Genomic DNA, 60,341 nt, shown 5'->3' with positions numbered 1-60,341 from the left:
CCCAAAGGGCTTCTGGGACCCTTATGGAGGCCCTAAGACTAGCTTTGTGATACAGCCAACCAGACGCAGGACAGGCCACATCCCCCTGTAAAAAAAAATGGCCACTTACCCCATTTCACAGCTAAGGAAGTGGAGACTCAGAAAGCAGATGTCACTTGTCCCCATCACACAGCCGAGAAGTGCTAGATTCAAACTCAGGACCCCCTGGTGGTCGAGCCCCCAGACCACCGTGTGTGTGTCCCTCTGTCCCTGCCATGCCACAACTCCTGGGCCCCTCACCCCTCCTGTCCCCACCCTGGGCCCTGGCCTTTGGCCTCTGTCGCAGGCGTGGCCCCTGCCCAGCCCTTTGAAGCTTTCCCAGTCAGAGGTCAGGAAAGTGGCTTCTGATCAGGGGCTTGGGGTTTGAGCCGTGCCTCCTCAAGCCACAGTCAGCTGGGGACACAGAATGGAAACTCCTCGTGTGTCACCCAGCCTGGCCTCCTCCACTGTGCAGTCCCTCCCAGCAGCAGGGGCTCCCAGAACACCCTGGGAGCTGGAAACCCAAAGTGGCCGGAGGGAGGTCAGGCAACAGGGACAGACTCAATCCAAATTACCTGTTGCCAGTCCTGTGTTCCTCCCTGGACTCTGCCCCAAAATAAAATTTTAAGAATAAAATGAAAGAGCAACAGTGTCACTCTACATGCAAGCCATCAGGCAGATAGTCAATAAAAACGAAACGTCCAAGGCACACAGAATCCCAAGTTTCAACATATACGTGTAAATTTGGGGAGAGGGTCCTCAAAATATTGTTATAGCCAGGGCTCCTCCCTCCAAGGAGTTCAGTTTGGTCCAGCTCCAGGGGCGCACCATCCGAGGCTGAAGCATAGAAGGTTCTACAAGGAGCTGCTTTCTTGCCACCCTTCAGAGGAAGCATCCAGAGCAGCTCAGGCCCCCTGAGTAACTTGTGTCATCAGTCCCTGGTGGGGCTGTGAGAGGTCCCAGTGCCTGCAGGCTCTGTCCCTTCCGCTGGCCACATCGGTTCCAATTCACATACAAGTCCAGGTTCTTGGAACCTCTTTAGCTCTCCTGCCCTCCCCTCCCTTTCTTCTCTCCTTCCTCCCTTCACCTGTTACCAATATGCACATTCACTCAGTGAACATATCCCGTGGCAGGTACTGGGGTGTGGGGAGGGACCACTGTGAGCATAAGTGCCTGTGAGGGCCATGCTGGAACATTCTCAAGCCATCAGGTCTCTTCAAGAGCTGCATTTATGGAGCACTTAGCACGCATCAGGCTCCATTCAAAACGCATTGTGTTATTAACTCAATTTGATCCTTATAAGAACACCACGAGGGAGAAAGGAGATACCATTCTTACCCCATTTTGCAGAAGAGAAGACTAAGGCACAGAGTAGTTAATGACTCGCCCCAAGCCACACAGCTAGAATGCTGTGAAGCAAGGATTTGAACCAGCAGGACTTTGGCCCTCATAAGGGCAGGCTTTCACTAATTTTAAAGCACAAGCATATCTAGGATCTCACACAATGTCTCAGCGACCCAGTAAAACACGAACGACCAAGATTCTGAGTTCTGTGTCACTGGTGAGGACAAGAGGACAGCGCATGTCCCAGGCCAAATGGGGAGTTCGGTGGGGGGCACAGTACCCTGGGCGCTCACCCCTGCATCCTAAGAACTCAAGGCCACTGTTGTTGGGGGTTGTGGGGGAGGCGGTTGGGTTGTTGATGAAACTTAGCTCAGTCCCAGCGTCTGGGCCTGACCACTGTGACAGCCCCGGGACATCCCCTTGGCTGGCTTGCTCAGAGACATTTTCCACCACCGCCGTATGACACACTTGACGCTTCCATCACAGGGCCTGGGGGGCGTGGTGGGGGGGTGGGTGGCAAAGGGCTGTGGGAAAGCAAGCCCGGAAGTGCTGAGTGGGGAGAGAGATGCAGGTTCGGGGGAGAGGTACCCAGGCTACAATTCCAGGAAGCCAGGACGCAGAGGGAGGGAGGAGCTGGCGGGAGACGCATCATCTTCCTCTGTGCACCTGGCCTCATGCCACGCACTGGCCCCAGAGGGGAGGCTGGCCAGGGCTCCGTCTGCAGCATCCTCTGCCCTGGGCAGGGGAGTGACCATGGGGGACATGGACAAGTAAAGGGACAGCCAGAGCCTTTACCAGAAACACCCGGCTTGGGAAGGTCCTAAAGGAATCTCCTAAACTGAGGAGGGAGAGTGACGTGCTGCAAGGGGCTTCGGCCAGACAGGCTCAGTTACACTTCAGCCAGTTTGGGATACAGCTGGCCGAGGAGGTGCAAGGATCGGAGGGGCAGGTGGCGGGGGCCAGGTGGACCAAGGAGGAGGCTGAATAGGGATCTGAGCTCAACGTGATGTCGCCGGGTCACAGGGTGGGGATGGTTTCAACTACAATTACAATCTTAGCAAGTGGGCTCCTGCGTTCATTTTTTAATTGGTTATCAGGAAGCTTAGGATGGGATTTTGCTCATTGTTTTCCAAGAATATAATTGTCTCCTGTGCAGCTCTATGTCGGTGAAGGGATAAAAGCTCCACGGCCAATTGTACAGGAGTTTAAATCCTGGCTCTACCACCCATCAGCTGCATTTTTAAACTCCCTGAGCCTCAGTTTCCTAATCTGCGAAAAGGGGAACATAATACCTGCCTTGCTGGGGCTTTTCAGGTAATAAGGATAATGCTTGGTTAGTGCCTGGCACAGTGTCTAAATGTGCTTCTTGATCTTTTCTTGGAGTCATCCAGGATGCCAACAATTAAGAGGGCAGAGGTAGGCTATTCATTATAGGATGACCAGTTTCCACCATAACTTGCTCAGTGACTGGACGCTGGGAAGTTGCTTGGAGTGAGAGCTAGAACATGGGGAGAGAGCAGAGACACGGGATAATGGGGGAGATGATGAAACAATACAGTCTAAACTCAAAATCGTCAAGAAATGGGCAGAAGAAAAAAATAAAAAGAAATGGGCAGAAGACATGAATAGACGTTTCTCCAAAGGAGGCCTCCACATGGCCAATAGGCACATGAAAAAATGCTCAACATCGCTCGGCATCAGGGAAATACAAATCAAAACCGCAATGAGATACCACCTCACACCAGTGAGAATGGGCAAAATGAACAAGTCAGGAAACTACAGATGTTGGTGAGGATGCGGAGAAAGGGGAACCCTCTGATGCTGCTGGTGGGAATGCAAGCTGGTGCAGCTGCTCTGGAAAACAGTGTGGAGGTTCCTCAGAAAGTTGAAAATAGAGCTACCGTATGACCCAGCAATTGCACTACGAGGCATTTACCCCAGAGATACAGGTGTAGGGATCCGAAGGGGTACCTGCACCCCAATATTTATAGCAGCAATGTCCACGATAGCCAAACTATGGAAAGAGCACAGATGTCCGTCAACAGATCAGTGGACAAAGATGTGGTATCTACACACAATGGAATACTACTCAGCCATCAGAAAGAATGACATCTTGCCATTTGCAACGGCGTGGATGGAACTAGAGGGTATTGTGCTAAGCGAAGCAAGTCAATCAGAGAAAGACAATTATCACATGATCTCACTCATCTGTGGAATTTAAGAAAGAAAACATGAACATAGGGGACAGGAAAGAAAAATAAAATAAGGAAAACAGAGAGGGAGACAAACCATGAGAGACTCTTCACTCTGGGAAACAAACTGAGGGTCGCTGGAGGGGAGGTGGGTGGGGGGATGTGGTAAGTGGGTGACGGGCATTAAGGAGGGCACATGACATAATGATCCCTGGGTGTTATATGCAACTGATGAATCACTGGGTTCTACCTCTGAAACTAGTACACTATATGTTAATTAAGATGAATTTAAATTAAAAATTTAAACGAAATTGGAGATGTGAGAGGCTGGAAGGCCTGCCCTCCTCTCCCTCCTTTTGTCTTATCCCCTGATCTGCCCCGGATGCCTCCTGCTTCCCACTCTGCACCCGATAGATCTCCTGGGGCCCTCGGCTGCCTGGTCCCCAGCTGGCACCGCTCTTCTCCCTGCAATCTGACCCAGGCAGGACTGTCTTTGCTTCACCCTTTCTGCCCCCACCAGCTGCTCCTTCCTTGGCCCCATCTCCCGAGGCACAAACTCTAATCCACCCTGGACTTGTCACGCTGTGGCTTCTGGCCCATCAGTCCACCTGGGGTAAGCAACCCCTCATTCTGCTCACCACCAGCTCAAGTCTCTCGTCTGACATGGTGGGGACGGCTGGGTTCTCTAGATATGCCTGTTCATAGGCCCCACTCAGCTTTCCAGCCTTCAACACTTCAGCCTCAGTTTACCCTGTCTGGAAAATCAGGGTCTGGGAAGAGAAGCCCCTCCACTGTGGAAGGGGGATGAGGGATGATATGGACCAGATATGTTGCCAAGAGTCAGCTATGATCAATCAGGACCCGCCTACAGGGTGTAAAGCTGTACTCAGACTGCAGGAAGGACAGCTGTGATCAGTCTGCAATGTCTGCAGTGGGTTGCGATTGATTAGTGATTAGTGATTAGTGATGTCTGCCACAGGTGCAGTTTTATGAATACCAGATACTGCCATCTATGATCTGCTGCCATCTATGATCTGGCCCAACTATTCAGAGTCAAAGGCACTGAAGAACTAAAATTTATATATATATATACTCATTTTATTTATATTTATTTTATATTCTGTTTATATTATATTAATTTATATTATAGTAAATATACATATCAATTATGTTTTATATATTTTATTTGTATTTTCCCATGAGACCATGTCAGATGGTGCCTAGACACAGAATGAGATAGACCTGACTCTTACTAGTGAAAAAGATATTCCTTTTACAATCTTTTTGCTTTTTCTTTTTTCTCTTTTCTTAAAGATTTTATTTATTTATTCACAAGAGACAGAGAGAGAGGCAGATACACAGGCAGAGGGAGAAGCAGGCTCCCAGCAGGGAGTCCAATGTGGGACTGGATCCCAGGGCCCGGGGGATGACAACCACTGAGCCACCCAGGCGCCCCAATCTTTTTGCTTTCTCACTGTTTGGTACTGGCATGTCATGTCTTCAACAGCCTCCCAACACTTGGTAATCCCCCCTGTAAACTAAGAGCGGACTTCCAGCAGACAATGAATTGTGACATTGTATTCACTTTTACAGTTTATTGTATTCACTTTTTACAATTATCTTTTATTTATAGCGAATATCAACTTTTCCATTTACAGAAGTAATACAAGGAGTTTTCCTTAAATAAAAGTATTTAAACAAAAAAGTGAATGAATTTGAAGAAAAAATATTAAGTAAACAATAACAGAGATCGCATACACAGGTCATTGACAATATGTCTAACACAAATGACCAAGGCTTGAGAAATGTAACTGCCCCAAGAACTCTTCAAAGTGGAAACTGACCCGCAGGGAGGTTTCAGTTTCCCCGGGCACGGAGCTTGGGGTCTGATGCTCAGGCCAGGACTGAGGAGCTTGGTGGCCCAGCACACATGGCATCGAATGGCAGGAGATGGGAAGTGAGATGCCCAGGTAATTAAGCTCTGTGGTGGGAAGGATCCAAGACCCAGACAACCTCAGGAAAGGGGAGTTTATTTCAGACATAAGGAAAACAAGAATCTTGAGTGAACAGTCCGTAGCCCCAGTGGCAGGAGGAGTCTCTGTAGCAGGGCCCGATGCCCCTCTGCTAACAGGGCTGAAGGCCTCCACCCCAGGCTTCTCTGAGCACCTTCTCCTCGAGCACCTGCTCCCAGGACCCTCCCTCCTTCCCTGAACTAGCCCCAAGACTGAGAGCAATCTGATTGGCCACTTCAGGCCGGGCCTCTCTGATTGGGCAGAGCTTCTGTTCTAAGCCGGCCTGTAGGCTGCCTGTCAGCTGATGGGTGGGCTTGCATCGGGCGCCCAACCAGGTAGGAGCAGGGCCTATAAGTATGGGCGCCTCGGGTGCCTGGTCTGGGAGGAGGGTGTGACAGGCCTCCCAGGGGTGATCTGTGCCAGGGACGATGGCAAGGGAAATGGAGAGGTGGTGGGGAGCACCCAGGAGGAAGGGGGCAGCTGCGTGTGTCTATGTTTGTGTTGGGGGGAGGATTGCCACGTAAGGGGATGAGCCTCTTGCTGGAATGGCCATGCTGGCACCTAGTGAGCACGGGGCTCGGCCTGAGTCTTGCCCTTAGAAGGGGATGCTGTCCCCTGTGTGGAGGCAGCTGTACACAGGGAGTCCAAGCAACTATGGCCCCAGATAGTTCATTAATTCATCCAGGGAGTAGGATGGGTGCCAAGCGCACTGTGTCAAGTGCAGTGAGCAGAGTTGCCCTTCTGGAGGCGGTGTGCCAGCCCCTGAGCTGCTGAAGAGATCCTCCAGCAGAGGGTGCAGAAGAGGTCCCCCCAACAGCAGTCTAGACCCCCTGTGACAGCATCAGACCTGCCACTAGGAGAGGTTTGCTTTCCAGCAGCATGCCTTATGAATCTGTGGAACCGCTATGGAAAGGTCCAGAGCCAGTGTCCCACTTTCCTTCCGACATTCGCGTCCATACTTGGGCTGCAGTGGTTAAGGATGCAGTCGCTAAGTATTCTGAGGTCACAAAAGATCCCAAGGGTGAAGTGACAGGGCCTCTTTGTCTAGCCATCCCGTGACCCTGAGAACTTGTCCTGCCAGCGCTGAATCTCGAAGCGGGGACATGTTAATGGAGGCAGTGTTTCCCTCTAAGGGAAGCAGGACACTTGAGACGTAAGGGGAGTGTCACCTAGATGAGAGAGGAGGGGGCACCGCAGGTACAAGGAGCAGTGTGTGCAAAGATTGGGTGCATGAGGGAGCTGCTGGTGGCTCAGTAGGACCATTGGGAGGGTTCCGGAGGAGAATGTCCCAACATGATGCCAGAGGGGCAAGAGCCCGGCCAAGAAGTGGTGCTGAGGGAAGTGGGGGAGCCATGGCAGGGTTTTAAACAAGGGGCAGCAGAGCCATAGTTGTGGTTCAGAGAGAGCACTCTGGCTACCGTGGATAGGGGTGAAAGAGGATGGGCCTGGGGCAGGAAGCCCCCAGTGAGGAGGACCCCGTGAAGATCCCTGGAGAACCCCCGAGAATGCTCCCTGAAGAGTACTTGCAGGGCTGGAGAGGAGGGATGGGGCCTCAGAGGAAAAGCCATGGGAGGGGCTTTGAAGGGGGAGGGGGGAGTCACAGCACCCCCACCTGCTGCAGTTCTTGACTTGGGCCACAGGACCAGCGAGCAGCAATTATGGTTTGGAAGTGAATAGTGGAGTGTGAAGGGCTGGGTGGGGGCCCCTTGGGCAGAGACGTCCGGATGCGACCTGCATGGTTGTCCCTCTATACCAAGTGAGCTGGGTCCTGATCCTGCAGCTCTTGGAGGGACAGGTAGGCATCGGGGTTCAGAGTCAGGCAGGAGGTAGGGGCCCTGAGCTGGCCCCCACCGGGAAGGGTAGCCCAGGGGAAGCCCACTCCCTCCCTGGGGCCAGGGGCTGGGACCCCCTCTCTTGCTTCTCCCAGTGCGTGCTCCAGGGGTGGCTGGATATCCATGGAGTCAGGCACTCCTGGGGTGGGAGGCCTCAGGGGCTGGGGGGCCCAGTCTCTGGGAACTCCCTCTGGCAGAGAGGGGGGCAGCTTCTCTTCCCGAGCCCCAGCGCCCCCCAGGGCAGTGTCTGGGGAGCCCGGGCCACCCAGGAGCCCGGGAGAGAAGAGCAGCAGGTCATCCCCAGGGGGGAAGGTGCAGTAGGCATCGTCCTCCCCTGGCAGAGGCAGCTGGGGTGGGGGCAGAGACCCCTCGGGCGCCCCAGGCCTGCCCTCCTGGGGCTCTTCTGCACAGGGGTCATAGGTGAAGTACACCTGGCAGGCCTCAATCTCCAGAGCATCAGGGAGGTGGAAGAAGAAGTAACCCTGGTTGGTGAAGCAGCTGGTGAGCGAGTGGCCACTAGTCTCGGTTGAGGCTGAGGGCACCTTCTCCTGCTGCAGCAGAAGCAGCTGTGTGGCCTTGGCGTCCCGGTCCAGCACCTCCAGCGGGGAGATCTCGGGTGCCTGGGTGTTGGGGCTGAAGGAGGACGAGGGGAAGGGCGAGGAGAGCCACTTCTGCCGGGAGAAAGAGCGGTCGGAAGGTGAGCGGGATGCGTCCCTCAGACTCAGCAACAACTCCTAACTACAGTCTACTCTGGGCGGCTACCTCCAGGCAGGCCTCCCTGACCATGTCCCACCCCTCCACCCACTAAGTGGCTTGGGGGACGCTCTGGGTCAGCCCCGGGAGCGCACTTACTGGGGGGGGGTGTTGTTTCCGGGAGTAACTGTCTGTTGAGCCCCTACTGGGAGCCCTGCACTGCTCTAGGCGCCGGCAGAGGGGAGAGGCCAGGGGGAGAACCCTCATGCGTCTGGCGGGGGCGGGCACGAGTGTACAAATCAGCACAGAAAGGGCTCTGGGGTACGTTTTGCTCCCTCCGCAGATGCCCAGGGGGGACATGCCGTGGCACCGATCACACAGCCAAGCTCTGGCCCAGGCTGTCGTGAACAAATCTCCGGTGGGGACCGATGGTCCTGCGAGTCTCCTCTCCCACCCCGTGCCCGTGGCCCCAACCCGCCACGTGCGCCCTCGCCCTCCGCGGAGACAAGAGAGCACCAACCAGAGCACTTGCCAGTTGCTCCGGAGTCTGGAGCAGGGAGAGCTGGGCTCCGGCTTTGGCCCTCGCCCTCGCTAACTATGTGACCCCGGGCAGGCCACTGTGTCTCTCTCGACCTCAATCCCACAACCTCTTTCCTAACTTCCCTACTGTGAGCCAGCAGGAAGATGTCAAGTAAGAGAATGAAGGTGGAATGGGGTACAAATGCAGGCTGTGGGGTGAAACGTGGCTGTGGGGTGAAGTGCAGGCTGTGGGGTGAAACGCAGGCTGTGGGGTGAAGTGCAGGCTGTGAGGTGAAATGGGTGAAATACAGGCTGTGGGGTGAAACATAGGTTGTGGGGTGAAATGCAGGCTATGGGGTAAAAATGCAGCTGTGGGGGTAAAATGCAGGGTGTGGGGTAAAATGCAGGCTTCGGGTAAAATGCAGGCTGTGGGGTGAAGTGCAGGGTGTGGGGTGAGATGTAGGATATGGGGCAAAGCGCAGGCTGTGGGGTGAAATGCAGGCTGTGGGGTGAAGTGCAGACTGTGGGGTGAAATGCAGGCTACCCAAGGGACAGCAGGCCGTCAGGGTGGTGTGACGGGGATCGCAGGGGTTGCGGCTGAGAACCCCAACAGCCCTTTGTCCTGGGAGCCCTCAGCACCTAGGCTGCGGGACCCTGAGCACAGGGACCAGGCCCGATGGCTCCTACACTCTGGTGCCCAGTGGGCTGGGAAGAGAGGGACAGGGTGCAGGTCAGGGGTGGGGGCAGTGGGAGGTCTGGCCCTAGAAGGGGCCGTGGCAGAGGGCAGGGCTGGGCAGCAGTGCTGAGGCACAGCCAGGAACGGGGAGGCCAGGCCCGTGACCCCCCCTGGCGTGCCAGGGCCTTGCCAGTCCCCCTCTGAGGTGTGTGCGGTCAGCAACTTCCTGGGCCTGGGCCTGGGCCTCCGTCCACAATGCCCTGAAGTGGGGTGGGAGGGGGCGCAAGGAGATACTGACCCCCTTCCCACTCACACACTGGCACGCATACGCCCACATCCTGGGGCAGGGCGGTGGGCCTTGTGGCCTGGTAGCCGGAGGCCCTGGGGTAGGAGAGAGGAGCAGGCCTCCCACCCAGATGCAGAGGAGAGGATGGGGTCCCCCTTGCTGCCCTGACCCCCAACCGCATTGTGTACCCCCAGGGCTTCTTGGGATAGCCCCTCCCACACCCTTGGTCTGGGGCAAGCATGGAGACCATGGGAACATGGAGTGGTTTGCACCTCTCAGGAAGGAACACACTCCCCTTCAAAATGTCCTAGTCCCATAAAATCAGAAAGACTTCACCCCAGAAGAGGACTAAGGATGCATCTAATGCAGCCTCCAGCCAGGAATCCCTTCTGCTCTGCTTCTGACAGAGAGTCAGCCGAGGCTTGCTTGAAAGCCTCTGTTGACAGGGAGCTCACCACCTCTAGGGCTTTAGGAAGAATCTAAGGAGACACATTCCCCCACATCAAGAGAGCTATAGGTGAGCCATCCCCAGTCTTGGGAGCTTTCCAAAGAATTCCAGAAGGAGCCCTGATCAGTCATAGTAGAGGACTCCAAAGCCAACTCTTGACAGCTCGGGCCCAAGTCTGGCTTTCCAGTCCCTCAGCACTCCTCCCGTCCTCCCTCCACCCCTACCTCATCCTCCGCCCCATCTAGAGAGCCTGGGGAGGGGAGGGTGCTAGAAGCAGCCCACCACAACCCCGTTCCCCCTCAACACTTCCTTCCTGAAGCAAGTGTGGGCTCAGGGCAGCGAGACGACTGAGGTTGAAGTGGGGTTCAGAGTGTTACTACTATCTGGGCCGGCGCTTTTCCAGTGAATCTGCTTCGATTGATGAGAAGTGGCTTGGACTTGTTACCACTGGGGAGAAGGTATGGAGCTCGTTTAGACGATTTTTGCAGCAGGACAGGAGACAGCACTGCCCGCGAAGACGGTGGGACGGGGAGAGCTGGCAAGTCCCTCTGGGTCAGCCCAGCCTGGCGACGGCGACTCCCGCTCAGGCCCCTTGAGCCCTCACCGTGTGCCGGGCGGTGCGCGCAGCCCACGCCAGTAACGCTATTTCCCTCCGCATTTGACAAGTGAGGAATCAGAACAGAGAGGTTCTACAACGTGCCCAAGGCCACACAGCCAGGAGGGCTGGAGCCGGACGAGAGCCCGTGCAGCCTGGCCCAGCCGGGGGCACCATTCAGCCAGAGAGGGCTGGGGCCAGAGCTGGCAAACGGGCCCACACCCAGCCCAGGGGCCGCTCACTCCAGGATCTGTCTCCTTTCACGAAGCGCAAACCTCAGGGGCCCCTGGGTGGCTCAGGGGTGAGCGTCTGCCTTCAGCTCAGGGTGAGATCCTGGAGTCCCGGGATCGAGTCCCACATTGGGCTCCCTGCAGGGACCCTGCTTCTCCCTCTGCCTGTGTCTCTGCCTCCCTCTCTGGGTCTCTCTTGAATAAATTTAAAAAATCTTAAAAAAACACAGAAGTGTCAGTGGACTCCTGTGCCACCACCACCCACTCACACCTCTGCCCACCCTCCGTCCCGACTCCTACCTGGAAATCTCCTCCGTACTCTGACTTCAGCTGGGAAAAGAACTCCGAGGGGTCTGGGATGTGGCACTTCAGAACCTTCTTCAGCCTGAACAGGGGAGGGGGGAGGGGAGGAGGATGAGTCGGGAAGGGGCCCCGGTGTCCTGCCAGCTCCCCGCAGCCCTGAAGGTAGGGCACAGAGCCAGTCCACAGCCATCTGCTGGATCAGCATCAAGCGGATGCCCTGTAACGGGGGGTACTGGGCTGGGTCCTGGGGACACAAGGATGGCAGACAGAGAAGGTCCCTGATCTCAAGGAGCTGACATTCTAACGAGGAGACCAACACGAACCACCTGTGCAACATGACCATTCATTCTGTGGAAACAAAAAGCAGAGGGCTGTGCTAGAGAAGGATGTGGGGTGGGGGACCACAGCAGCCAGAGTGGTCAGGGGCCACACAGAGCCAGGTGTCTGGGCTAGAGAGAACCAGGAGGAGGGAGATAGGAGACAGGCCGGACTGTGGGTCTCCTAGTCCAGGCTGTCATGGATGGTGGTTCAGGCAGTGCACTGCCCAAGGGCACCTGGTTTTATGGGTGGAGTGAGTGGGGGGCTGCATTCGAGCCCATGCTCCACTTGTCAAGCTGAGTGCCTTGGTCTCTGTATGCACCTGCCTCAAAATGCAGTCCTGGCCTCAAGGCCCCAGAAAGCCTGGCTGCCCCCCTAGATGTTCAGACTCAGGTCAGCCCTCTCCTCACCCCCTTCTGGTCTCCAGCCACACCTCAGCCGCTGTCGTGCTCTTTACTCCTTCCCATGTAGGGCCTTTGCACACCCTGTTTCTTCTGTTGGGGGTGCACTCCCCGTCCCCTCCACCTGCCTGCTTAGTCCTCCAGATTTCCAGGGAATCGTCACTCCCTTGGGCATGCTTCTGCCAGCCACCCCTCAACCAAGGTTCCTCTCCCCGTTGTCTGCTTCCAGTCCACTGGTACCTTCCGTTACCATCCTACTATGGTGTGTCATTGTATTTGTGTATGATTAATAGACATCCTCCTTCTCCCACGGGACCGTGAGCTCCATGAAGGTGGAACCACATGCGTGTGGCTTGCCCCCGTATTCCCAGCACTCGGCGCCAGGCCTGGCACTGAGCTGGGGCTCAACAAATAAAGGAATAAACGAATGAATGCCGGGACCTAGAGAGATCCATGAGGACACACACACACACACAGCGACAGCTGACACGTGCCCACACACATACACACACGTGCCCACACACACACATCCTCCATGCCCAAGAGTAATGCTCTGGGCAGGGCTTCCATGGGGCTCTCCTTCCCCGGCTCCCCTCAGGCTGGTTCTGTGGGGTTCCATCTTTGAGGATGGGTGACAGAAAAGGCCAGACGTTAGGCAGGGAGGACTTGGGGGAAGGCCGAGGGAGTACTGTGTGTCGGAGCAGGGGGCTGGGCCCAGAGCCTGGCCTGGCAGGGGGTGCGTGCGTGTCAGATGAGAGCACGAAGGGGCAGGCAGGGAGGGCTCTTACCACGGCCCGATGTACTGGCAGTTGACCAATAAGTAGACCAAGATGATAAAGCCAAAGGCACCGGTGATGCCCATGATGATGTGGCCGAACCAAGGAAAGGGCAGAGACTGCTTCCCTCGGGCTGCCCAGGGGTGGGAGGAGAAGCAAGGAGAAGGGTTAGCACAGGCTGACCGCTGACCCAAGCAAGGCCTTCGCAGGTCCCGGCTGGCCCAGCAGACCAGCCGTGTGTCAGGCCAACAAGGGGGCATTGTGTGCCTCATCACAGTCGCCCTGCCAGGGAGCACAGTACCCACTTTTTACAGATGAGAAAACCGAGGCTTCCAGGTGCGAGCAGCCCCCCCTCCCTTGACCACACTGCTCCCCCTGCAGGGTCACATTGAGTGAGCTAACAATAGCAGGTGAGCCCTGTACCCCCCACCCTCAGGCCTCCCCCACCAGCTGCCCCAGGTCACACCCCAGCCACCCCCTCCCACCTGAGCTCCGTCCCACCCTTTCTGCCCACTGGTACCTGCAGGCCTCGTCCTGAAGGCCAGGGGCTGACTCCAGGGGCTCCAAGTCTTGTGGCTGCCTCTCTGGGCCCTGACCCGCACTTGAAATTCATACAGGGTGTCTGGAGTGAGTGTCTCTAGGGAAATCCATTGCTGGTTCTGCCTGAGGGCCATCAGGGAGGCCTCCTGGGGCAGAGACGGGCGGGGGGAGCTGTCAGAGCAGAGGGGTCCCCGTGGCCGCCTCCCTTCCCATGGCAGGGTGACTGGGAGGTGAGCAGTAGCACCTTCCTCCCACCCCCTCAGCCACCCTCCTCCCCCAGCCAGTCTCCTCCACAATCCTACATAGGCTCCCTGACTACTCAGTGCTGGGGCCCCCAACCACAAGGGCATCCTGAGCCCCTCACTCATCCCCCAGGCACCAAAGCCAGCTGCCAACCTGCTGGTTCCACCTGCGGAACCAGTTCTGGACACTTCCCCTTCTCCCCTCTGCCCTTCCCGAGGCTCAGGCAGGAGCTGGTCTCTGTGCTCCCAACTCTGCTACGCTCTAACCAGAAAGAGCATTTTCCCAGAGACCTCTCCCACCACTGGGTCACTCTTTTTGCTTTTTTCCCCTCATTCCTCAGACACACGGTGCGCATCTTGTCTTGACAGCATCTGTCTCCTCTGCTTGGGAAACCGTCCCCCAGATCTGTGCAGGGTCGGCTCCTTCTTAAGCCTCAGATCTCACAAGGCTCCCTGGGTCCCAAGCAGCCTGTCCCAGGCCCCCCCAAATGTGCAATCCCATTTCATTTCCTTTGATAGCATGTATCAATGTCCCGTAGTCTCCAATCTCTGCCTCTGCAGACCGTCTCCCACTCCCCTCCATGTGGGCTTCCTGAGCGCAGGAAGCTCCCAGTTTTGCCCTCCACCCGCTTCCCCAGCACCCAGCGCCCAGTCAGCACCCAGCGGGTAGTAAATATTCAGTAAGTGTTGAGCGAGCAAATATGGGAGAACAGTGATTGGGGAAGTGGGAGACCCTGGGGGATGTGGACCACACTGGAGAGGTGGCTTCCCGGGGCCCCTGAAATCTCCGAGGCCAATCACCTGCCTCGTGGCTAGGTAAAATCCTGCCCCGGGGCCAGCCTGGCACCCCCCCTCCAGCTAGGACCCCCAGGTTGTGGGGGGGGGCACATCCCAGGAGGGGAGGCTGGAGGTGCCAGTACAGAGGAGTGGCTGGGGCTGCCTGGGGCTGCTGTGGCCTTGCGGAGTGAAGGATAGACAGGATGACCAGGACATGAGGGAGGGGCCGGGGCAGGTGGGGGCCGGGTGGAGCGCTCACCTCCCAGCTGTGGCCTGGGGACCTCTTCCGAGCCTCGAACTCCAGGTATCTTTTGATGTAGTGGGAGGACTGAGGGACTTTCCAGGTTATGTTACATTTGTGGGTCCCGACGTCAGCGACTTGGAGGCCATTGGGAGCCATCAGGCGAACTGGAGGCAGGAGAGAGGAAGGGACAGCGAGCTTGGGGGACGCTGGGTCACGATGCTAAGGGGATGAAGCTCAGAAGGGCTCCCACCACTACCTTCGCACCTGCTCTTTCTCCCTCCCAGGTGCCCTTCCCCCAGGGATCCTCACCTGCTTGCAGAACCCTTCTCCCACCATCCACAGCTCTCTACCTGCCCCTCCAACACACACACCTATTTTATTTTCTTGCCCAGCACTTGCACCACCTGACATGTCAAACATCTATTTGGGGCTCTTTTTTCATTTTCTGTCTCCTCCACCAGAGTGTGAGCTCGCTGAGGGCAGGGACTGTGTTCTTTTGTAACCTTGGTGCCTGGAACACTACCTGGCACGTCCTAGATTAAGTATCTGCTGTATTTAAAAAGAAAGAAAAAACAAAAAACAAAACAAAACAAAACAAGGCAGCTGTTCTCTGCATCCAGAATGGATCTGAGAGCTTTAACATGGATCATCTCATGTAATTTAATTGAATTTCAGTGATCTTATGGGATTATAAGATTTTATGATCCTGACATTAAACAGACCTAAGTTTTTAGAATTCTGGAACTCTGTAGAACTAGACAAATAACACTAAGTAAATGTCTACTGAGCGTGTGCTAAGCAGCTTCTGTGTCTGGCTCACAGACTCCTTACTACAACCCGGGTCTTCACCGATTTTCCCCATTCTCGCTGGGCAAAAATGATCTGCTGGGCAGATCCCATTCAGTTAGGGCAGGGCTGCATTGAAAGCCCTGCCTAGGTCTTGCCCTGTCTTCCTGAGAGATGGCCTCCATGGCCTGGGGGTGGAGCTGGGCACCCAGTCACTCAGAAAACCCTCCCAGAGCACAGCCCCATGAAGGCCTGGTGCTGGCTACTTTGAGTAGAGACATAGGGATGACAGACACTCTGCCCTCAGGGAGCTCACAGCCCAGTAAGGGAAACGTGCTGTAGCCATAATCAGGCAGTGAGAACCCTGAAAGAAGATAAATACCCTGAAGGAGGAAGTACAAGGGACCGGGAGAGTCTGGGAAGGCTTCCTGGAGGAGGAGACTCTTCCCTGAGCCTTGAAGGGTGAGTACCAACCTTCCTGGCGGGAAGAGCCTTCCCGGCTGTGGCACCGGCAAGTACAAGGGCTCAGAGGCATGGTTGGGCAAGCTGAATTCAGGGAGCCGGCCTTTGGTTGTGGCAGCAATATAGGCCACGAGAGCAGGAATGCTAGATTGGGAAGCCAGGGCCAGCTCCCGAGCCTTGAGTGCCAGGGTAAGGAGCCAGGACTACATTCCGAGGGCAGCGGACAGCCAGAGGTCACACGTGGGTACAGAGAGAGACCAGGACAGGGAGGATCCCAGAGGGCAAGGCAGGGCAGGAGGCTCCCAGCCCGCTCCGGTCCCCCCCAACCCCCCCACCCCTGCCCAATTCCTCACTCACGGTTCTCAAAGGGCTTGAAGTCCTGGGTCATCAGTATCCTCCACCTCTCCCCTTCGTGGCACATCACGCTCATGCCGACAACGTCCGCCGAGGTCAGACTCTGAGCCTGCAAGGGAGGGATGAGGTAGGGATGGAGGGTGGGGAGGCCGGGGGAGGCCAAGACCGAAGCAAAAGTGGAGCCCCTCGACCAGCCCCACCCGCCAAGGCGGGGTCGCCCAAGTTTTCCTGTGAGGGGGTGCAGAGAGTAAATATTTCTAGCTTTGCAGGTCAAACGGTCTCGGTCACAAGTCGTTGCCTCCTGTGAAAGCAGCCGGACACAACCCGCGGGAGACTGCGCATGGCTGATGGCACCTGCCGCTGAAACTTCACTTACAGAGACAGACAGCTGAATGTTCCCGGGGCCTGGGGTGAAGTGAGCTGCCGTGGGAGGGAGGGAGCCCCCCAGCGCAAAGGCGTGCGAGCCGGATGAGCCCCCGAGAAAACTACCTGTGCACCAGCTTTGAGGGTGAACGCTTCCCCTCCCCCACACCCCCAACCCTGACTTTTGGGGAAGGAAATGGTCAGGTATTGAGCATCCCCTGTGGGCAGGCACGGCTCGGGTGCCCCAGACACTTGTCTGGCTGATTCTTCGAGCCATCCGTCCTCCTACGGCAGGGGAGAAACTCAAAGTCACGCATCCGGTCAGCAGCGGAGTCCGGATTCAAACCCAGGCCTCTGCAGCCACTGCCCTACGGAGACTGCAGGCCGGGGCCGTGACACCTGACCCAGGGCAGCCGAGGGAGCAGCCTACGGCTCACAGGGGGCGGCGTTCTCAGGTCCGGGAGCCCAGGCACAGTCCGTCTGGGCCACCGCGGGGCCCACCATGAGCAAACCTTGAACCTGAGCTGGGTGCAGTTCCCATCTCCCCGCTGCTGGGGGCCTGCCCCTGCCTCCCTCAGCTGCTGGCGGTGCGGGGGGCTGATGCTTCCAGATAATAATGGTAGGTCTTGCTAAGGTCACAGATCATAGAGGTGCCAGGAATGCTTTGTCCTCCATGCCAGGCACTTCTGCGTGCTGGACACATGTTGTCTCATTTAATTCCCTCAACACCCTACGAGACAGACACTGTCACTCTTCTCACCCTGGAGCTGAGAAGACTGAAGCTCAGAGTGGCTAGGGATGTGCCTGAGGTCACACAGCTAGGAATCGGTGGGGACAGGTCCTGAAGCCAGACCCCCTGCAGACCTCGCAGGGACTGGTTCCAGAGGCTGCGCCTGAATCAGCCCCGCCATGTGAGCCCATCTCCACGTCCTCCTGCCACTTACAAATGGGTATGAGCTGATGATGGCTGGAACTTGTGGTGTGGGCATCCCTGCTGCCTGCCGCTGCCAAGCAGGGCGTGACAGATGGTGATGTGCTGCCCACCCGCATGGACACGGCTGCACACCCATCTAGAGGGTTCAATCCCAGCTCTGCCCACCACTGGCAGCGCCTCTCTGGGCCTGTTTCCTCATTGGGAAGAAGAGGATAGCGCTGGTGCCCACCCACAAAGTCATAGGGATCCACAGGCCATAAAGTCAAGTGCATGCTCTGTGGTGGGTGGCACGTCAGGTGCTTTAACCCACAGAACACTATGACACAGGTGCCATCGTTATTGCCATTTCGAGAAGGGAAGCCTGGGACTCAGCACTTGCCCAGTGTCACCAGGCTTCTGTGACAATGGAGCCAGGGCTGGCACCCAGGCCAGCTCCAGGATCCATGCTTTTAAGCCCACACTGCCCTGCACTTGCCAAGACCTTGGAAGAGTCTGAGGAGGGTGTTATTGGTGGGCGCTCCCCAACCTGATGAGGAGTACAGAAGTGTCACAGGACCCACAAAGCATGGGGGAGATGGGGGAGAAGAGGCCGAATGGCCGAGCCCCTTGCACCACAGATACCCTCCTCCACAGCATCAGTCTGAGCTCTGGCCTTTGGACGCTGCTCTTCTTCCTCCCACCTCTCTTGCCCCCGGGGCAGCCCCCTGTGCTGCAGCCCAGAGCCAAAGCCACTGGGCTCACTGGGCCCCAGCTCTGCCCCTGGAAGGACACCCCTCTGCACCCTGGGCTCTCTTCTCAGCTCCCACTACTCACATCTGGGGATCCGAGGATCAGGTAACAGGCCCAGAATGCCGGTCGCATAGGGAGCAGCTCACAGGATTTGTTCCAAGGCCTGTCAAGGCAAAAGAAACTCCTTAGGACAAAAGGAGGGACCCCCAGAGCTGGCCCTCGGGATGGCCCCCGCTGCAGCAAGGCCAGCCGGTGCCGGGCTCTATGCCGACCTCGGGAGAGGCACCCATTCCCCACCTGCTCCACTTCCCATCACCAGCGCCTCTTTCTACCCTGCCCAGCCTGGCCCCGCAGTAGCCACAGTGATCTTCTAGAAACAAGCAGTCCAGGACATGTTGGCCTCCCCATCTAAAGCCCTCCAGTCTTCCCATGAGGCTGGATGAAGCCTTTGGAACCCTGTGGAATCACCACCCACCCAAGACCACAGCCAAACTGCAAGCCACCTTTGCTGTTGCCACATTTGGATCACAGCAACCCTATTCCTGAATCCCTCTCAGCCCCTAGGCTCCCAACCATGCCCCAGGCCCCTGTCCCCACAGCTGCCCTAGGAGTCTCTCAAAAAGCTTGGGGAGCCTTCTTTCTTCCCCCTGCGTGCTTCTAATGTCGAGTCTAACTATGGCCCAGGAGTCTCACAGCCCAGTGTCCCCCAAACTACCCCGGCCCCTCCACCAAAGCCTGGACCCCCAGTCCTCCCTCCCGCCCTGGTTCCAGGAGTCTAAACTTCTAACTCCTGTGTTTTCCAGTCTTCTGTGATACTAGAGTCCGTGGGTCCTATCAATCCAAATTCTCAAGTGCAGCATCTTGGAGTCTATTAGAAAGAATTCTAAGAGTCTAAACGTCAGTGATTAGAGCCCCCCATCCTGAGACGCTGCAGCTTTGCTGGTCAACCCCCCACACTTACCGTCTATCTGGCTGAGCATAGATCTTGCAGGATGTGGCCTGAAGGTCCCCATCCCAGCTCCAGATGCAGGAGATGTTGGCTTTTGAGTTGTAGAAGCATGTGAGCTTGGAAGTGTCTGCTGACAAGACGAGGCATGAGTTGCTGGCTGGGGGGTACCTAGGGACCTCCGGGGCCCGCCCACCACCCAGCTCCCTGCTCCCTGCTCCCTGCATCCTGTGCCTGCCAGATGAGGAGGTGGGCAGCCCTGGTGGGCAGCAAAGAACTCAGTGGATCCATTTCAGAGAGGACAACACTGAGCCCAGCGCCTGCAAGGTCCCTCAGGCAGGCCGAGGCAGGACAGGCATGAAAAGCCAGGGTCTTCCTTTGGCTGGAGGAGACACAGGGGTGCAGCAGGGACAGGACAGATGGGCCAAGGGGGAAAGTGGTGCACCTGATCTCTGGTCCCATTGCCCTCGCCTCCTCCCTCCCCAGCCTCCTGCCCCAGCTGATGGGCCTCTGCCCAGAAGCAGCGGTCCTGAAAGGGATCCGACAGGGGTTTGTCCACCTGCCAAGAGAAAGCACAGCTGTCCAGGTGCCGGGGTCCTCACCATTCACCACTGAGGATGCCTGAAGGATGGCCAGGGGCAGGAAGAGGACAAGGAGGGGCAGACAGGAGGACAGAGCAGGAGCTGCCATCATATCCACGGGTGGGAGCCGGGGAAGGGAGCCCTAGAGGGGGGAAGAGGGGAAGAAAGCACAAGTGAACACCTGCTCCAGGTCCCTGCCCCTCTCAGGGTGCCCCAGTCTGCTCTCCACCCAGCAGCACCAGCCAGCCTCGGCGCTTTGCACCTGCTGGCCCCTCGGGCCCACGCATACTCCCTCCCTTCGGGGATTCGGGGACCCACACTCTGTCAGACACTGTCACACACTCGCTCTCCCTGAGCGAGCCCAACCCCTTGTTCAAAAGCCGAGGAAACTGAAGCCCAGGGAAAGGAAAGATTTGCTCTAGTCTACGTGGGGAAGTCAGCACAGAGCCAGGATTAGGGCTTGCCTCCTCTTGGCCCTGCTGCTCCCTAGTCACCCCTGAAAGTGGCATCAGGAGGCTCCTAGATGCCAGGCTGTCTTAAACTCTTTAAATGAAGCAAGAAGCACATCCATTGGAGATACTCTTATTATCTGCATTTTCAGGCGGGGAAACTGAGGCACAGTGCTGTAACTGGCCAAGGCCACACAGCTGATAAGAAGCAGATGTGGGGGATCCCTGGGTGGCGCAGCGGTTTAGCGCCTGCCTTTGGCCCAGGACGCGATCCTGGAGACCTGGGATCGAATCCCACATCGGGTTCCCGGTGCATGGAGCCTGCTTCTCCCTCTGCCTATGTCTCTCTGCCTCTCTCTCTCTCTGTGACTATCATAAATAAACAAAAATTAAAAAAAAAAAAAAAGAAGCAGATGTGGGATGTGAGCCAGAGCAGACCGCCCAGAGCCCAGGCAGGGGCTCCTGTAGCTTCTCCGACTGCACCTTCCCGCCCACCGAGACGGTTGACATGGTCAGTCCATGTGTACTGATTACCTCACGGCCAACCTCTTGGGGTGTACGGAGCACTCACACTGTGCCCAGCACTTTACACACACTACATCATCTTCTCTCCCCAGCAGCTTGGGGAGGGGCGGGTGCTTTTATTGTCCCCTTTACACAGATGAGGAAACTGAGGCTCCTAACCCGCCAAGGTCAGGTGTCCAGAAGAGGCAGGGCTAGGATTTCATCTGCTGCTCGCTCGCCCCCAGGACACGTTCCCTCACACCCTCTGGCTCTGCCCAGACCCTGTCCCAGGCACTGGCCTCAGAAGAAGGCCCATAGCCTCCCTGTCCTGGAGTTGAGGAGTCAGGGCCCAGCAAGGGCGCAGGCCAACTGTCAGGGGTCTGGCTGGGGTTCGAGAAGGAGCCCAGGGAGGTACCTCTCGGCTCTTTGCCTAGACCACCATCCCCACAGGAGGGTGAGCTCCCCAGCAGGAGTACAGGGTGCGGGGTTGATTGCCTCTTTCCACAGCACAGGGCACAGGGTTGGGACCCCCAAGGGACCCCCCCCACTCACTCAGTCATGGCCCTCTAGCATGGGCACCAACAATCTCCTGCAGGGTGTCACCTCGGGTCAGCACCAGCGAGCACCGCAACCCCATGCCCAGGACGGGACTTGGTATCGAGCCTCAGGATGGGTAGGAGGGTTGGGGCAAAGGCATGCAAGAGCACAGGAAGGTCAAGGCGAAACCACAGCCCCCGCAGACGTGAGCCGAGCCGGCTAGAGCAGAAGCATCGTCTAGAATAAGTTCCCTGCCGCTCACAGCAGAAAGGTGCCCCGATGTACATCAGGATTGCAGAGGGCTCAGGGAGAGGAGAGAACGGGCTGTGCCAGAGCTGGTGGGGGCAGGGAGGGCCCCCAGCCCACACGGGGCTGCGCCCCCCACCCCAGCAGAGCGAGGAACTGAGGAAGCTCAGGGAGGTTAGGGGTCCTGCTCAAGGCCACGGGCCCAGCCTCAGGGAGAAGGAGCAGGACCTCTGGGTGCAAGCACGGCGGGGCCCGGGTTCTCACGCACACCCACGCAGCCTGCCCTTTCACAGCGGCAGAGCCGCGCTCACTGACTCATTAGGTCCTCACCGCAACCCTGGAAGGTGGCTGTCATCACCCCCCTTTCATAGATGCCAAGACTGAGCTCAGCACTGCCCAGAGAGCTGGACTCAAAGCCCGTCATCTGATTTCAAGTGAGGAGATGATAATGACAATGAGGATGACGATGGTGACAGGGGTGATGACGGGGGTGGTGACTAATACTCGCCTCTCACTCTGTGCCTGGGTCCCTAGCGCCCCACAGAGAGCAGCTCACTTAGTCCCCACAGCGGCCCTGGGAGTGGGTACCATTATGACTCCTTTTCTCAGATGAGGAGGAGCCGAGGCTGGTAAGCCTGTCGCCCAGGCCAGAGTGGGGCAGAGCGGGGGCTGAACTGGGTCAGTACCGCCTGACTTCCCGCCACTGCCGCCGCGGGGCTGATGCTGTGGGCCGTGGGGTGCCCCAGAGGGGTTCGGGGGGACCAGAGGCAGGAGGCCGGCATGCAGACCGCTGGCCTTGATGGGCACCATCTCCCCTCGTCCTCCTGGTCACCCCACACACAGGGGTGGGGGGCATGTTGTTTACCTCCAGGAGCATCTCCCCAACTGTGGGGTAAGGAAGGGGACCCCAGGGGGTGGCTCTGCCCCTCAGCCACCCCATCTGTGAGGTGCTCCGAAAACAGTTCAGGGCGGGAGGCCTCATTCCCCCAGGAGAGAGGACAGCCCCAGGAATGGAGTCCCATCCCCTCCAGTGGGGCCTGGAGACCCTACAGACCTGCCCTCTCACATGGCTCCCAGAGAGGAGGAAACCCCATTTCAGGGCTAGGTCTCAGAGGACCCCCTCGCCCCTTTCCCACCCCACAGCCTCCCAAGGAGCACTTTACAGAGGGGTGCTTCCCTGCCATCCACAGCCGCCGGGTGGGGGCTTGTGTGTCCCCCCACCCCTCATCCCACTGCCCTCTGGGGCTTAGCTGGCCTCCCCCCTCCCCGTCCTATCTCTTTCCTCACCGCTTTTGGGTTGGGAGTCCCCCTCATCCCAGAGCAGCCCCCAGCCTCCCCAGGGTTGTGCTGGGAAGGAGGAATAGCCCAGAACTAGGGGCCAGCTTTTTTCTCAAGAAGGCAAAAGCCATGAGATCAGGACCACTTCATCCTTGAGGGATTTCAAGATAGGGCTGGGGATGAGAGAGTCGGGAGATGGGGGTTCAGGCCGAACCTCCTGGGGCCTCTAAGTGAGAGCTCAACAGTGTCCCATGACCACTTCCAGCCCAGGGGCTGATGGCAGGGCCAAGAGGGAGCCCCCAGGTACCCGGAAACCAGACAGGGGCAGGGGTGAGGGCAAAGTCACCTGGCTGAGACATGGGACCGCAGCGCGCTCTTTTGGGATCTCTCCACTGCTGGGTCCGCAGCCATCTCCCTGGGGCCCTGCGCCGACTCCTCCACTCCGGCAGCCCAGGTAGCAGCTGGCTGAGGAGGCCGGCAAACACTAAAACCCCAGGGCCAGCCCACTTCCTGTGCAGAGGATGGAGGGGGCAAGGCCTGGGGTGGGGACGGGGAGACAGGCTGGTGAGAAACTCTGAAACTCCTGAAGCACCTAGGGGCCAGATAAAGATCTCCCTCCTCCACTGGGGGAGGTGGGGCACCGTGGGTGTCTTGACAGCACACGCACACGCACACACGCACACGCCCGCGCCCACATGCACACCCCCCCATCACTCTCAAATAGGCACCTTGCTGCATATAGAAGCCTAGGGGGGTTCAGCGCCTTCTTTCCCCTCCTACACCACCCAGCCCATCTCACACAGGCCACTCTGACACCTTGATCCAGTCGCGCACACACACACTCACCCACTAACACCCGGGCCCTACACAAACACGACCTTTTAGGTGTCTCCGTGCTGCTCACTCCCATCTCACCCACCTCTCTGAGACCTGCAGAGAGCTCAGCCTTCAGGGAGCCCCTTGCTTAGTTTTGCATTCAGAGGGGGACCATGTTCCAAGGGGTTGCAAATAATTCAATGGCCATTTTATTGAACGTTCTAGAACCTTCCTTTTCCTTTCAAGTCATGGCTCCCTAATCCTTCCATCCCCACCCACTGCTGCTCAGGACTTTTTTTTCAAATGATGAGACCTTGTGGGTCGCTCTTTAGAAAGTGTCATGCACAGTGTCCCAGGCCCAGGGGCCCAGGAGTTTCTATCCAGAAGAAGCAACCAGAAGAAGAAGAAGCTCTGCGTTCTCTTTCTCCTGACTTTAATGACCCTGCTTCTGTGGCGGGGGAGGGGGCGCGGGGTGGGGGGGCGCAGGTGTTCTCATAAGCTGCTCTCTCTTTAGAAGAAGGGGATGGGGCAGGCAGGAGGCGAGTCAGAGCCCAGGTCCAAAGAACCTCCTGTCCACATGGAGTTAAGGGGCAGCGCTGCGGGCCCTGAGAGGAGAGTCAGTGGGCTCCCTTCTGAGTAGAAGCAGAAGCAAGAGGGCTGCATCCCTGAGAAGAGCGAGGCCTTCTTTAGAGCCTGCGTGCAGACTCTCCCTTCCCACGCAATGTGCACCCCGCAGTAGGAGGCAGGATGGTTCTGCGGGATGTGTGTCCCTAGGGCTCTAACCGTCCCTGCACCGAGTGGACTCACAATAACCCCACCTCTCCTCTCCCTAGAGCAAGGCTTTCCGGCTGCAGGAGTGGGTAATAAACACAACCACAGCAAAGATGAAAAGAATAGCCGAGATTTATCAAGCCTAAAGTGTTTCTGGAAGCTTCTCAAGAAACTGGGAATGTTGGTTCTCCCAGGAAGGAAAGCCAGGCCAGGAAGGGGTAGGAAGATGTTTTCACTGTAGATTCATCGGTACCACCTGAACATATTTCCTGCCCCCAAAATGACTTCAGTTAAAACTTTTAAAAAAGGGCACCTGGGTGGTTCAATTGGTTGGACACCTGCCTTCAGCTTGGGTCATGATCCTGGGGTCCTGGGATCGAGCCCCGCATCAGGCTCCCTGCTCAGTGGGGAGCCTGCTTCTCCTTCTCCCTCTGCTGCTCCCCCTGCTCATGCTCTTTTTCTCACTAATAAACAAATCTTTAAAAAAAAAAAAAACTGTATTTAAAAATATATAAAGAAAAAATATATCCCCAGGCAAAGTGAGAAGTCACAGACCCAGCTTGCGATAAGCAGCCACTGCCAGCAGCCTGGCCGTGGGGGTGGCCTTGGCCTGCCCTGCACAGCCTTTCTGCCACGGTCCTCCTCCATCCTTCTTCTCTTCTCTCATTCCCCATCCAATGGGCAAACATCTACTGAGCAGCCCAGATGCCCCAAGAGCAAGGTGGAGGAGCCTGAGCCCACTGGCCCAGGCCCAGGGGCAGAAGGGGGTGGCTCTCACCAGCCACGGGCCCGGCAGGAAGGGGCGCAGTGCATCCACGTGTGGCCTCCGCCTGCCGAGGCAGCTTGAAGCAGCCCCCACCCAGGCCCAGGGGGTTGCACTCTTGCCTTGGGACTCAGGCCGGGAACCCTGAGGTGGAGCGGCAGGGGCGGCCACGCGAGAGTGTCAACCCTGTTGTCCGCATCTTCCAGCTGGAATCTGATGGCTGTAGGAGCATGCGGGGGGGGGGGGGGGCACATGGTGGTAGAGAGAGGTGGGGGCATCCCCGTCACCCATCGGGCCCCAACTCCTGGGCATCTGCTGGGGTCCACCTCTCAGCCTCCCTGGGAGGCCGGTGGGGCCACGTGACCCGCCAGCGAGGTACGGTGGGAGGGATTCCGTCCTACTCCCTGGGCTAAGACCCCTTTTGTGCCTCCTCTGTGTGGGTGGGTCTGTCTCCTTGCCCTCCTCTCCCCCCTCCCTCTCCCTCTCCCTGTCTCCCCTCTCTCCATCTCCCCCTTACCCCCTCCTCTTCCCCCCTCTCTCCCTCCTCCCTCTCCCCGTCTCCTACAAGAATGCACCAGAGGATGTGAAGCCCTAGCTGGCAGCTGAAGGCCCTGCTCCCCACGCCCCAGACAAACCACACTGAACTGTAACAGGAGCAAGAAGGGAAGGGCTGGGGGTTGGAGGTGCTCGCCTCAGCTGTCAGTGGGCTTCACCCCGACTGACAGCAAAGGTGCCCCAGGTGCCCGAGCTAGGTGTCGAAGCCAGGTGAGGGCTGAGCGGGCAGGCCGAGCAGGTGGGGGGCAGGTGGCTCTGTTCTGCCCTCAACCCGGTCCCAGCGGCCCTCACCTGCCCCTGAGCCAGGTCCACAGAAGCCATCTGACTGCCTCCCACCCCCGTTTCCACTCCTGACCCCTCCAGCCCGTTCTCCACTCAGCAGCCGGGACGATCTTGCCCAAAGCCCAGTCAGGCCACCTCTTGGCAGCTGGCCCTATGAAGCCTCCAGTAGTTCCCAGGGCCTTCCCGATCAGAACTGGACTCTTCATCTTGGCCTCGAAGCCCCGCAGGAGCAGCTCCGCCTCCATCTCTGAACCTTCCCTCCGGCCCTGGTCGGGCAGCTCCCCCGCTCAGCCATGCACACAGCCCCTCCTGCTCTCCGCAGAGCCAGCCCCTTCCTCTCCATTTGCAGGCAAGGAAACTGAGGCTCAGGGGTCATGTGACAGAATGTGACCGAGCCAGGAATAGAACTGGGGTGTGTCCGATGGAGCATATCCATCAGATTCTCCGAGGTATTCCGAAGAGGAATCCAGAAGCTTCTCTAATGGCCAGGGCCAGACAGAGCCCACGGAGGACTCCTGGGGGTTGGACTAGCCTGCTTCCTGAGCTGGCCTCCTCCCTTCCCAGCACCAAACCGCCAGGTGCATCGAACGCTGGTCCCTCTAACTGCCTCTCCTTTCCCTGCTCCCACCCCCACCGCCACTCCCAACGCATCTTCACAGTGCTCACTGCAAACCAACCTCCCCGCACCCTCAGCTTGCAAGGCACAGGCTCCGCAGCTCAACTGCCTGGGGGACCCCACTTTTGAAGGCACCACAGGGCAAGCACATATGGGGTCTTCTGACTTCCTCTTCCTCAACACCTCCCCCAGCCTCATAAGCCACCACCCTCCCTGATCCTGCTTTGCCACAGTCACTTTGTCGGCCTCCCAGGCTCCAGATCTGATATGCATGTTCTTTCGTGTTCTCCTGTGAGCGGGTGGTTCACCGGCCCCTCCAACACCCAGTACCCCAAGCAGCTCACGTCTTGTGCAAACCATGCCTTTCACATAGAAAGTCATTCCTGGGGCGCCAGGGTGGCTCAGTCATTAAGCATCTGCCTGCCGCCCAGGTCATGGTCCTGGGGTCCTGGGATTGAGTCCTGTGAGGGGCTTCCTGCCCTGCGGGGGAGCCTGCTTCTCCCTCTCCCTCTCCCTCTCCCCCTGCTTGTGCTCTCTCTCTCTCTCAAATAAATAGATAAAATCTTGAAAGAAAGAAAGTCATTCTTTATTCTGCTTCCTCGTCAGGACTGCTCCAGGGGAACTAGCTGTCCCACTCTGTGTGGGCCTGAAGGGGTTTCAGGACATGGACCTCCTGTGCTAAGGCTGGGAGAAAGTTGGTCATTCCATTCCCAGCTTACTCGTCCCAGACTGACTCAGCTCCCCAATTTAAAGCCAGTCCTTCTCTGCTCCCCCACCTAGCCAGGGCGGCTTCTATGCACACACAGGCAATTGCCTCTTGTGTCATGGCTGTTTACATGTCTACACTAGGAGCCTCCGGCAGCAGGAACTATATGTGACTCATTTGGACAGCTCCAGAGTCTAGAAATCACCTGGCATACAGGATGTGTCAAGATGCAGGGAAGGAAGGAAAAAAAAGTCTCAAAGTTTCCAATTCTTATTAATACAAAGAAGATTCCAGAAGATACAAATTAAAAAGAACACGGGGAGTAACGTGTTTGAAGTTTCCAAAGGTTTGTAATCAGCATGGTTTTGAAGGGAGTGGGTGCTCCAAGTGGCACAGCCTCCCTGGGGGGCGGTTTGATGACATCCAGCAACAGCTCCGGCCCATGACCCAGCAGGGGTATGTCTCAGGCTCGTCCTGCAGAGAGAAGCGTGCCCACGTAGGAAACGTGTGTGCCAAGACTGGAAGCAGCTGCAAAACGTGCATCAGCAGAGCACGACTGGTAAGTCAATCAAGGACCATCCACAGGGTGGAATGCAGCGCAGCCAAAGACAAAACGGAAGCGGGCAGCTTTCTGCTCCCAACACGGAACAGTCCCCAAGGCACACGGTGGAGCGAACCAAAGCCAAATTCAGAATGAAGCGTGTGATGTGCCATGACCCGTACAGAGGGGGCAAATGTGAGTGTGTGAATGTGAAAAGGGGTGTGCAAGTGTGTGGGGGGTGCCGATGTGCATGAGAGCCAGCCTATGCGAGTGTGTGCACGTATGCGCACATGTACGTCCATAAGGGTGCATGCGAAGGTGTGATGGAGAGTAGGCGTGAGCACACGCGTCGTGAGCATGTGCTGGGTGGGAGGGTACACCTATGTGTGGGAGAAGGGTGTGGGTGTGTGAGTGTATGCATTTGTGAAGATGGTGTGTGTGTGCGTGCATAAGGCTAAGTGTGTGCGTGTGTGCGAGGGTATATGTGTGGGCAGGTCTGTGAACTAGCGTGTCCATGCACTAAGTTGCTCTAGAAAAGATTTCTAGAGACTGGTAGCAGTGTTTTTCCTTCAGGGAGGGGAGCTGGGAGACCCAGGGTGGGGAGGAAGGGGAGGAATCTTCCTGAATGATCTTTTGGGCACGTTGATCTTCGTTTTCTGGGAACATGATACCTACTTAAGAAAATAAATAAAATTTAGAACAAAATATAAAATAAAAAGTAGAGGACCCTTTGTGGGGGACAGAGCTCCTCTCGGAGCTCCCCGAGTACCAGTCCTCCTACCCCTGATCATTTCTAACGTCTCCCGAGGAACCTGAAAATATCCTCGAGTCTCCAGGCCTGTGGGACCAGCTCCCTGTGCTGAAGGAGCCCCGGAGAGAAGCTCTGTGTCCACAGTCATCGCGACTCTTAGCCCCCATCTCCGTGACGGGGACCAGTCAGGAGAGCGCCGAAGACCCTCTACCAGTACCTGCAATGGTCTCCCCCTTTCCCGTGGGAAACAGGTAGAAAAGAATCCTTTCGCTTTTTCTTAGGCAGGTTTCACCAAGATCTGTGATCTTTCTCAGAAGACAATCTAGGTGTTGCACGGAGGAAAGAGAATGTGTGAGGTTTGCAATGTCTGTGAGAAGTTCCTCTCAACCTAGAAGTTATGCTTGCTTGCTTTTTTTTTCTTGGTGTTTTTATTAAGGAATCGGAAAAAAAAAACACAAAGGCCCCTCTATGGAGGCTGTGCCTGGCTGTCACCACTGCCTACGACGTCTGCTAGGAGGAAAGCAGTCAGATGGGGTCAGAAATTGGCCCCAGCTCTGGAATTGTGTCCCCAGTCAAGCCGGCTCCAGGGCCAGGAATCCCGGAGAACAAGGGACCCCCAGGCAGTGAGGATGCCAGCTTCTGGCTGTGGGCAGGTGCAAGGTGGGCCAGACCTGGCCCTGCGTCGCATTGAGAGGCTGTAAAGTCTTCCCCTCGTCCCTGCCCCTTGGCATCCTGGCATGTCTCTCTCATTGCCACCTCAAGAATCCCAATGAGGCAGCACTAAGAGAAGAGAGGCAACTCTACGTTGGCAGATCCTGACACAGGACATGGAGGGATACAGAAAACCCACGGGTTATGTCCCTGGAAGAAAGGGGCTGAGCTGAGCCTGAGGAAGGAAAATTCTGGGCAGGTGCAAAGCCTCTAGAGGTGCTGGGCCAGTGACAAGGATTCATGGAGAAAGGCTCCTGTGGGTAGTGCTCAGGGAAGCACGGTGGTGCCAGGGTCCCTGTCGTTCTTCCAGTGGCGCCCTAACCCTTCCCCACTGTGTAGTCACACAAGCATGCCACCAGGTTGAAAATAGGATCCCCTTGGGACACCTGGGTGGCTCAGTGATAGAGCGTCTGCCTTCACCTCAGGTCATGATCCCGGAGTCCCAGGATCGAGTCTCACATCGGGCTCTCCACAGGGAGCCTGCTTCTCCCTCTGCCTGTGTCTCTGCCTCTCTGTGTGTGTGTCTCTCATGAATAAATAAATAAAACCTTAAAAAAAAAAAAAAAGAAAAGAAAACAGGATCCTCTGGCATCGTTCCTAGGTAGACAGGCTTGGAGGCACAGGGCAAGGGCGGCCCCAACTCCACTGTGAGGGCATCACGGCCCAGATGGTGGCTCTAGATGATCAGCAATGGACTGAAACACACCCCACCGTGTTGGCCTCTGACCTCGAGCACTGGCACCGTCACTCGAGGCGGGAATCTCCCTCACAGTGGGTTTGGGGCCGCCCTTGGGCAGGAGTCTGCAGGGGAGAGGCCCAGGCGGGAGGCTGGCGGGGAGACCAGTGCAACCCCCGAACTCCATCCCCTGCAGGACATTGGCTCCATTCTGCCCCCAAATGCCCCTTTTCAAGGGACACTCAACACTGGGACTTAAAAACATGTGAAATCCTCTCATTTCAAATACTGGCCATCGATTCTAACAGAAAACACATACCCCACCCACCCCACCCACCCCACCCCCAGGTCTGCCTCAGAAAACAACACAGGAAGGGGCATTTGTGGGCGGGGAGGCTGAGGCCAGGGCTGATGCAGGACCCTCCGTCGGGGGCGTTTCTTCTCGGGCGCTGGCCGGATATTTATCTTCCATCGTGGTCACAGAGCAGCTCTGCAAACCTTTCCTGTGTTGGAGGTGTTTGCTTCTCTGGGAGTCTCACGTCCCAAGCAACCAGCCAAAGTATTACTTACCCAGCTTCCCTTGCAGCAGGGGTGGTGAGCACACGAGCAGGCTTCTCCAGTGTGGAGTTCCGCTGCAGACTTCGGTTCGGGAGCCAGGGCTGCCCTTCAGGAGGCAAAGGACCCCAGGAGGCCGGGGAAGGGGCGCGTCGGCATGGCACATCCCACGTGGGGCACCCCTCCAAGCCTAATCTGTCTGTCCTTCCAGAGGTCCCCGAGCTTCAGAATATCCTAAATAAATCCCTCTTCTAGTGAAAGGAGGCCAGGCCGGCTTCTGTGGCTTGCAACAGGTGTTTTTGTCACGCGTGGAGGGACAATCCCTTAGCACACAGATTTAAGGTCGGAAGCTGTCCTTCATTGCCACCCCACCCCCTTTGGCAACAGCTGGTCAGCCTGGGAGACAGCAAGGTGGGAATTGGGTGGTAGGACATCAGAAGCAGGGACACCTGGGTGGCTCAGTGGTTGAGCATCTGCCTTCAGCTCAGGGTGTAATCCTGGGGTCCTGGGATCAAGTCCCGCATCGGGCTCCCCACAGGGAGCCTGCTTCTCCCTCTGCCTGTGTCTCTGCCTCTCTCTCTCTCTCTCTCTCTGTGTGTCTCTCATGAATAAATAAATTAAAATATTTTTTAAAAAAAGGACATGAGAAGTGTGCCTGCCCCACAGTTTTCTCTGCTGGGACCATTGGACTGGGGTCGTTGCTGTGACATAGGCCCTGCAGCCAGCTGAGCATCCGGGGTCTCAGGGGATACTTCAGAAGGGCCTGAGACAAAACCTCTTGCTGCCTCATGAAGTCAAGGGGTAGGTGACCCTAAAAAGGGGGTTTACAGCGGGCTACCTCCTGGCTGGCTATGTGGTTGAAGGCCTGCCTGTCAAGGTCTAGTGAGGCCCCTATGCACATCCTAGTTGGCTGGCTGAACTTGAATCTGTCCCACTGACTGGTTTCCACTTTGGGTGCTGGTTAATAAAGAGACAGGCTGCGGAGCTTTCAGAACTAGCAGGGGCCCCCGTGTTTGGTGGGTGGCTGGTTTCGCTTTCGCAGTGAGTTAGACATGGCCTCGTTGTGGGTCCTCCCACCACACGGAGTCACTAACCCACCTCGGGCTTGTCTGAACCAGGTCAGCACATGCTCTGTTTACCCAGTGCTTGCTCCCCGGGAGGCCCCGCACCCCTCATCGGCCCCGCGAAGCAGCGGCGTCCAGCCACATGCTGGGCACGTGGGGCAGGGCCAGGGCATGTAGTCAGTGCCACGGGGAGCCCCTCCAGGGGACCCCAAGCAGCCCCCCTACCTGTCCAGTTTCCACATGCCTCCTCACGCCTTGCTCAGTGGCCAAGCCACCAACCTCCCCCACCCAACTCCACAGCTAAGAATATTCATTTCTTCTTTTGGGTTCCACGTCATTTCGGTCCTGCCGCTCCTCTCGGCCGGAGGCTCCTCCCAGGGGACTTGAGAGCTGGCTGGGAATTTAGACACCTGGGTTCAAGGCCCAACGGTACCACCAGCTCACTACTCACATGTCCCTCCCAGCAGTAGCCGTTGTTCCCTGGCTCTGGGCCACAGGAACAGGCTGTGGCTGACCTGACCCAAACAGAACTAGCCAGAAGAATCTAGGGTGGTTTACAGGTTCTGGAAACAGCTGATGACCCAGACCTCAGGGTGGTGGTGGTGTCAGACTCCAGAGCAGCTGCAAGAGTGGAGCTGCAAAGACCCTTCAGAGTGCCAACCTCTAGATGTTTCCTGGTTCATTCCACTAGAATTCCTAGTCTCATCGGCTACATGGGGCCAAACACCCACCCCCTGGCTGGAGAGGTTGGGGTACTTTGGTTGACAACTTGACCAGGACCTCATCTAATGTAGGAAGGTAGATTTCCAAAGAGAAATGGGGTGCTGTTCCCAGGAACAGGGCGCGCCCCCCAGCACCACCCCCCCACCCCCCCTCACCCTCCCCACCCCCCGCAGAGAGATGCTGAGCCAGCAAAAGTCACAAGTGCCAGGGCCTCCTTTCTTTGGGCTCAGCCTTCTCAGCCCTGCAGGGGTGGGATCTGGTCCCATGATCCTGAAGGCTCTTCCAGGAAAGGCATCCTCTAATTGGAGGACTCTGACCCGGGCACCTTACCTCCCTCAGGGTAAATGGGGCTCTCTTCAGCTCTCAGGCATGAGGGTGCTTTGCAGACTCACCCAGAGGCCTCCCCTGCCATCTAGGAGAGAACCAGGCAGGGTCAGGGTTGCCTGAGTGGAAAGGAGGGAAGCTCCCCTCCATCCCCCCTGTGAGGCTTGAACCAGTGACCTTGACCTCATGGGCCTCCAGGCACTCATGAGCCAACCTGAAAGCCACAGAGGGTAAGGGGCCCCAGGCCAAGCTGCTCTTTCGCTCTTTCTTTCAGGGTGAGGCCTGGGGAGGGCCCTGACTAGCTCATTCAATTCCTCAGGGCTTTGCCCTGCTCCCCAGAGGCAGCCAGTTGCACCAGCTGGGGGGCCCCTCACTCACTCCTAACTGATGAATGATTCGTGTTCCCAGAACACTGTTCACAGGTCGTTGAGACAGACGCCCCCTGAGACTGGCTCGGAGGTGGACGACAGAGACCACGAATGAGGCTATGCTGGGAAAGGCAGCTCACGTCGGACACTCGGCCACCAGGCCTCCGGACATGACACTTCCCCTACAACCCCTGCCCGCCCCCCCCTGCAGTCACCCACCCCCAGCCTCCTCCACCAACCCAGAAGGACCTGGAAGCCCAGCTTCACTGGTCCCCAGAGCCAGGGCTCAGGGATCAAACTAGGCCTGGTGGCCACAGGCCAACAGGGTAGGGAGGGGGTTCGGGTCAGGGAGAGGAAAGAGCCTTGGGCCGCTGCAATCAGGAGGATGTGGCCAATGGCTTCAGGCCTGCGGTTCCAGCCCCGAAGAGCTGCTGGCAACCTGGCTGAGGTCCCCTGTGCCTTTCCCGCAGGAAGCAGGGGTGGCAGGCACGGAGGTGGCAGAGAGGTGCGGCAGGGCGGGGGAAGCTGTGAGGTGTGTGGTTTAGGCTGTGAAGTTCACACCAGAGAAAGCCCGGACACTCCGGTGAGTGAGCCAAGAGAGCCCCTGCTCTATACCGGCTCCCTTTCCTGTTTCTCTTCTCTAGTGTCTCCTAAGATCATCCTCTGCCTGGCCCCCAACACCTGTCCCTCCTCAAGGCCCAGAGCACAGACCACCGAGGCGGTTCAGAATAGCCTGCTCAAAGGTGCCTCACCGACCAGAAAATAGAGCAGCATGAAAGATGGAAAGGGCAGAAACTTCTAGAAGCTATATGCTTCCCTGAGCGGAGCCAGGTAACATCACCCGGAACATTTCTCCCAGCCCTTACTATGGGCCAGGCCCTGTTCTCAGCACTTCAGGCATTAATCCCCAAATACGCCAAGTTTGGTTTGAGTTCCAACAGCAGGGGCATCCCCAGGAGCTTGTTGGAAATGCGGGACCTCAGGCCCCACCCCAGACCTGCTGAGTCAGAATCTGCATTTCAGTCAAATCCCCAGGAGATTCGCATGAAGAAGGAAGTTTGAGAGGCATCATGTTAATCATTCAGTCCTGATGACAACCCTTTCAGAGAGGGACTCTGAGGGGTCCTGTTTTATGGAAGAGGAAACCAAGGTACAGAAGCTGAAGTATCTTGCCCAAGGCCATGGGGTGGTAAGTGCCAGAGCTGGGGCTTGAACTCAGGCCGTCAGGCTCCAGAGGACATGCTCCCAATTGCCAGGCTGCCACTGCCTTTGCCAGGAGAGAGCCCTGGCAACTCAAGGCCCTGCTGACTGTGCTGTGCTTACCCTGCGTGCGCTACTCCAGCTTTCCGGCACGCCCTCTGGCCTTGTCACTATTTCTCTGACCCAGACCTCTCTAGGGAGAGTCTGAATCGTGCTTTTCCAGGCATAGCAGGTAAGAACGCCGTGCAGTCGGCCTGGAGGATTTGTCAAGCTCCTGTATCAGCCCAGCTCTGGGCTGGGACTTATGGTGGCTGCCAAAGGTGCTCAACACAGCCTGGCCTCCAGGAGTCCTGGGTCTGGTTGAGGAGCCGGGAAAAGGGCACGTGCCTGAAGGCAGTAACAACAACCAGAGTCTGCATGAGATGTTCACCCACTCCCTGGGCAGCTGCTTCTTCAGGGCAAGCCTCAGGGAGGAGGCAGCTTTGAGCCAGGCCTTGAAGGCAGAAAAATGGCTAACACAGAGCAAGGATCAGAGATCAGCCTGAGCAAAGGGGCAGCACTGGGGATGAACACGGATGTAAAGAGGCCTGTGTGGGCGAAGCAGACACCTGGAGCTTTATGCGCATCCCCAAGTCCAAGTCTCATCTGGGGCCCAACTCCCCACCACAGCATCTCACCTGGAGTGCCCAGGCTCCCTTGAATCCCCCCCTGTGATGAAGAGAGCACTCCTATCCAGAGGAGCAAGCCCATTCCAGGTCTGGTGTGCATGGGGGTGGGGGAGTCATGGGGGGGGCGGTTCCAGCCAGCACTCCTGGGTACAAGTGAGCCTCCTTCAAGCAAACCTGAGACAGGCAGAGCCAGCCAGCCCAGCTGCTACCTGGGGAGCAAGAGATGCCTCACAGGCCCAAGGTCTCCACTGCCCTGGATGCCCCCCACTCCAGCCTTAGGCCCTTGAAATCTTGCCTCCTCAGAAATGCCACTGTCACTCTGTGGTGAACCTGCACAGCCTGTCTTCCTGCCTGGAGCACTGCAGGGCCAGCATTAGGAAGGGGGGCCTCTGCCTCTGAATGCCACCTTGCCTGGAGAAACCCCAAGGTCGGTGTGTCCACACACAGTAGTGTACCCCTCTGGAGGGTGCCTCCTTTAAAAGCACCAAGCACACGTGTGTTCTAAGTGCAGCCTGGGCCAGGAGCGAGCCTGCCACGCTCTCCATGCATGATGCTGTTTAGTCCCTGGTACAACCACAGGCACTGCCTCTACCGTGATGCCCACGGTAGAGAGGACACCAGGGACCCAGGAGGAATAAGGAGCTCACTCATAGCACAAGTAGGCTGAATTCTAGAGCACCACATACAGAACTCCTTCCCTCTTTAACCTCACTGCCGTTCCTACGTGCCTGGCTCAGGACGCTGCACACAGAAGGCACTCAATAATTGCTTCAAGCGCACTGGAGTTCAAATGCATCGGGCCCAGTGACGTGCGAGCCCAGAAGCTGCCGCCAGAGGGCGATGCTTGCTGCTCTCCAGCCTCCAGGGCTGGGCGGTAAACGCAGGTTGTGGCCCTAGCTGGACAGTCCCAGCGTCCTTCTGGGGAGTTCTGGAGTTCCGGGGACCCCCTCCTCCCACACAAGACAGAATGGGGAAGCACCAGGGGCCCTGGATTCCAGTAAGACAGTGTGAGGGGAGCCCAAGGAAGGAGAGAGCCAAAATCAGTGACCTACACGGGATCTGGAGGCTCTGGGGTCCATCCCCTCCCTGTACTGATGAGGAGTCTGAGCTCAGAGAGGACAGTGTTTGCCTTAGGACACACAGCAGAGGGAGGCTTGAACTCTGCTCTGCAGCCTCACAGGTCCCCTCATCCCACTCAATCCCCAGATGGAGCAGGGAGCTTAACCCAGAAAATTCGTCATCTTCTTTTACTTAGATCAGAAACAGATTCACCCCCTCCTCTAGGCCCTGACTGTTAGGGTCCCTGAGACAGCCCTCCACTCCTCTTGCATCTCTTTTTCTTAGCCCTGGCGATGGAAACACCCCCACCTCTGGCCCTGACTGCCCCTGAGTGCCAAGGACTCACCAGCCCTGCCCAGCAGCCCTCTTCTTCCCTCCCTCCCTCCAAGTACTACTGCCAGGCCCTCAGCCCCACCAGGGGACTAGGAAGACAAAAATCAGATAATGTCACATCCTTCCCTGCTTAAAACAAGTCAAAGGCTTCCTGCCGTGCTCCTGACAACCTGGCCTCCTTGCCCTGAGACACCCAGGCCTGCAGCCCCTCTGACTCCTTCTCATCCTTGCTGCCCCACCCCTGGTTGCCTGTCAGTTCCTGGAAGGCTTGAGCTCATCCCCATCTTGGGCTCCAACCAGTGGTCGTTCTCTGGGGGAGACCTTCCCTGGCCAGCCCCACTGCATCGGCCACAGATGCCAGCCTGTTGTGTCCGGGTCCTGACTTTTCCCCCAGTACTTGCTCTTGTTTGTAGTTGGTTGGGCATTGGTGGAGCATTTGCTTGGTGTGTCTTCTTGGCTGGACCGTCGTTCCTCAAAGTCCTGTGGCTTCTCTAGCACCTAAAGCCATCTGTGGCTCAGATAGACACTCATATTTGTTGGAAGAATGGATGGAAGGATGGATGGATGGATGGATGGATGGATGGATGGATGGATGGATAGATGAAAGGAAGGTCTTGGTATCAGACTGAAGAGGCATCTGTTCATGCTTTCTTTAATTCAACAGGGATTTACTGGGTTCCTGCTGGCAGCCCCAGGCTGGGCACCATGGGATTTAGCACCTGCATAATCTGAAGCCCCTTCTCTCAGTATGGGGACAGGACAATCCACAAATAGTTGCAACTAAGAAACCACTGGCTTGAAATTTCAGGACAGTCCCAGTATCAAGTGATAAGAGTAAGTTTATGTGATTTGATTTTAAACCTTTGAAGGCTTCATCTAAATAAATCAACAAGACAGAAAAAAAAAAGAATTGTTCGGTCTATATAGGCAATCTCATCTTTAGAAAAAGTGGTCATAAGGACTGTAAGAAGCATAGAGTGTGCTGGTTCAAAGAAAACACAGGCAGAAGACAAAACCCAGAGCCTTGCTTGCCTGGGGCAAACAGGAGAGCATCTCCCCAACCACCCTTAACCTCCCCAAGTTCTAGAACTCACATTCATCCAGGAAATAAATATTCATTGAGAGCCTGCTATGTGCCAACCTCTATTCTAGACTCTTAGAACATAACAGTGGACAAAACAAAGATTCCTGTTTACTCCAAACGATAAATAAGATAACTAAGTAAATACCACAGGAATGAGAAGAAGACAAACACCACGAGAAAGGAAAGAGTGGGACACGGCAGGGACAGGAACACAATTTTAAATAAAGCAGTTGGAGTAGACCTTGTGAGGAGGTGACGTGAAAATCTGAAGAAGAAAAAAAAAAAAAGAAAAAGAGAAAGAAAGGAGGCGAGCCAGACGGCACTGGAGAAGGGATGAAGAGTACGGCCTGTCTTCTGAATTCGCACGACAACTGCTACCCTCCCTGACATGTGCCCCAGGACCGCCAGTCCCAGCCCTTGCCCACACCAGCCAGTAAGCTCCATGTGAGACAAGGTGGCTTGACTTGCTTATGAAAAGTGCTTATAGGATTTACCGGTTGGATTGCACAGGATGGAATGCTACCTGCAAGCTTCTTCTCCGCCTTCCTCCTAGCAAACTCCTACTCATCCTTCAGGACCCGAGCACATAGGAACAGAGCCGGTTGCTCTCTCCTTTGAAGTGCCCGCTCTTACACAATGGCTTGCGTCTTACACAGATTTCTGTGGTAGCCCTCAATGAACCACATTTCCCTTCTTTTTCTGAGGGCCTTGTCCTTCCTCGCGCTGGGAGCCCTCAAGGGGATCTGACCTCTGGATTCCTAGAACCACCTGGAGAGGCCCTGGCAGGATTGAAATGCCCTCTTCCTGAATGTGCCCAGTTACATCAGCTCTGGCTGAGGCTCCGCTTCCCTGATCCCAGGAGCAGGACTCAGGCTGGTTCTGCTGGGCCGGGGCCTCCCTTGGAGCCATCCACCACCCTGGCCACCAGAGGGCGGGGGTAAAGCAGACAGCACAGGCCTGGGCAGGGTGGGGGCTGGTCTGGTGGTGAGGGGTCCCCGGTAAACTGAGCCCGGGCAGCAACACCTGGGCAGCCTCCTTCATGCGGCCCCATCCCATCTGCCGTGCCCACACCCTTCCAGCCTTATTCGAAGAATAGGTGTGAGTGAGATCACACCTCACCGGGGAACATGCTTTCCAGGCAGCTGCATTTTTTAGAAAAGATTTTATTTATTTATTTTAGAGAGCAAGAGAGCATGAGGGCGAGTGCAAGTTGGGGCGGGGAGGCAAAGAGAGAGAGAGAGAGAGACAATCCCAAGCAGACATGCTCCCTACCCCACTGAGCACGGAGCCCAACACAGGGCTCGATCCCAGGACCCAGAGATCATGACCTGAGCCGAAACCAAGAGTCTGATGCCTAAGCGATCGAGCCACCCAGGCACCCCAAGGCAGCTGCATTTTTTAATGAAGGCTTTGTTTTGTAAAAATTAAAACTAACATTTGCCAATTTCTGTAGCAAAAGAACCACCACTGAGGCCAATTTCCAATTGACCTCGTGACACCCCTGACCTCAGAGCTGGGACCAGATGCACACGGTCGAACCTCAGCAGCAGGTGCAGTGGGCTCCAGCACCCCACTGGTCGTGCCTGTCGGGGTTCGAGGGCCTGGGCTCCTCCTAGACGCCTGCAAGGAGTCCTCTCCTATCACGAGCCCGCTGCACCCCCTGAGCCTAGCCGGGTGCAAAGCCTGGACTCAGTGGCCGCTCCGTAATCGCTGAAGGAACGCACACCTGGCACCTGGAGGCATTTATCCAGTCTCGGCACCTGACAGTTTCTTCTCCTATAAACAGAGTTTGGCGCCGTGTTTACCTCAAGATAATGGACACCTCAGTGAGCCTACTGTGGGCCAGGCTTCTACACACACTTCACGCCTTACATCCTCACACCGCTCTCTGGGGTGGATGTCGTTATCATCGTCCCCATTTTCTGGGGGAGAAAACCGAGGCACAGAGTGGTCGGGTGAGTGCCCTCATGTCCAGGTTAGGTTTGGGCCCGGGCAGTGTCCCCAGCAGCCCCGGTTGTGCTCAGGGAAGCTCATCTCTGCCTGGGAGGGTTGGGGAGAGCTCCGGGCCAGGGTGACGTCAGTGCCCAGGCCAACAGGCAGGGCTGTAACCAGGGGACACTCAGGGTTCCAAGGCTGTCCCCCCAAGTCTGGGAAGGGTCCCTAGAATAGGTCACCCTGGCTGAGTCAGGTGCACACATCTGGTAACGTGGTCAGAGAGCCACGATCCTGCTTGGGGGTTCAGCCCAGACCCTCAGGGTTCAAGGGTAAATCTTGCATGCCACAGTCCTCTCTTCCCAGAGGTTGGGTTAGGTGTGGTTATGTGACCGGCTGTGGCCAATGGGAAGTAAGGAGGGTCTGCAGAGGAAAGACTCTGATTCTTCTTCTGACACCCCCCTGGGACAGCAGTCTTGTGGCCATCATCTTGTGCCTGTGGCCCAAGGGAAGCTGGCCCAGGAACAGAGATGTGGCACTAACGGTGATGAGTGGAATTATGGGACAAACCACAGTGCTCAGTGATGCTGAGTTAACCAGCCCTGGAGTTGCCCTATCTTGGGATTTAGGGTTATTTTTCCTTTTTGATGCTTTATGTTCAATAAGCATTCCTTGCACCCAAAAGCGCCCTAACAGATACAGAAGGGATGCGCAGCAAACAGGAGGACAGAGCCTGTCTGCCCAGTCCAAGGGCTTTGGAGAGGAGGCACTGGGTCCGTACACTGTCCCCTTCCCCCAGTACCTGGGATACCCCTGGGAGGGGGGAAGGCAGGAAGGCAGGGAGGCGGGCAGAAGGGAAGCAAGGAGTGCTTCAGTCTGGGGGTTCTGGGCGAAGGGGACCCTACCCCTCCTCTCCAGCCAAGCCTGGGAGCGGCACACAGAGAAGATCCCCAGCAAGTGTGGGGCATCCGAGATTCAGAGGTGCCATCCCTCCCTCCCAGCCGAACCCCGGGAGGTGGCTGTGAACCCAGGGAAGAAATGGTCATGCGGTGTGTTTGGGCAGAGGGGCTGGGCTCAGACAGCCCTCCAAGGGACCCAGAATTTGCAAGGAAAGCACCTGTGCAGGGCGCACCTGGACGTCCAAGGGGAGTGAGGACCCCCGGGGCTCTGAGCATGATTCAGCAGGAATGTGGGGGGAACCAGGATCCCAGAGCAGATGGCACGTCCATGAACTCAACTCGGCAGATGTCTGTCAAGAACATTACGGGTGGCCCCCTGGGACATGAGGTGACAGGGGAGCCCTGGCTGGCCAAAGGCGTGTTTCTTCAACTTCAGCAGAATGGAAGTGCCTGATAGAAATTGAGTTACGTGGTGAGGAAATAAAGCAAGTTCTGGTTCGCGTTTCTGGGTTTGTGGCATCAGTTCATTCCCCCCAGTGGTGAGTAGCAGTCAGCCAGGACGAAGTCGGCCACCCACAGCCTCACACCCTCACTCTCACTCCGCTGCTGCCCTGCAGTGGGTCCCGTTTCCTCCGGTGCCCAGATCTCACTTAGTACTTCCTCCCGCTCACACCACCACCTCCAGGCCGTGACTTCACACCCCAGCCTGACCCTGCTCGGCCCTGGGCTTGGTTCTGGCCCCCACTCCCCCCACCCCAGGGCCTGGTTCTGGCCCCCCGCCCCACCCTCTGCTCCCCAGCCTGGTTCTGGCCCCCTCCCCACCCCCCATCTCAGGGCCTGGTTCTGGCTCCCCACCCCACCGCCTGCCCCCCAGCCTCCCCAGCCTCCCTTCCTCCGGGAGCACCGACCAGCTGCTCCCAGGCACGGGCTAAGCGGGCTAAGCCGTGCACTCTTGACTCCTGTCCTGGAAATCCCTCCTTCCTCTCTGGCTCCCGCAGCACCCGCTGGCCCCAGCGCTCCCCTTTCGGGGCCCCACCCATAATGTTCTTGACATCTGTTTTTGGTCGTGTTGAGTTTCTGCCCGGTTTCCCTTTCTCCAGATGTACACGTGGCAGAGCGAGGCTACTGGGCTCCGGGTGCCCGCGGGCTGGCAGGAGGTGGAGGGAGCCGCAGGATTTCACCCCCGCCAAGGACTCGGGTTCTGGCCTCCCGCGGCTCCTCTCCGCTCCTGCTCAGTGGAAGTCATTCATCCCACAAACGCCCTTGGAGCACCTGCTCTGTGCCAGCACCGCCGTGCACAAAACACCATCACGTTCTGTCCTCATTTGAAATAAAACTGACACTCAGCGGGACGAGGTGACAAGCCCAGCTCACACGTATAGGAAAATAAGTGTCTGCTCTGAGTCAGAAATCCGGACCCAGGATCAGAAGCCCCCGGCCAGGCTCAAAGCCCACACCCCCTGGCATTTGAATACTTAGTGCTTTTCTGAAATTTTTGTTTTAAGATTTTATTTATTTATTCATTTATTCATGAGAGACACAGGCAGAGGGAGAAGCAGGCTCCCTGCAGGGAACCTGATGTGGGACTCAATCCTGGGACCCCAGGATCACACCCTGAGCCGAAGGCAGATGTTCAACCGCTGAGCCACCCCAAGTGCCCTTTCTCTGAAATTGCCTTAGCCCTGTCGCTTGGCACGTTATATTTTCTGGGACAATCAACACTAATTTCACATTCTCCTCCATCATTAATTAGTTCATGGGTCCTGATCCAGGGTTCTGAAAATAGTCACTCCATATAGCCTTGGATAACCCCAGAGGCCTCCGTGGGGCAAGAGAAGAGGGATTTCGAATCCAAGGTGACAGATAAGGGCAATGAGGGGTTCGAGAGAGGCCAGACAAGTTCCCCAGCCACCCTCCAGTCCTTGGGTCACTCAGGGACTCCCCAGGGCAGAGCTGGCCCCGCGGCCCACCTCCTGGCACCTAGGCCTGCTCTCTTCTCACTGTCATAGAAAAGTCTGGTAGGGGGACACCTGGGTGGCTCAGTGGTTGAGCGTCTGCCTTCAGCATAGGGTGTGATCCCAGGGTCCTGGGATTAAGTCCCACGTCGGGCTCCTTGCATGGAGCCTGCTTCTCCCTCTGCCTGTGCCTCTGCCTCTCTCTCTCTGTATCCCTCATGAATAAATAAATATATCTTTAAAAATAAAAAAAAGAAAGAAAGAAAAGTCTGGTAGGAGCAGCAGAGCCTGGGAGACCCTTTGCTCAAGCTGGATGCCCAGCTCCCCCCACCCTGCCCCCTGCTGCCCTCCTCCTGCCCCTCTGCTTTAAACCCTGTGCAATCCATGCTCCACCTGACCGCCAGAGCAGTTTCCCTCTTAGGTTAGCTCTAACCAGTGACCACACTGCTCAGAACCTTCCAGCAGCCCCCCCAGCATCTAGGACGTCAAGTCCCGACTTAGCCAGACATTGGAGGCCTTTTATGGTCCCTCCCTACCTGTCCAGCCTGGAATCCCACCCTGCTCTGTCTCTGCCACCTTCCCAAATATGCACCTAGCATACTGGCCTCTCTCACTGCCCAGAACATAGGCTGCACTGTCCCACCTCCACCCCTTTCATCCTGCTGTCCCTTTTCCCCATATCATGTGTCTTTGGAACTCTATTCGTCCTCCCAAGCCCTGCTCAAATGTCCCCTCCACTATGAAGCTTCCCTAGATGACCCTCTCTAGAACTCTCCTCTTTCTCCCCCATACTCCCTGCAACAGAGGAAAGGATCTTCTGTGTGGATCCTCCTCCTGGGAAGGCTGAGGACTCCCAGATAGACCTTACCTGAGCCCACGAGATGGATCCAGCCCACCCACCCAGATAGCAGGGTTCCAGGGACACAGCCAGGCTCAGCTGCCTGCACCAGCTCAGTCTGGTCACCCTTCCCCCTCCATGTTCCCTGCATCCCACCCCCATCCCACCCCCCACAACCCCAGACCAAACAATGGTAAAGCGGAGGCGAGGTCCCCTGGCTCCCAGTCTAGGCTGCTTCCCATTTCCTGGACTGCATCTCCTCCTGGCCCAGTTCTCTCTCCCTTTCCTTGTTTGCTAACATTTCAGAGGGAAATACTATTTTCAAAATATGTAACTGAAAGGGATTGCCCCCCAGGGTGCAGAGGTAGAGACAGGGGCTCACTGGAGTCACCAGGACTAAGCATCACAGATCTCCTGGGAGACATTTGTCACCACAGACCTGGCCGCAGGCTTGGGGGTCCCCAGTTTTCCAGGGTCCTTGCCCAGCACCCACCAAGACACAGCCTTCTGGAAGAATTCCCATCACAAAGACCCAGAGGCTCTTACCACCCACTGAAGCTATGCCACCAACCCGGGAACCGGGCTCCTGTGCAAAAACTGGCCCAGGGGGACATCAGAGGCTGCTCTGAACCACGGATAGAAGCGTCTGCCACAGGTCAGCTGACACAGCAGAGGCTGCGTTCTGGGAGCCCTGACCTAACGCGGCCTGGAAATGCCTGGGACCTTAGGCTTTAGCTTCCAAGGGACAAACTTCAATCCTCCTGCAGGTGCTTGGCAAGAAGTTTCAAAAGCTTTGCTGCCAAAATTTTTTTTTTAAAAAAAGCTTTGCTGCCTTAGTGATCGGCAAACCACTTCTCATCACGATATTCAGGACAAAAGGCTCCTGGCACCAGGAGCAACCTTTTCCACCCAGGGGCAGAGCGGGAGTGTGGGGTAGGCCGATGACGCGTGAACAGAGCCTGGGCCAAAAGCATGCTGCGGGGTCTCTCCCCTGAGTAGCCCCTGACCTGTGAGGAGCGCTCAGGTATAGTGGGAAGCCTCTTGCCATGACCACATAGGTTCCAGAGAAATGGAGACTATGTCTCCCCTGCCAGGGCCGGGCCAATGGGCTGGGCTGAGTCCTGGGGTGGTCACAGTAGGGTCATTCGTTATAGCTTCTCTTGCACAGGGTGCCCGGAAAGCCTTCCAGCACACCAATAGTGATGCGCAGAGGTGCAGGATGCTCCCTCGACACACACACCGCTAAGTGTGTCAGGAGGGCCCACAGGGGTCACTTCAAATGTAAATATATTTATGTGACTAGCCACCATGCTAGCTTAGAAAGTCAGACCCTGGGGATCCCTGGGTGGCTCAGCGGTTTAGCGCCGCCTTCAGCCCAGGGTGTGATCCTGGAGACCCGGGATCGGGTCCCGCGTCGGGCTCCCTGCATGGAGCCTGCTTCTGCCTGTGTCTCTGCTTCTGTGTGTGTGTGTGTCTCATGAAAAAATAAATTTAAAAACTTAAAAAAAAAAGTCAGACCCTGTCAAGCCAGTCCACTGCAGAACGAAGTTGTGTGTTTCCCTCCAGAGAATAGCCAACAGTTCTCTTGTAAATATTAAACACAAAATAAGAGACACATTCCCCAGTAGGGGCCATGGTGCTGGGCACTTGCAAGTGATTCACCCGGACGTAAACTTCATGGTGTTCTCCAAGGCAAGGTGATGGATTGTGTTCTCCCAGCAGCCTCCGCACCTAGTGGGGCTCCCAGCACACAGTAGGTGCCCAGCAGGTGCAGTTCAAAGGATGAATGCAGTGCTCAGCAGGCAACCTCTCTTCTGATCCTGATGGCCACCCCATGAGGTAGATCACCTTCATCCATCCCCATTTCACAGACCAGGAAACTGAGGCTCGAGTGTGTGGGGATTTGCAGCGGGGCCCCAGCAGAACCAGGACGGGCTGCACTCCCAAGGTGGGCCGTGGGAGCCGAGCAGAAAAAACAGCCTGAATTGCCAAAAAGACACACAAACTTTAATTGCTCTGGACAAGCAGGGCAGGGGCGAAGTCAGGCTAGGGGTGGCTGTGTAGCACCAGCCTTCACGGCACTTGGTCAGGTCCTGCTGCCAGCCCCCAGCCGCTTAACCATGGATCTGTCAGCTATGAGTGAGCACCAGAGACCACCACCAGGGCCACCTCTGCCCTGGAGTCTGCATAAGCACCAATGGGTGGAGGCCATCTCCCTCTGGAGAGAGGTTCAGGCCGCCTGGGATTGGGGAGAGGAAGGCTAGAGACCACCAGGCTGCCCCAGCCTGCAAGAGGGAGAAAGGACAAGAAAGCCTATGTCCCTGATTGGGGGCCCTGGTCTCTCCCCGTGCCTGTCTTGGCATCATGGCTCAGAGGAAGTTCCCCCCGACTGACCTGGGATGGTGCCCGCTTCAGTTCCCTAGACCTGCTGAGGGGTCCAAAGCTTGGCCCATCACCCGGTGGCATGTAAAGGCAGCATTGGGCTCCCTGGTGGGAGATGCCAACTGAGGCCTCAGCCCCTGAGCCAAGCCTGGGAAGCCAGGGACGCTGGGCTGGCGAGAGGGGCCAAGGAGGATCAGACAGCACCTGGGGGACAAACGCCAATATCTGATGGTGGCTGGCAGCCTGGGAGAACTGAGGCCCAGGCGCCTTGGACAGGGAGGGGCTGACGGGACAAGGAAGGGGATGTGTGAGGAGAATGGGGTCCTCGCACGTTACTGTACCAGGTGTGTGGGGAGCTATGGGTCTGGGCTCCCTTCCCCAAGGGCCTCTTTACCCCCAACTGCCCCAAGCCCCTGGATCCTCCCTTCATAGCACCTTTGCCCTGACCAAGGCCCCTTTGGGGTTTGCTTTAATGAAGGGCATTTGGTCAGGAAGGAAAGGAATGGGCAAGGGTAAGAATACCCACCTAGGGGACTCTATCCCACCTTGGGGGGCTGTGGGCAACAAGGAGCCACGGTGCCTGAAGGCCCAGACACAGACTTGTGTGATAAGAGCCCCATGCATTTATCTGGGTCTGGTTGCCCAATCCTGTGTCTCCCCACCCTGGCCGGCCTGCGCTCACCAAGGCCAGGGCCTGTGTCTGAGTCACCTGGGCTTTCCCAGAGCCTGACACAGAGTGAGCGCTCGGTGAGTATTTGATGAATGAATGAGTGAACAGCAGCTGCGTGGGTGGGGTGCACAGAGTGACAGAGAAGGTGGAAGGAGCAGGAGAACAGGGGAGGGGGAGTCCTGGACGGATGAGAGAGAACTAAAGGATGTTGGGAAGAGTCTAGAATGTTTGGAGGACTCCAGAATGTTTAGAAAGTATAAGAATGTTGTGGAAGTTCTCGAATCTGGTCACTCGGGGGTGGGGACCACACACCAGCAGCATGAGCATCACCCAGGAACAGACTGGACGTGCAGAACCCCGGGCCCACTCCAGAATCAGAATCAGAATCTGCAAGGGATTCAAACACAAGAAGTTCTGGTCTAAAAGGCTGGGAAAACTCTAGAATATTCAGGTTAGAGGGCTTCTTAAAATATGTTCAAGAGAGGACAGAGAGGTGAGGGAGGGAAGGAGAGAAGCAGAAGACCACGCAGAGTGCCAGGCCCTGGGCCCCCTTTCCGGAGGTACAAACAGAGGCCCTGACCACACCCCTCAACCCGGGGCCTGGGCCGCCCTGCGGGGGCCACTAGTCATCCTCGGGCTTGATGAGGTGGCCGCTGAAGGTGATGTAGGTGTCCACGTCGTCGCTGTAGACGGCGTTCTCCCGCTCGCGCTTGAAGAGTCGTGCCCAGACGCGGTCCCCGGGCGCCAGCGCCAGCATCACGCTCTGGCTCTGCATGATGCTGCGGTCGCTGGGCTGCGCGTACAGGATGACGGCCGCCTCCTCGTTGTGCATCACGTGGACATACGTCTCCTTGAAGTTCCAGCTGTGGACGTTGAGGCTGAAGAAGTAGAGGCCGCGCAGGGGGGCGACGAAGTGGCCGGCGGCCAGGTCGAAGTGCCCGTCGGGGTTCACGAAGACGGTGTCGAAGAGCAGCGGCTGGAAGCCCTCGCTGCTGTGCAGAGCCGTCTTGCGGCCCACGGAGAAGGCCGAGAAGCGCGTCTGGCACGGGCCGCCGGGGCTGCCCGCCTGCCCCTTGGCGCCCTTGCCGCCCTGCGGGCCGCGCTCCCCCCGGGGCCCCTCCCTGCCCAGCTTCCCCGGCGCGCCCAGCAGGCCTCGGTCCCCTTTGTCACCTGTGGAGGCAAGAAGGGCAAGGTCAGGGCAGGCACCCAGGCTGGTCCCCAGGTTGCATCTGCCTGCGCTCGTGGAGGGCTCCACCCAGGTCCTGCCCAGAGAAGGAGCTAGCATGTACCGGGCACCTGCTGCATGCCGGGCATCGCCTCCCTGAATGCCCCTCTAAAGAAGATCCCCTGACCGGGACGCCTGGGTGGCTCAGTAGTTGAGCGTCTGCCTTTGGCTCAGGGCGTGATCCCGGGGCCCTGGAATAGAGTCCCATATTGGGGTCCCCGCAGAGCCTGCTTCTCCCTCTGCCTGTGTCTCTGCCTCTCTCTCTGTGTGTCTCTCATGAATAAATACATAAAATCTTAAAAAAAAAAATGGGGCGGGGGAAGATACCCTGACCATCTCCACTCACCTGAAGGTTAAGTGACTCACCCAGGGTCATACAGCTCAGGAGAAGCAGGAGGGGCAAGTCTCAGGACAGTCTGTCTCCCACCTGCCCATTCCCCTCCCTCTACAATGAAGATGTGATCGTGCTCCCTGGGGAGCCAGGCCCAAACCCTGGAGGTCCTCACACCCAGCCAGACTCCTGTGGAGATGAGGGCTATGCAGGTCGCATTTTGCATTTCTTTTCTCTTTAAAAAAATTTTTTTAATTTAAATTCAATTTAGTTAGCATATAGTGCATTGTGTAGTGCATAGCAGGGTTAGAGTTTCATGACTCATCAGTGGCATATAACACCCAGTGCTCATCCCATCACGTGCCCTCCTTAATGCCCATCACCCAGTTCCCCCCCAACTCCCCCTAGTGACCCTCAGTTTGTTTCCCAGAGTTAAGAGCCTTTTATGATTTGTTTCCCTCTCTGATTTCATCTTATTTTATTTTTCCTTCCCTTCCCCTATGCTCCTGTTTTGTTCCTTAAATTCCACATAGGAGGGATCCCTGGGTGGCGCAGCGGTTTGGCGCCTGCCTTTGGCCCAGGGCGCGATCCTGGAGACCCGGGATCGAATCCCACGTCAGGCTCCCGGTGCATGGAGCCTGCTTCTCCCTCTGCCTATGTCTCTGCCTCTCTCTCTCTCTCTCTCTCTCTCTCTCTGTGACTATTGTAAAAAAAAAAAAAAAAATTCCACGTAGGAGTGAAATCCTTGAGCATTTATTTGTCTTTCTCTGATGTGCTTATTTTGCTCAGCATAACACTCTCCAGTTCCATCCACATCGTTGCAAATGGCAAGATCTCATTCTTTTTGACGGCTGAGTTGCACTTTGCATTTCTGACCCACAGAAGGAGCCAAGAAAAATACCTCTGCCTAACCTGAAGGGAAAAGCCCTGGTTAGGAGCCAGGCCCCCCTTGGTTGGTGTTATGTCCCACTGGGGCATTTTACAGTCAGGGTCGTTATTTTGTCTCTGTCTTGAAGAGGATCATGTTCACCTCACAGGGGTGTTCCTGTGCCTTCAACAAAATGTCCTACGGGAGAGTGCTCTACAGACTGCAAATATGAGGCAGGGTGGTCCACCCAGCAAAGCTCAGCCCGTCCCTGACTGCCCAGGGGTTCCGGCAGCGGGTCCCAGTCCCCAGGCACACACGCCTCAGCCCAGCCTTTGCTTCAAGTTGACCTTGCACGCAGGAGAAGCAGGTGACCCCCTAGGTCTTGAGGTACCTCATCCCAGATGTTTCCCTGCCACCTGTCACAGTGCCTCAACTCGCACTATTAGCCACTCCCCTTGGAGAGAACCCCGTGGCCCTGTGTTTTCCCAAGGTCTCCTGTGACCACGGCAATATTGCTGGACGGAGCAAAAGGAAGGCCTGGGCCCCTGGAGGACAGCATGGGGAGAAGCAAGGAGGAGGGGGCCCACCTTTAGCGGAGAACTCCCAACTCACCCGCACGGCACTTTACAGGTTACAGGGCACCTCTCTGCCCCAGCCCCCGGGGAGGAGGGTGAAGGGGATCATGGGAGGGGGTTACCTTCTCCTTTTTACTATTGAGGCAGCAAGCCAGGGAGGGAGAGACCAGCCTGTCCCACACAGCAAGGGAGCTGAACAGCCAGGTGCTTCCTGCCGCAGCAAAGTTCCACCCGCCCTGGTGGGCGATGAAGGCTGGCCCAGGGGTGTCCTCCATCCCGGCCTTGGGGTTGTTGGAGGCACAGATGGAGGTGAAGGGTGTCTAGGCCCTGGCCCCAGCCCTATCTGTTCTAGTCCCCGGCAGCAGAAGTCTCTTCCTGATTTTAGAGGACGGGAAGCCAGCTGTTCCCTGGACAGCCCTAGTGGCTACCCATGGGTCTCTCTGCTTCCACCCTTGTCCCAGGCTGGCTCTGCTCCATGGACATTAGAGGGATCCATATGAAACCCAAGTGGGATCAGGTCCCTCTGCTCGAACCTCCCCCTGCTCCCCATTCCCACACAGGTAAACCCAAGTCTGACCTGGCCCCTGTTTCATCGTCAACCTCAGCTCCTCCTCTTGCCCCCTGCTCCTGAAACACACCAGGCCCACTTCTGCCCCAGGGCCTTTGCACCTGCTGCTCATCCTCCTTGGACTACTCTGCCCCCGATAGCCACATGGCTTCTCCCTCACATTCTCAATGAACCCACACTGACCACCCCATTTAACATGCAAACTATCCCCCGGCCCCTGCTCTCCTGATGCTCCTTACCTGCTCTACCTGGCACTGCCATCGCATTTTTCACCATAGAACATTCACTAACTTAGATAATATATTTATGGCCCACTGTCTGCCTCTCCCACGAGAACGGCAGTAGGCATCTCTGTCTGGCTTGCTTGTTCTCTGTCCTCAGAAGTCAGAACAGTCCTGGCACGTAGTAGCCGCTCAATAAATGTATGGATGACAGGAAGGGTCTGGGATCATTTTCTGCCCAGGTTTTTCCTGCTCCCTCCACCCCACTGACTCCAGCCCAAGGAAAGGGTCCCCTGCCCTCCCCGCCCCCAGATAGGCCAGCACAGCCTGAGCTGGGGCAGGTACTCACCCTTCAGGATGGTGATGTTTATGTACGGCCTGACCTCAGGCAGCACGTATGGGAGGCCAGGTGGAGAGGCGGAGGACACATCTGCGGCATCGGCGGGGGCCAGGGGGTCCTCAGACTCAGAGTCACAGCACCGTTGACAGTACCCATGGGGACCGGATGCCACGGCCTCCCTAGAGGAGGGCTCCTCGGTGGGGACCCCAAACACCAGAAGAGGAAGCAGGAGCACCACGCAGAGGAGGCCCAGGGTGGCTATCCCCATGGCGACCTGGAGCGAGGAAGGAGGGGCGGAGACTCTATTTAATGTCACATCTACACCTGCAGATGCCCAGCACAGATGCGGCCACCCCAGCCTCTGTGCACCTGACCTAACTCAGGGACAGAGCAGGCGTCAGCACCCTCAGGTAACAGATGAGAAGACTGAGACCCTACATGGAGAAGCAACTTCTTCAAGGTCACGGAAGAGACTGGTGGCAACGCAGGGCCCGCAGGCCGAGTCCCCTGGAAGCCAGCCCACGGGGATGTCTGGCACACATGGGCCTGGGGGGAAATCCCTCTAAAGAGAGCCACAGCTGGGCACAGACCAGGGTCCCGGGAAGCCTTTGCTGGGGTGGGCGAGGAAGATGCTCCAGCCACCCACGTGTCATACGCAGTAAGACTGTGCAACGCTCTCCCTCCCCCACCTCCCTTGGCTTCTTTTCTCGCCACGGACTCTCCCATCTCCAGCAAGAACATGCCCCTGGTACAGCACGAGGAAGGTTAGTGGGCCCTTGGGACAAACACAAAGGATTCTCCAGAATTCTGCAGGTTCTCCAGGAGAGGGTATGCGTGGCTGAGCCACACGGTCTGGCACCTGAGCGCCGTGGTCCTGACGAAGATCTAGGAAAGTTCGTTTATCCTAGCAGTCAGGAAGCAACACCCATCAGAGCAAATGCACGGCTTATGCACAGTTACTGTTACTGTATCTCTGGGAGTTGAGAGTAGGTCTGCGGAATTGCAGACTGCCGGCCACCGCTGGCCTCCCATGCAGTTAGTTGTCTGTGTGCAGAAGATGGTACCTCTTTGGATGGACAAATTAGAAACGACAAAAAAAAAGTCATTTTTGGAGCAGGGCATGTAGCTTTGCAAGTGCTGTTGTCAACCCACCTCCCCCTCAGCACCTTTGTGCAGTCAACAACCCACACAACTCAACCTTACACAGAAACCCTGTCGGGGCAGGTTCTAGAGTTAACTCATTGGAAGATGGTTGTGTCAATCACCATAGACCTACCAATCAGCTGCCAAGGGGGTAAATTGGAATTAAGAAGCAGAATTAATTAAGCAGTCTAGCAGACTAGAAGGTCTGGAAAATTCAAAAGGATGGGAGAAGTCCAAGGGTTTAGGAGGATGAGTCTTTGGCCCTGGCCAAGAGAGGTTCCAGGGTGCCAGGAGAGGGGCAGGAAGTAGCCGGGACAGCAGACACTGGGGACAGGCTGGGGCTGGGTGGGCAGGAAGCCGGGCAAAGAGCCTTTGAGGTGGTAGCGGTGTTTGGGGGCTGGCATGTTATCGCAGGATCAGAAACTCGGCTCTTGAAACCAGACTGGTTTTTACACTTCTGGCGTTTCTCTGTTTATTTCCTTTTTGTTCCTTTAACATTTAGTACAATTCAAAAATATTTTTTCTGTGGTTAATACATGTAAAGAAGGTAAAATTATTTTTTTTTAAATGCTATTCTATCTCCAGTGAGCACCGAGGTAAGGGACAGATTTTAAAGGGCTCCAATGCACTGGGGGTTGGGCAGTAGCAGGAGGGGGGTGATGGGCAGGCCGTCGTCCCCAGGGACAGCACCCCTCTCCTAGAGGTGACCGGTCCTCAGCTCTACCTTCGTCTGCTTGCCTGGTTCTGCTCCATAAGGCAGATCAACTTCTCAGAGATCAACATTCTCTCTGTCTGAGGTTATCGTCCTCAGCCTGTGCTTGTAAACGACGCATCTCTGTGATTTTTGAGAAGTGCAAAAATCCCCCTTTTCCTGGTCATAGATGTGACTTTATGGGAAAGGGTGAGGCCTGAGGGTTGGACCTAAGATCCCAGGAGGGTTTACAAGTTGTGTGACCTCAGGCTAGTAGCTTAACCTCCCGGGGCTTCCCGCTGCTCCTCAGCATTTCTGAGAAGTTGAAACCCCCACGTCTCCCAGGTTATTTGGGAGGATCAGGGAAAGTGCCTGACTTGTAAAAGACTCTTAATAAGGATGACAGAGGGAAGAGTCAATAGCATCATCGCCAGTGACTACATTCATGGGGGTGAGCGCTGAGTAACGTATAGAATCGCCGAATGACTACGTTGCACACCTGAAACGAATATAACGCTGCATGTCAATCACACTTCAATAATAAACAAATACAATTTAAAAGTGCTCCTTCCTGCAACAGGCAAGACCTCTTCCCGGTGCCTGGGGATGGGAAGAGCAGAATTGCGCCCAGAGGACTGGCATGGCTGGGGACGGCCCTGTTGGCAGAGGCCCGATGGGAGTCAGAAGCTCGGAGACCCAGAACTGTGACCTGGGGAGGGCAGGAGGCAGGAAGCAAGGCAGCCTGGAGGGGTAATCACAACCACAGCCCTGGGGGAGGGTGCCAGGCAGGGATCAAGGCTGAGAGGCCGTGCCATCTGGGGTGATCTGGGGTGATCTGGGGTGATCCGGGGTCCCTGCCGCCTCCACGCAAGAGGCAGGAGCGGGGAACTCTCTGGGGAGGGAGGGGCTGGGCCTGCTGCGCTGAACTGGTGAGAGTCCAGGCAGGGGCGGGCACAGCCGAGCAGCTCTGGGGGTGGGGGGGGGCTAGGGTCTCAGTCAGCAGGAGGGAAGGTGGAAGGAGAGCAAGAGCGGCTGGCCAGGGTCCCAGGGAGAGAGCAGAACCCAAGATGTGGAAGGAAGACGGGGGGAGGAAGGGAATTCTGGGCTCCCACCCCGGCCCACTGGAGGAAGTTACAGGACCTTTCAGCACTCACCCTGTGTCCCCGGCCTCCGCAGCGGCTCACGGACCCCCGGCCTCTGGGCAGCCTCTGGCTCCTTGGCCCATGTCTGCTGGTTGCTGGCCCGGACCCCCAGGCCCAGCCGAAGAGGGAGGGAGGAAGGGAGGGAGAAAGGGAGGGAGAGGGGCGGAGGGAGGGCGGAGGGAGCGGGCTGAGCTGGCTTCCCACTTCCCCTCCTCCCTGCTCCCTCCTCTCCAGCCTCTGGGATCTGCGGGGAGATGAAGGGAGCCGCCAGGGAGCTGGGGACTTCCTTTGCTTAACTCTTTGGTGATCCAGTGGGGTCTGGTTTGATTCTAAGGCCCAACAGAGTCAGAGCAGGAAGGGGCCCCCTGAGGTGTAGGCTGGAAAATTGAGGCCAGAGAAGGGAAGGGGCAGGAGCCCCCCAAGTGGCTCAGGAAGGGGGACGCAGCACTGGAATCCGGGATGAGGGGTGGGGGTGAGGGGTGGGCTTGGCCTATTTGCTCTGCAGTCACCTCACAGGGCTGGATGCAGAGTGGAGAGGGCTGGGGCACCAGCCGGCAGCCTCAGGGTCAAATCCTGGCACTGCCACCCCCTTGGGCACAGGACGTGGGCCGATCCATGACCTTGGTCCTTATTAGCACTCTAGTCCCCAGCCCCCTGGTGCCAGGCACAGGGGAGGCTCAGCACATGTCCAGTGAGTCTGTGAGCAGGTGATACCCCCTCAGGTATCAGGGAAGGGCAGCAACCAGGTCAACAGCCCCCTCCGCAGGGACCCTGAAGTCCCCCTCCTCTGCCTAGAAATCTCCCCTGATGGGTCCATCCCCCAGGTCTTCTGGAGCCAACCCCCTTTTGAAAACGATCCCCCACAAGGGGCCTGTTCACAGGGGGGCAGCCTCTGGTATTCTCCTGGGCCTGTGGATATTTTCCAAAGGCTGCAGCCCTGGGACTCTGGGCTTGGAGACCCCTGGGCACAGTCTCAAATGTCCCTCCCCCTCCAGCACCCTCTCATTCAGCTTTGGTTGAGTATTTGCTGCCTGGGCCGGGCCCCATCTTTGCAGGGGCTTTTGGTGCCTGAAGGGTGTTCCCATCCACTATTTCAACGAAACCCACCCCAGCCTTGCACTTTCCCAGGGTCACGTGGCTAGTGAGGAGGAGCCACAATCCCACAGAAAGGAAGGGGCCCCCACCCCACTGGAGTCCTGTGAACATGCCTGGGCATGGTGAGCTGGGTGGTGGTGGCGCAAAGGCTATACTTCCAGGTTTGTCCCCTGGGAAGAGGATGTCACTGCCCTCCGTACAGACATGTGCCCCTTGGGAATGGATTTCAGTCTGAGGCTCTGGGCACTGAACCCTAGTCCCCACTTAACTGGGCAAGTGTGGAGGATAGAACAGCCTCCAGGCTGTGTGTCTCTGACCAGGTCTCCTCTGTGGGCCTCGGTTTTTCTAGCAGCTTTGGGAATAATCCAACAGTAGAATATCAGGCCTGGAAGAACCCCGAGAGATGACCTAACCCAACTATTTATTGTGACCAGCAGAGACTGTGACCCAGGAAAGACCCCATTCTTTGGCTCAAGGTCATAGCAGAGCAGAGTCCAGGCTGGGATGAGGGCAGACTCTCACAGCTTGGAGCTTTGTGTTGGCTTTCACCTCCCAAGCCCACTTGGAGCCCCCCCGCTGGCCCAGGCCTATTTAGGGGTCCCAGGGGGGCCCAAAGAAAGCAACCTGAAGAACATGGAGAAAACACCAGGGCCACACTGGCCATGCCCTCTACGTGGCCCTGCCCCAGGCAGCATTCCCAGGGCGCTGAGCCAGGGCTGCAGAGGGTGGGAACCACCCTCCCCATCCTCCCCATCTGCTGCCACCAGGAAAAAGGCTGAGTCAGCAGCACCAGAGGGGGAGACAGCTCCTGGCTGTCTCTGAGCAGTTTGGCTTAGAAAGCCTAGAGGCAGAGGAGAGGGAGAAGAGAAGACAGCCCAGGTTGGGGAGAGCAGCTTGGGGACCCAGGAAGTTTAACCCACGGTGTGCCCGGTGTCCCCGCACTGTGCTGCAGGCGGCGCCCAACGGCCCCTCTGCCAAAGGCCGCTCATCCCATTTAGCAGCTGAGGAGCCTGAGACCAGGGAAGGGACTTGACTTGTCAGGTTCAAGCGCTGGCTCCTTTGGCTCCCAGGCAGGCCGATGCCCCGGAAAAGGGCCCCTTGTCCTCTTTGTCCAGAACAGCTGGCTGGAGGCAGGGCAGACCAGAGAGCGAGAGTGGGATATACTGCACTTCAATGGTTTTCCTCTCACTCTTCCTAAATATCCTTCAGTTGTGCAGCAGCCCTTGGTCTTCCAGCCATCCGGAGGCTCTCCCCAGCCGCCAGACAGCTTGGAGACAGAGCCCCAGGCCTGGGGCAGACAGCACTGGGTTATACCCGGCTCCTTCGAGCTGTACGACCTTGCACACGCTTCCCTACTTCCGAGCCTTGGTGTCCTTGGGCCAGAGGGACATGAGGAGGCCAAGAGCATCTGCGCAGTCTGGTGGGATACCCAAGAGGGGTAGCGTCTACTGGCCACTCGGTGCTTCTCCGTGTAGGTAGGCGTGTGAGCCCATTGTCTCCACGCACACTGGAGCCGGAAAAACCCCAATGCACAGAGCCAAAACCCTCATCACCAAGGCCAGAAATCCAGGGCAGAGCTGTGTGTGCCGCCGCCCCCGCCCCCTGCTTGTTCCCAAACACAGCTTTTACTCCCTACCAGGATCCCTTCTGAGGTTTTTACAGGCATTAACTCATCTAATCCCTCAACAATCCTCTGAGGAAGGCACAGGTATTATCGTCATCTCACAGATGAGGAAAATGAGGCACAGACAGACGCTCAGAACCAAGCTCCTAGCCGCATCTAGGTTACAACCCAGGATTTGGGAGAAGCTATAAAGAGTGGGTTGGTCAGTGCTTACAAAGTGCCAGGTACCCTCATGTATTTAAAAAAAAAAAAAAGATAAAATGTGTGCCTGTCCAAAAAATGAGGTAGAAGAGAAAACATGATGCCCGGACTCAGCAGTGCAAGTTGTGAACGGCCGAGGCACAGATCTGATGGCTCAAGGCCGCTAGAAGCTACATAAAAAACTAAAACAGAGGGAAGCGCGAGCGCCCCCTGCTGGAGAGCCCCGGCGCGCCCGGCCTGGGTGACCCGTCCCACCCGCACCCGCCGCATCCCAGGCCCACGCGCGACGGGGACTAGCTGGGGCGCGCGTGCCCTCCCCACAGCGTGACCAGGGGGCCCAAGGGGACCCTCCCTCTGCAGGGCGGGGAACCCCAGACTGGTCCTACGGAGCCCTTACTTCCACCTCCGGACTCAGTTGCTCCGTCCTAGACTTTCAACAACCCACGTCTGATCCCAAGAGTGTTAATCCGAGTTGGGCCAGTGTAACCCCGTTTTACAGAAGGAGAAACTGAATCCTCCAAGAGGTCCAGGGAAAGAAAGGGCCAGTAGGCCTCGGGGCGTCTGCCGCCCCAGAAGAGCCCCGTTAACTGTCACAAGGGGGAAACTGAGGAACAGGTGCGGCCACTGGCTCCCTCCGCAGGCCGACTAGCGGCAGAGCCGGATGACGAGGCCGCCAGGGCGCGGAAGGCAGAAACGTCGGGCCAGGGCTCAGCCAAACCGGCCCCGGAGCCCCCGCCCGGGAAGCCCGAGCCCAGGCGGCCGAGAGCAGCCTCCGCGGCGCCAGGGCGGGGCCTCTGCGCGTCCAGCTCCGAGCCCGGCCGGACTTGGCCGAGCACAGCCGGGCCCTGCCGAGTGCTGCCGGGGACAACCGAGCAGAGCCGAGTCTGGCCGAGCCTGGCGGGTGCGGCCGAACCTGGCCGGGTCTGACCGAGTGGAGCCGAGAGCGGCCGAAGAAAGCCGAGGCCGGCCGAGCGGAGCCGCGACCGGGCGCCGAGGTCCTGCGGCGCCCCCTGCCGGACACGGAGCGCAGCGCGGGCTTCGGCCGGAGCCAGCCCCGCTGCCTTTGCGTTGGGAGAGGGTAGGAAGCCCATTTTACGGATGAGGAAACTGAGGCTGCGGTTCCGGTTCCAGGACTAGCCCGGAGGCCCACAGAGCTAAGAAGAGGTGGCGTTGGGGTTGGAGGCTGATCGTGTGGCTGACAGCTCAGCCGACTGCCACCCACGTATGCAGGCATCGTGTGTTTGCTCTGCTCTCCCCGTAATCGCTATTTTAGGGCCAGAGAGCAGGAGGGCTCTGCGCCGTCTGATGAGCAGAGAGAAACCGGGGCTCAGAGACAGCCCCTCATTACCCATGGAGAAACTATGCAGGCCCTGGGCCGTGTTGACCGAGTGCAGCCGCTGGCCTGACCGCCCCGTGTGCGAATATTGACATCGTCCCTGGTCATTAAAGCAGAGAGCAGGACCGGGAGGCCACGTCCCGCCCCTGGCCTCCTGGTCTTCTCTTCCCCACCTGTAATGAGCTGACCAGAGAGGCCCTGGGCTCCTGGCTGCCTCCAGAGGATGTCCCTGGGGCCCCTGACCCAGGCCCTGAGGGGTCTAGGACCCCAGAGATGCCAAGTGCAGCCCAGGCGTTTTCCTTGAGCCTGGAAAAAGTGAAGGCTGGCCTTGCCCCCACTCGCACACATGCACAGGTGTGTGCTCTTCATTCACCCTGTGTGCGCAGCGCACCGTGACCTGACAGCCAGGCCTGTGCTGGGCTGCAGGGCTCACTGGAGGGTGGCTGAGCCTCTAGGGGGTGGCCAAGTCGCCGAGGGCATCATCTGCTACTACCCAGTGGCCACCAAGGAGCTGGCACCAGTGGCCTCAGAGCTCTGTCCACTCCCAGCATTGCTCCTGCCACCTAGTCCCTCATTTTCATAGTTTTCCTTTCTTTTTTTTTTTTTTAACATTTTATTTATTTATTTGCGAGAGACAGAAGCAGAGACACAGGCAGAGGGAGAAGCAGGCTCCCTGTGGGGAGCCCGATGTAGGACTCCATCCCAGGACCTCCAGATCACGCCCTGAGCCGAAGGCAGATGCTCAACCGCTGAGCCACCCAGGTGTCCCTCATTTACAAAGTTTTTTTAAAAACTATAGACACTGGGCTGAGGGCTGGGAAAACAATTTTCTTGGTTGTGATTCTGGTGCAGTGACCGTGGGCCGGGTCCTAGACCACCCGTGGCCTCACCATCCCCTGCCATTCGTGGTATCAGAGCTGTCCTCAGCTCCTGGAACGTCTTGCATGCCTCCTCCCCTGGGCACTCAGCGGGGGCATCACGCCTCCTGGGGAGACTTCCACCCCCAACCGTGGAGGGATCCTGGCTCCTGTAAGAGCACTTCTCACGTTCATTGAACACAGCACCTAACACACCAAGCACTGTGCTAAACTGTTTAGAAATATTCACTCATTTAAACCTCCTAACAAAAGAGGCATCTGCTCTCATCCTCATCTCGGAAAGGAGATGGGGGCACAGAAGGGTTAATTAACTGGCTCAAGGTCAAACAGCCAATGAATGGATGAGTCAGGATTCAAACCCAGGCAGTTCCCGGCTCCACCTAGAGAACTGGTTAGTGTATCTCTTCATTGTGACTTCCTTTTGCTCCTAAACGATGGGCCTTGTACTCCTCTGCCTTCAGCCTTCTGCAATTGGCACCTGCCCAGAAAACACTTGCTGAATGAAAGAGTGAAGGGGCCAGTCCCTCGCACTTCCCGAAGGTCCTGGAGAGGAGGGACCATCATCCCTCTTTTGCAGGTGGGGAACTGTGTAGGTTCGCTGCTGCTGCCAGAACGGAGTACCACAAACTCGGTGGCTTCCAACAGAAATTCATTCGCTCCTGGTTCTGGAGGCTGGACGTCTGAGATCAAAAGAGTCAGCACGGTTGTTCCTTCCGAGGGCTCTGAGGACCTGCCGTCCAGCTTTGGGTGGTTGGCCAGCAACCTCTGGTGTTCGGGGCTTGCAGAAGCATCACCTGGCACCCTCCCTGTGCCCACCAGCCCTCCAAATCTCCCCTTTGCTTAAGCACATCAATCCCATGGGATCAGTGGCCCATCCAGCCCCATCAGGACCTCATCTTAGCTCCTTTCCTCTGAAAGGACCATCCTTCCAAATAAGGTCGCATCCAGAGCCACTGGGGATTAGGGCTTCAGTGTGAACCTGGCAACTCCACCCTCAACAGGGATTAACCCCCTTGGAGGCCCTGTCTGACACCACTTCTGCCCCTTAGCCCTCATGCCTCCAGCCTCAAGGCCCCTTCCCCATCACGCCTCCCTCCTAACTAGATAGTGATACGTTTACCTGTGTGGCTGCCCAGAAGCAACCAGGGTGCAGGACCGGGTCTCTCTCCCTCCCCCATGCCTTCAGTCGAGGGCAGAGTCTGGCATACTGTCGGTGCTCATGAAAGTCTTCGTTAACTTAATGGCCTGTGCCCAGAGAGGTGAAGTAAATGGCCCAAAGCTGCACAGTAGGTTCATGACAGAGTGGGCCCAGGTCCCAGGCCTCCTAACTCAGGTCCCATAACTTTTATTTTATTTTATTTTTAAAGATTTTATTTATTTATTCATGAGAGACACAGAGAGAGGCAGAGACACAGGCAGAGGGAGAAGCAGGCTCCATGCAGGAAGCCCGATGTGGGACTCGATCCCGGGACCCCAGGATCATGCCCTGAGCTGAAGGCAGACGCTCAACCACTGAGCTACCCGGGCATCCCGGGTCCCGTAAGTTTTAGGGGATGCATCCCAGGTCCTGTAAGTTTTAGGGGATGTATTAACACCACCACCACTGCCCACAGCCATCCAGGGGTCTCACCAAGAATGTCACCAGGGCCAGCCAGTGACAGGGGGCACTGCAAGGCCCTGGCAAGGTCATGGCTTTGCACTACTCCTAGGAATGTCCCTCCCCTTCCAGCCTGGGATTCTTGCCACCTTTAGAGTGTTTGCTTCAGTGTTTGGAGTCCTGGGGAGCCCAGCTGTCACCTCTGCATGGGGCTGTGGCATCTGTCTCCCCCACCCCTTGTAGGTGAGGACCACCTGAAGCTTGGCTTCCCCTCCCCCAGGCCCTGCAGACTCCCAGCTCCTCCCCACTGATGCTGATGCTGACGCATGAAGTCCTGGTCCGGAGCCTGGTGGCCATGGGCTGTTGCCTGGCAACCGCCTCTGAGAGACAAGTTCAAGGTAAGGGCTTGGGTGTGAGCAACTTAAATATCTGGAGAGGGGGAATCAGAGAGGGAGGGTCATTGCCACCCCTTCCTGCCTGCCCAGGCCCTTGACCCCAGGCCTCTCCTCAGCCTATGGCCTCTGCATTTCCAATAACCCACAGATTCCAGGCCCAAACCCCTATACAAGTTCCTTCCATCCCTCCCCCAGCTGTCCCCCCATTTATTCAGGGTAACTGCGTGGCACACACCCAAAGGAGGCTAGAGTCA

General features: G+C 57.1%; 2 protein-coding genes and 1 long non-coding RNA gene across 6 annotated transcripts; 1 reads left to right on the top strand and 2 right to left on the bottom strand.

Annotated features, from left to right (window-relative positions):
- Positions 1 to 5,568: 5,568 nt before the first annotated feature.
- IL2RB (interleukin 2 receptor subunit beta) lies at positions 5,569 to 23,134 on the bottom strand. 3 transcript variants are annotated; one of them, XM_077914633.1, is made up of 10 exons: positions 22,962 to 23,134; positions 19,623 to 19,743; positions 19,036 to 19,153; positions 18,159 to 18,237; positions 16,052 to 16,157; positions 14,462 to 14,610; positions 13,164 to 13,329; positions 12,656 to 12,776; positions 11,146 to 11,230; positions 5,569 to 8,069 (listed from the first exon to the last, which is right to left on the bottom strand). In XM_077914633.1, the coding sequence occupies exons 2-10, from the start codon at positions 19,711 to 19,713 to the stop codon at positions 7,314 to 7,316; spliced, it is 1,671 nt and encodes a 556-aa protein (XP_077770759.1). In that variant the 5' UTR covers positions 19,714 to 19,743; positions 22,962 to 23,134; the 3' UTR covers positions 5,569 to 7,313. The 3 variants fall into 3 exon arrangements, with proteins under 3 accessions (XP_077770759.1, XP_077770760.1, XP_077770761.1); XM_077914634.1 differs by having other exon boundaries at positions 19,036 to 19,150; positions 22,962 to 23,129; XM_077914635.1 differs by lacking the exon at positions 22,962 to 23,134 and having other exon boundaries at positions 19,036 to 19,150; positions 19,580 to 19,640.
- Positions 13,105 to 24,661, top strand: LOC144323775 (uncharacterized). 2 transcript variants are annotated; one of them, XR_013389126.1, is made up of 4 exons: positions 13,105 to 13,270; positions 15,540 to 15,694; positions 16,318 to 16,458; positions 24,265 to 24,661. It is a non-coding gene; the product is annotated as an uncharacterized LOC144323775 (long non-coding RNA). The 2 variants fall into 2 exon arrangements; XR_013389125.1 differs by lacking the exon at positions 24,265 to 24,661 and having other exon boundaries at positions 16,318 to 20,414.
- Positions 24,662 to 44,790: 20,129 nt separating this feature from the next.
- C1QTNF6 (C1q and TNF related 6) lies at positions 44,791 to 53,364 on the bottom strand. The gene is made up of 3 exons (XM_077914632.1): positions 52,974 to 53,364; positions 49,995 to 50,259; positions 44,791 to 47,027 (listed from the first exon to the last, which is right to left on the bottom strand). Exons 2-3 carry the CDS (start codon positions 50,251 to 50,253, stop codon positions 46,480 to 46,482), a joined length of 807 nt encoding a protein of 268 aa, XP_077770758.1. The 5' UTR covers positions 50,254 to 50,259; positions 52,974 to 53,364; the 3' UTR covers positions 44,791 to 46,479.
- Positions 53,365 to 60,341: the final 6,977 nt, after the last annotated feature.

The sequence above is a fragment of the Canis aureus genome, chromosome 11 (genome assembly GCF_053574225.1).
Source record: "Canis aureus isolate CA01 chromosome 11, VMU_Caureus_v.1.0, whole genome shotgun sequence".
NCBI classification, from domain to species: domain Eukaryota; kingdom Metazoa; phylum Chordata; class Mammalia; order Carnivora; family Canidae; genus Canis; species Canis aureus.
Note: the sequence above shows the minus strand (reverse complement) of the source record. Positions and strands in the feature narration are given on the sequence as shown.

Excerpts from the sequence above, each read along its gene's own strand:
- IL2RB (XM_077914633.1), bottom strand. The coding sequence starts at position 19,713 with ATGATGGCAGCTCCTGCTCTGTCCTCCTGTCTGCCCCTCCTTGTCCTC. Across the intron at positions 11,231-12,655 it reads TGCCAGTACATCGGGCCGTG|GCTGAAGAAGGTTCTGAAGT; the intron begins GTAAGAGCCCTC and ends TCCCCTGTTCAG. Across the intron at positions 8,070-11,145 it reads AGTACGGAGGAGATTTCCAG|AAGTGGCTCTCCTCGCCCTT; the intron begins GTAGGAGTCGGG and ends TTCTCCCGGCAG.
- C1QTNF6 (XM_077914632.1), bottom strand. The coding sequence starts at position 50,253 with ATGGGGATAGCCACCCTGGGCCTCCTCTGCGTGGTGCTCCTGCTTCCT. Across the intron at positions 47,028-49,994 it reads AAACATCACCATCCTGAAGG|GTGACAAAGGGGACCGAGGC; the intron begins GTGAGTACCTGC and ends TTGCCTCCACAG.